We start from the raw sequence: 72089 nt of genomic DNA, 5'->3' as shown, positions 1-72089 counted from the left end.
GTGCTCCTTCAATTTCACTGCTTTGATTTTCTCCAAAAGACCAAAAAAAGGTACCAGATGAACTTAGCCTTGGGACATCTGTGTAAATGGGTCAGGGCTTCCTGGAGTGGCCAGTGCTGGGGTAGGAGAAGGGGCAGGTGGAGCAGGTGGAATGGGGCAGGGACGTGGCGGGAGAGGATCACCCATACTGGGAGAGATACATTATGAGGCCAGGAGCTATGGTGTGTGTAGTGGCGAAAGCGCTGTCCCTTCCTTGACTAGTACTCCTTTCAAACCAAGGTGACATCATCCTCTTTTCCTTACAGTCCTCTCCTTCTCCAGAGATGTGGGAGAAGAAATTTCTTGTTACTACTTCTCAATCGTTGGGAAAGTACTCTTCCCAAGTATTCCCTATTTGGAGAAAACCCAAGCTAAGATTGAGTCTAACTTAAAATGAAGAGGATTTTTCTCCTAGCTTTTGGATCATTCCTGTCAGCACACAGAAATCACTGAGTTTTAAAAATCCACCCTTGACCCACATTTCCCTCTGGCTGTCAGCTCACTACTCTCCCTTTCCACAAAAGTCCTCAAACTGTGGGCAGTACACAAACCCCAGTTTCCTTCTTCCTGTTTGCTCATGAAGCCGCCTTCTCAGGCTTCTCCACAATCCATGAAACTTCTGTGGCCACCAATGCACATCTGAGGTGGGTTCTCAGGCTCCATCATACTAAAACCAACAAGGCGCCGTTAGTAGGCTTGGTCACGTCCACTTTTGGAAACGCATTCCCTACTGGGTTTTAAGCACAGTTTTCTTGTGGCCCCTCTCCTGTCTCGCTGGTTTCTTGCTCTCAGTCCTCCTCATTCTTCTGACCTATCATATCATAAGCTTATGAGGGGAGGAGTTTTGTTTTAATGTATTGCTCTATCCCTAGTTTCTAGAACCATGCCTGGACTAAAGGCATAAAAACTCAATGTTTTTATGCTATTGTTGAATGAAGGGATACCTGTTTTTAATATTCCCCTTCGTGACCATACATCTTTGAGATTGGGTGAGACCTTAAAGATTGTCCTCCTTCGCCTGATATCAACTTTGTGTCTCCCAAACATCACTCACATTTACTTATCATCTGTTTTATTGATTCATTAATACTCTTATTTAACTCACTAATTTTGTTGATTGAAATGAATTTATAAAAGTAAAAATTTGGACACCATGATACATAAGAAACAGTATCACTTACTGAATTTTAGCCAGATACCATTACCTGTAGAGAGTTCCGAGTCTGAAACCTACTTTTCCTTGGTTAAAAAAGGAGAGGGACACCTGGTTGGCTCAGTCGGTTACGCTGCTGCCTTCGGCTCAGGTCATGATCCCAGGGTCTTGGGATGGAGTCCCACATCAAGCTCCTTGCTCGGCGGGGAGCCTGCTTCTCTCTCTGCCTCTGCCTGCCTCTTTGCCTGCTTGTGTGCATGCTCTCTCTTTCTCTCTCTGACAAGTAAATAAATAAATAAAATCTCTAAATACCCCCACCAAAAAAGGGAGAATGTAAAGTGCAAGGGAGGAGTTAGGGGAATAGCACCTGAGGATTTCTCTGGGAGGGGTCATAAAGGTTGAGGGGGAACTCAAAACGCAATCGCTTTCTCACCACGTGATTTGATGCTACTTGTCTCCATCTTTGTAAACCACCTAATGTCACCACTCAGACCTCCATAGGTTTGGGCTCCACACTACACTAACCCATACATACCTGGACCCAGGCACCTATTTGTTGGGGTCTGATCCTTGGGCAGCCAGCACACAGACTGGCCTTGTGTTCTGCTTCAGCGGCAGGCCTCCACCTTTCTCTGGTGATCACGACAGCTCTGCCATTTTTGTTGGCTTGAATATGGGACCTGTTTTGTGAGAGGCCAAGGGGTGGAGAAAATGCTTGTCTTTGACTTTGGAGTCCTCATGTTAAGTTTTATTCAGTGACTGAGCCATAATGTGCTCCGCTTAAATAATTGAGAAGGGGAAACAAGTTAAAATATAGGTAATAAAGTAAAAACAAATGACCTAGAAAAAGAAAATTAATTTAATCAGAAATCTGATAATTGATTCTTTGAAAAAGAGATAATAAGCAATTTTGATAAACAGATGAGAATGAGAATGAGGCCAGGATTTGGAAAACTTAATAGCTAATACAAAAGATTCAAATTTAAGTTGACTATTATTTTCAATTAGAGGCTAATACATCTTATCAAATAAAATAGAGGACTACTCACAAATATGCTCAGTAGCCCCATAGGTGCAAAAAGAATTAGAGAGCATGAATATAACACTAACAGAGAAAGAAATACAAACTTATAAAATAGTCTGACTCCAATAAAGAAAATATTTAAGCTTTCTAAGGACCAATTCAATAATAAAAAATATAAAAACAAATTTATGGTGTAATAATCTGTAAAGTGGTTTAGTAATATCTGCGTACAGGGGTTGTTACAAACATTAAGTAAGGAAATACCCATAATGTGCATAAAACAGTGCCTTGCAAGAAGATGGTACCCAGTTAACTTGGCTATTGTTATTCAGTCATTATTCGTCAATTCATTTTTAGAGGCAAATATGATTTCAAGCTCGAACTAAGCAAGATAACAAAAGGAATATTTTAGACCAATTTTGTTTTTAGACATAGATGCAAATGCCCCCAAGTAAAAAAAAAAAAGTAAGCAAGCCAAGGAAACTATGCATTAAAAGAATTCTCTATCAAGAATAAATGAAACAAGATGGGATTGGGAGGGAGACAAACCATAAGTGACTCTTAATCTCATAAAACAAACAGGATTGCTGGGGGGAGGGGGGTTGAGAGGGGGGTGGGGTTATGGACATTGGGGAGGGTATGTGCTATGGTGAGTGCTGTGAAGTGTGTAAACCTGGCGATTCACAGACCTGTATCCCTGGGGATAAAAATATATTATATGTTTATAAAAAAATAAAAAATTAAAAAAATTAAAAAAAAGAATTCTCTATCAGATTCAAGGAAATCCATTAACCTAGTTTAACACAAACAAAATACCAACTACTGTAATGAGATCCAGATAAATTTATCAAAACCTTATAGATTAAAACTCTGAAAACAGTGCTTTTTTCCTTAATATGATAAGTGGTGTATTTGAAAACAAGAGTCAACATCATGTTTATTGAAGACTTATACTTTTTCCCTAAAAAGAAGAACAAAATATAGGTATTCTCTGTTTTCCCTCCTTATTTAATATCTTGCTAGAAATGCTGGCCATGGCTATCTGAAAAGAAAAAGAAATAAAAACATAACTCTTTGCAAAATATCTATTTATAGCTAAGCTATTAAGAGAAATGAAGTCACTGCTAAAAATAAAGTTAACGAGCAGAGTTGTAAAGTGTATATCACACAAAAATTAGTAAATTTCTTACTGATAGAGCAACTGTAAATAACAAAAAAAAAAGGAATGAAGATGGTGTTTTCATTTCCAGCGATGATGAAATTGAATATTTGGATTTTAATTCAACTTGGGAAATGAAATATTTGTTCAAAGGAAATTATAATGGGTAAAGTAAAGGAATATATATAATAGAAATATATTCTAATTGGAAGGTTTTAATTAATTCAGATGATCATGCTTCCAAGTATATAGATATATTATCAATAATAAATAAGTATATACTCTACAGCAGGCACAGTACCAAGTACTTAAATATTAATTTTAAAATATTCTCCCAGAGTCTATATCTTTGCAATGATGATGTAGTGATGTAATAGAATATTATACAGATATTAAAAATGAAAAAAAAGTGATTTCTGGATATTTGTCTATAACATAGACTTTAAAAGCAGAACATAAGGTAACAGGTACATACAGATAACATCTGTGTACATCTGACAACAAAAATATGTTAATTTGGAGGGTAATGGGAACGGCTTGAGGTTTAATTTCTGCTAGTTTTTTCCCTGCTAAGTTGCTTCCACTAAACAAGAAATAAGAATTAGGCTATTGTAGTCAGTCACTTGCTCTGCTTCTGAGCATGTCTGAGCAAGAGCAAACATTTCCAGAAGACTGCCAAGGATAAGCATTAGAAGGTGTTGGAATGACTGGATAGGCCCTCATAGTCGGGAATGAAGGGAGGCTGAGAGAAATTGTCCTGGCGTCCAGTCCTATGTGAGTTTAGGAAGTTTGTAAAGTGTTGAGGTTGGATCCCTGTGTGGTTTCCAAAGTCCCCTACAGGTCTCTGATTCTGCTTGTCTTTGAGAAGTGAAGGAGTAGATGTCTTTAGGCTTACACATTTGGGGGCAATGAGAGAGGAGTGTCTTCTTCTGTCTCCACCTTATCACTGACCTGTTCAGTTGGTCTGATTTCTGCCAAGCCCATCCAAGGATGCCGCCTTCTCCTGAGTTACTCCTCCTTGCTAAGAAGGGGCAGATGGCTCACAAGCGTCCTGGAGCTGGAGACTCAAGCCTGGGTCCCATTAGAAGCAAAATGCAGAGCAAGTGTGTCGGTGGAAGGCAGGGTGAGCCAGGAGGCTGAGAGAGCTGGTCTCATTCCCTGATTCTTGGGCCAAGGAGAGATGTGTGGGGCTCACACTTGAATTATTTTCAGGTCTGCTCTTGGCCTCTAGGGAGCCATACTCAGTGGGCATTGTTAAAAATAAATGTGCAGTAATTGTCTTGGGTCTGGCTGGCCAATTTTCCTGGACTCCAGACACATCATCCCCTTAGGGTTTTTCTACTGGAAAGTTATTACTTCCAGTGGTTTAATTTGTTACTTTTGTCTACAGGGAAAGTCTTAACATTTTCTTACTTTTTATCTTCCATACAGGGAATTCATGTTGTTTTTTCAGTCAGATCGGAACTCAGCATTCATCAAAAAAATTGTGATGAAATGCACATAATATCAAATTTACCATCTTAACCATTGTTTAGTGTACATTTCAGTAGTGTTAAGTACATTCATATCATGTGTAACTAATCTCCAGAATTCTTTTCATCTTCCCAAACTGAAACCCTGTACCCATGAAACAGTTCCCCATTCCTCCCTCCCCCAGCTCCCTGGCAACCACCACTGTACTTTCTGTCTCTATGAGTTAGCCTACTCTAGGTACCTCATATAAGTAGAATCGTATAGTATGTGTCCTTTTGTGACGGGTTTATTTTACTTCGCATAATCTCCCCAAGTTTCATCAGTGTTGACACTGTCAGGCTTTCCTTCCTTTTCAAGGCTGAATAATATTCCACCATAGAGATATAGTCCATTTTCTTTTTTTATCTGCTGATGAGACACTTGGGTTGCTTCTACCTTTTGGTTACTCTGAATAATACTGCTACGAGCATGCGTGTACAAATATCTTCTTAAGATTCTGCTTTCAGTTGTTTTGGGTAGATTCCCAGAAATGGAATTTCTGGATCACGGGGTAGTTCGATTCTTACTTTTTTTTTTTTTTTTTTTTTTTTTTTAGGAATCTCCAATGCTGTTCTCTGCAGCAGATGCACCATTTCACATTCCCAGTAGTGCACAAAGATTCCCACTTTTTTTGGGTCTTTTTAAAATTAACATACAATGCATTCTTTGCTTCAGGGGTACAGGTCTGTGAATCATCAGTCTTACACATTTCACAGCACTCAGCAGAACACATACCCTCCCAATGTCCATAACCCAGCTACCCTATCCCTCCCCTTCACCCCCCAGCAACCCTCAGTTTGTTTCCTGAGATTAAGTCTCTTATGGTTTGTCTCCCTCCCTGGTCCCTTCTTATTTCATTTTCCCCTCCCTTCCCTCATGAACCCCTGTCCTGCCTCTCAAATTCCTCATATCAGAGAGATCATATGATAATTGTCTTTCTCTGCCTGGACTTATTTTGCTTAGCATAATACCCTCTAGTTCTATCCATGTTGTTCTTTTTTGATGGCTGCGTAGTATTCCATTGAATATGTATACCACATCTTCTTTATCCATTCATCTATTGATGGACATGTAGGCTCTTCCCATAATTTGGCTATTGTGGACATTGCTGCTATAAACATTCAGGTGCATGTGCCCCTTCGGATCACTACGTTTGTAAAAGGTTCCCCCTTTCTTCTCATTGACACTTGTTTTCTGTTTTTTTTCTTACTAAAGTTTACTAGGAACAAAGAAGAATCTGTAGAGGGAACATCAATAAATATAAAATACATGTGAAACAGGGAATCACAGACAACACTGTTAGCAACTATATGCGAGCGTGGGAGGGGTGCTGTGACTTGGACGCTTCTATGAATTTATGGTCAAGGGGCTAAAACTTTGTCTTGCTGGGGGGACCTCAGGCACCAGCAAAAGGTGGAATTGCTTTTGTCTTCTAAGAGCCTCCTTAACCATGATAATTGAAACTTTTGTAATTTTGTATGACTGGGAGGGAGTTAGAGTGGATACTGTTATATATATATACACACATATATACACATAATAGTAGCCAGTCTAATGGATATGAGGTTTTGATTTGCATTTCCTGAATATTAGTGCTATGAACATTTTTACGTGTGATTGTTGGTCATTTGTTTATCTTTGGAGAAATGTCTATTCACATCCTTTGCCATTTTTTTAATGTTCAGTTCACCATCATATAGTACATTGTTACTCTTTGATGTAGTGTTCAAGGATTCATTATTTATGTATAACACCTAGTGCTCATCACATCACTTGCCCTCTTTAATGCCCATCACTCAGTTACCCTATCCCTCAACCCACCCCCTTTCTATAACCCTGTTTGTTTCCCCGAGTTCAGTCTCTCATGGTTTCTCTCCCCCTTTGATTTCTTCCCATTCAGTTTTTCCTCCCTTCTTCTGTGTTCCTCCACACTATTCCTTATATTCCACATATGAGTGAAACCATATGATAATTGTCTTTCTTTGCTTGACTTATTTCACTTAGCATAATCCCCTCCATTTCCATCCATGTCAAAGCAAATGGTGAGTATTCCTCCTTTTTGACGGCTGAGTAATATTTCATTGTATATATATATATATATATATATATGTATTACATCTTCTCTATCCATTCATCTCTTGAAGGGCATCTCGGCTCCTTCCACAGTTTGGCTATTGTGGACATTGTTTCTATGAACGTTGGGGTGCATGTACCCCTTCTTTTTACTACATCTGTATCTTTGGGGTAAATACCTAGTAGTGTAATCTCTGGTCATAGGGTAATTTTGTTTTTAACATCTTGAGGAAACTTCATACTGTTTTCCAGAATTCCTTTGCCAATTTTTTTATGAGGTCTTTTTAAATTATTAAGCTGTAGGAGTTCTTTATATATTTGGGATATTAAACCCTTATCAACTATATGATATATAAATATTTTGTCCCACTCCATAAGTTACTTTTCACTCTGTTCATTGTGTCATTTGATATACAAAAGTTTTAAATTTTGGTATTCATTCATCTATTTTTTCTTTTGTTTCATTTGTTCTTGGTGTCATATGCAAGAAATCACTGCCAAATCCAGTCATATGCAGGGAATCACTGCCAAATCCAATAGCATGAAGGGTTTACCCTATTTTTTTCTGAGAGTTTTATTTTTTAATTATTTAATAAAATTTATTTATTTTAGACTGGAGGGGAGAGGCAGAAGAGGAAGGAGAGGGACGAGCAGATTCTGCCCTGAGTGCAGAGCCAAGCACAGCTCGATCCCAAAACCCTGAGATCATGACCTGAGCTGAAATCAAGAATTGGATGCTTAAACAACTGAGCCACCCAGGTGCCCCTAGTGTTAGTGTATTCTGAATTCCTTTAACAGTGAGTTTTAACCTTCGTATGTTTTCCTGTTACTAATTGCATCCTTTCATTTTGGCTTAAAGAACTCTTTAGATTTCCCTAAGGAGGCCTAGTGGTGATGAATTCCCTCAGCTTTTATTTGGGAAAGTCTTCATGTTTTCTTGTTTTCTGAAGGACAGCTTTGCCAGGTAAAGCATTCTTTTTAAGGGTTTTATTTATTTATTTGAGAAAGAGAGGGAGAAAGCATGAGCAGGGGTGGGGGTAGAGGGAAAGGAAAAAGCAGACATTCCACTGAGCAGGGAGCCTGATGTGGGGCTCGATCCCAGGACTCTGAGATCATGACCTGAGCTGAAGGCAGATGCTTAACCTTGACTGAGCTACCCAGGTGCCCTAACAATTTTCTTCTTTCAGCACTCTTTATGTATCATCTCATTGTCTTTTGGTCTGCAAGATTTCTGCTGAGAAAGCAACTGATAGTAGCATGGGTGTTCCTTTGTATGAGATGAGATTCTTTTCTCTTGCTGCTTTCAAAATTCTTTGCTTTTTTTGATTTCTGGCAGTTTTATTATAATGTGTTTCAGTGAAGTCCTCTGGGTTGAATGTGTTGTGCCCTATGAGCTTCATGTATCTGGATGTCTACATTTCCCCCCAGATTTGGGAAGTTTTCAGCGATTGTTTCTTTATTTTTTTTTATTTTTATTTTTTAATTTTTTTATTTGTTTATTTACAGCATAACAGTGTTCATTGTTTTGGCATAACACCCAGTGCTCCATGCAGTACGTGCCCTCGCTATTACCCACCACCTGGTTCCTCAACCTCCCACCCCCCGCCCGCCCCTTCAAAACCCTCTGGTTGTTTTTCAGAGTCCATAGTCTCTCATGGTTCATCTCCCCTTCCAGTTTCCCTCAACTCCCTCTCCTCTCCATCTCCCCATGTCCTCCGTGTTCTTTGTTATGCTCCACAAATAAGTGAAACCTTATGATACTTGACTCTCTCTGCTTGACTTACTTCGCTCAGCATAATCTCCTCCAGTCCCGTCCATGTTGCTACAAAAGTTGGGTATTCATCCTTTCTGATGGAAGCATAATACTCCATACTCCATCGTGTATATGTACCACATCTTCCTTATCCATTCATCCGTTGAAGGGCATCTTGGTTCTTTCCACAGTTTGGCGACCGTAGCCATTGCTGCAATAAACATTGGGGTACAGATGGCCCTTCTTTTCACTACATCTGTATCTTTGGGGTAAATACCCAGCAGTGCAATTGCAGGGTCATAGGGAAGCTCTATTCTTAATTTCTTGAGGAATCTCCACACTGTTCTCCAAAGTGGCTGCACTAACTTGCATTCCCACCAACAGTGTAAGAGGGTTCCCCTTTCTCCACATCCTCTCCAACACACGTTGTTTCCTGTCTTGCTAATTTTGGCCATTCTAACTGGTGTCAGGTGGTATCTCAATGTGGTTTTAATTTGAATCTCCCTGATGGCTAGTGATGATGAACATTTTTTCATGTGTCTGATAGCCATTTGTATGTCTTCGTTGGAGAAGTGTCTGTTCATATCTTCTGCCCATTTTTCGATATGATTATCTGTTTTGTGTGTGTTGAGTTTGAGAAGTTCTTTATAGATCCTGAATATCAAGCTTTTGTCTGTACTGTCATTTGCAAATATCCTCTCCCATTCCGTGGGTTGCCTTTTTGTTTTGTTGACTGTTTCCTTTGCTGTGCAGAAACTTTTGATCTTGATGAAGTCCCAAAGGTTCATTTTTGCTTTTGTTTCCTTGGCCTTTGGAGACATATCTTTTTTTTTAAATTTTTTTTATTTGTTTATTTACAGCATAACAGTGTTCATTGTTTTGGCATCACACCCAGTGCTCCATGCAGTACGTGCCCTTGCTATTACCCACCACCTGGTTCCTCAACCTCCCACCCCCACCCCCGCCCCTTCAAAACCCTCTGGTTGTTTTTCAGAGTCCATAGTCTTTGGAGACATACCTTGAAAGAAGTTGCTGTGGCTGATATCGAAGAGGTTACTGCCTATGTTCTCCTCTAGGATTCTGATAGATTCCTGTCTCATGTTGAGATCTTTTATCCATTTCGAGTTTATCTTTGTGTACGGTGTAAGAGAATGGTCGAGTTTCATTCTTCTACATATCGCTGTCCAGTTTTCCCAGCACCATTTATTGAAGAGATTGTCTTTTTTCCATTGAATATTTTTTCCTGTTTTGTCGAAGATTATTTCATCATAGAGTTGAGGATCCATATCTGGGCTCTCCACTCTATTCCACTGGTCTATGTGTCTGTTTTTATGCCAGTACCACGCTGTCTTGGTGATCACAGCTTTGTAGTAAAGCTTGAAATAGGGTAATGTGATGCCGCCAGTTTTGTTTTTGTTTTTCAACATTTCCTTAGCAATTCGGGGTCTCTTCTGATTCCATACAAATTTTAGGATTATTTGCTCCAGCTCTTTGAAAAATACGGGTGGAATTTTGATCAGAATGGCATTAAAAGCATAGATTGCTCTAGGCAGTATAGACATTTTAACAATGTTTATTCTTCCAATCCAAGAGCATGGAACGGTCTTCCATCTTTTTGTGTCTTCTTCAATTTCTTTCATGAGTGTTCTGTAGTTCCTCGAGTACAGGTCCTTTACCTCTTTGGTTAGGTTTATTCCCAGGTATCTTATGGTTCTTGGTGCTATAGTAAATGGAATCGATTCTCTAATTTGCCTTTCTGTATTTTCATTGTTAGTGTATAAGAAAGCCACTGATTTCTGTACATTGACTTTGTATCCTGCCACGTTACTGAATTGCTGTATGAGTTCTAGTAGTTTGGGGGTGGAGTCTTTGGGGTTTTCCATATAAAGAATCATGTCATCTGCGAAGAGAGAGAGTTTGACTTCTTCCTTGCCAATTTGGATACCTTTTATTTCTCTTTGTTGTCTGATTGCCGTTGCTAGAACTTCTAATACTATGTTGAACAAGAGTGGTGAGAGTGGGCATCCTTGTCGTGTTCCTGATCTCAACGGGAAGGCTGCAAGCTTTTTCCCATTGAGGATGATATTTGCTGTGGGTCTTTCATAGATAGATTTTATGAAGTTCAGGAATGTTCCCTCTATCCCTATACTTTGAAGCGTTTTCATCAGGAACGGATGCTGGATTTTGTCAAATGCTTTTTCTGCATCAATTGAGAGGACCATGTGGTTCTTCTCTCTTCTCTTATTGATGTGTTCTATCACACTGATTGATTTGCGAATGTTGAACCAACCTTGCAACCCAGGGATGAATCCCACCTGGTCATGGTGGATAATCTTTTTAATGTGCTGCTGGATCCTGTTTGCTAGGATCTTGTTGAGAATCTTTGCATCCATATTCATCAGTGATATTGGTCTGAAATTCTCCTTTTTGGTAGGATCTTTGTCTGGTTTGGGGATCAGGGTAATGCTGGCTTCATAAAAAGAGTCTGGAAGTTTTCCATCTGCTTCAATTTTTTGGAACAGCTTCAGGAGAATTGGTGTTATTTCTTCTTTGAAAGTTTGGTAGAATTCCCCAGGGAATCCGTCAGGTCCTGGGCTCTGTCTCTACACCTTAAAGAACTGGAGAATCAACAACAAATCAAACCAACTCCACATGCAAGAAGGGAAATAATCAAGATTAGAGCAGAGATCAATGAGGTAGAAACGAGAGATACAGTAGAACGTATCAATGAAACTAGAAGCTGGTTTTTTGAAAGAATCAATAAGATCGATAAACCATTGGCCACACTAATCCAAAAGAAAAGAGAGAAAGCCCAAATTAATAAAATTATGAATGAAAAGGGAGAGATCACAACTAACACCAAGGAAATAGAAACAATCATCAGAAATTATTACCAACAGTTATATGCCAATAAGCTAAGCAACCTAGGTGAAATGGATGCATTCCTGGAAAACTACAAGCTCCCAAAATTGAACCAGGAAGAAATTGACAACCTGAATAGACCGATATCTAGTAACGAGATTGAAGCAGTGATCAAAAACCTCCCAAAAAACAAGAGCGATTGTTTCTTTAAATAAGCTTTCTTCCCCCTTTTCCCTCTTGTCTTTGGGACTCATAATTTCTGTAGGCTTTCTTCACTCTTCTTCATTCTTTTTTCTTTTTAAATCTTTTTTTTAAAGATTTTATTCATTTATCTGACAGACAGAACTCACAAGTAGGCAGAGAGACAGGCAGAGAGAGAGGAGGAAGCAGACTCCCTGCTGAGCAGAGAGCCCAATGCAGGGCTCCATCCCAGGACCCTGGGATCATGACCTGAGCTGAAGGCAGAGGCTTTAACCCACTGAGCCGCCCAGGTGCCCCTCTCTTTTCTTTCTCTCTTTTTTTTTTTTTTGAGACAGATGGAAATCACAAGTAGGCAGAGAAGCAGGCAGAGAGAGAGGAGGAAGCAGGCTCCCTGCCAAGCAGAAAGCCCCATGTGGGGCTTGATTCCAGGACCCTGGGATCATGACCTGAGCTGAAGGCAGAGGCTTTAACCCACTGAGCCACCCAGGCACCTCTCTTTTTTCTTTTTTATCCTGAGTAATTTCAAATGGTTTGTTTTTGAGTTTTTAAAAACATTATTTTATTTTTTAAAAATTCAATTAAAAAAACATGTAGTGTATTAACAGTATCAGAGGTAGAGTTCAGTGATTCATCAATTGTGTATAACACTCAGTGCTCATTACATCATGTGCCCTCCCTAATGCCCATCACCCTGTTACCCTATCCCCCTACCCCTTTCCCCTATAACAACCCTTACAGATTCTTCCGCTTGGTCATGTCTGCTCGCCTTTTCAGTTTTCATTTCAGTCATTGTATTCTTCACTTTGAGCATTTCCATTTGGTTCTTTTAAAAAATTTAAAAAAAAAGATTTTATTTATTTATTTGTCAGAGAGAGAGAGGGAGAGCGAGTGAGCACAGGCAGACAGAGAGGCAGGCAGAGGCAGAGAGAGAAGCAGGTTCCCTGCCGAGCAAGGAGCCCGAAGCGGCACTCATCCCAGGATGCTGGGATCATGACCTGAGCCAAAGGCAGCCACTTAATCAACTGAGCCACCCAGGCGTCCCTGGTTCTTCTTCTTCTTTTTTTAAAAATGATTCATCTCTTGATTTGTCTCATTTTGTTCACATACAGTTTAAGAGGTTTCATCAGATTGTGATGCCTCTGTGTTATCTTGATATTACCTGTGTTCTCTTGTAGCTTGCTAGTAATTATTTTTTTTAAAGATTTTATTTTTATTTATTTGACACAGAGAGAGAGATCACAAGTAGGCAGAGAGGCAGCAGAGAGAGAGGGGAGAAACAGGCTCCCTGCTGAGCAGAGAGCCCGATACGGGGCTCGATCCCAGGACTCTGGGATCATGACCTGAGCCGAAGGCAGAGACTTAACCCACTGAGCCACCCAGGTGCCCCAACTAGTAATTATTTTAAATTCTGTATCTGACAATTCATAGATATCAATTTCTTTGGGGTCAGTTACAGGGAAATTATTGTGTTCCTTTGGTGCTATCATGTTTCCTTGATTTCTTTGTTTGTTTCTTATAGTTTCTTATAGCCTTGCACTGATATCTGTGCGTTTGATAGAGTAGTCAGCTTTAACAGATTTTAGAAACTGGTTTTGGTTGGGAATACCTTTACCTATGGGTAGGTGTGAGGGTGTTTGTTGGGCAGGATGTGGCAATTCCAGCGCCAGAGAAGGCCCAGCAGCATAATCTTTGTGCAGCTCCCTTAGCTGCGGCGAAGGTTTGTGAAGATAGAAAGAGGCTCTCAGTGGTCAAGACTGTAAATATCTACAGGAACTCTTGGGGTCTTCAGCTACATGGAACCTCCTGATCTTTTTTTCTCCTAGGGTTTTTTTCTTCTAAGGGTTGTCATGGCCGGGAGGACCCCTCTTGGCACCGTATCCAGCTTGTGGGTGCCCTTGCAATAGTGGTGATATTGTGTCTAAAGTTCAGATGACCATGTGCCCGCCATGGCGCAGGGGACTGGAATTGCAGTAGGACAGTGGCTCCAGGGTCAGGGACACGGAAGAGTCCACAGTGGGGATGGCTCTGTTGCCCAGATGCTGGCACTTGCTGAGCAGAACAGAGCCAGAGTCTGGAGTGCAGGTGCTCACAGAGTGACAGCGGCTGTGGATTCCTGGCACTGGCCAGCCTACAACGCCAATGGCTCTGTTGCTGGAGGTTTGAGTGCATACCAGTGGCCTCAGAGGCAGGGTCTAGAGCACGGGTGTGTGTGTAGCGATAGTGGCTCTAGGGTCTGGGGTGCTGGCTAGCCCATAGCAGTGGTGTCCCTGGTGCCTGAGATAGGGATATATATGGAGCAGCCATGGATCTGGGATTTGGAGTGAGAGCACATGCAGAGTGGCTGTGGAATCAGGGTCTGAAGTGTGGGCACAGGCAGAGCAGCCAGGGCTCTGGAGTCTGGGGCATCCACGAGGTTAAGGGATGCTGGCAGCCCTGATCCTAAGGTGGCATAATAGTAGCTCCTTCTAGGGGATGTGCAGCAGCATATCCCTTTTTTTGGGGGGGGGGTCTTCTGTTTCCATGGCCATTAGTTACCACAGTGTCAAAAGCTTCCTGTGTCTCCTGCAAAGCAGGTCACAGGGGTCTGTGCCCATGAACACTATGGAATCCTCCCCTAAGAAAGCTGTGGGGAGTCGGCAGTTTTTGAATTAAAGTCTCTTTTGTCTGGTATTAATATAGCCACCCCTATTCTCTTTGGTTATCATTTTTATGGAATATCTTTTACATCCTTTAACTTTTAACCTATGCATATCATTAGATCCAAAGCGAATCTCTTGGGGGAGGGGCAGCTGGGTGGCACGGTTGGTTAAGTATCTGACTCTTCATCTTACTTAGCTCAGGTGGTGATCTTAAGGTTGTGGGTTCAAGTCCCACATTGGTCTCCATGCTGGGCGTGGAGCCTAAGTAAAAAAAGTGAACCTCTTGGGGCATCTGGCTAGCTCAGTTGGTAGAGGATGTGATTCTTGATCTCAGAGTCATGAGTTTGAGCCCCAAGTTGGTTGTAGAAATTATTTTAAAAAATAAACTTAAAAAGGGGGCGCCTGGGTGGCTCAGTGGGTTGGACCTCTGCCTTCGGCTTAGGTCATGATCCCAGGGTCCTGGGATTGAGTCCCGCATTGGGCTCTCTGCTCAGCAGGGAGCCTGTTTCCCCCTGCCCCCCGCCTGCCTCTTTGCCTACTTGAGATCTCTGTCAAATAAATAAATAAAATCTTAAAAAAAAACTTAAAAAAAGAATCTTTTTTTTTAAGAGGGGAAGAGAGAAGGGGTTTGGGGCAGTGGGAGAGGGAGAGAGAGAATCTTTTTTTAAAATTTAAAAATCTTTTTTTTTTTTTGATGTTTTAAAAATTACTTATTTATTAAAAAAATTTTTTTTATTTTTAAATTTCATTTCAGTGTACCAGAATTCATTGTTTATGCACCACACCCAGTGCTCCATGCAATACTTGATAATACCTACCACCAGGCTCACCCAACTTCCCACCCCCTGCCCCTTCAAAACCCTCAGATTGTTTTTCAGAGTCCATAGTCTCTCATGGTTCATCTCTCCCTCCAATTTCCCTCAACTCCTTTCTCTGGAGAGAGAGAATCTTAAGCAGGCTCCATGCTGAGTATGGAACCCAATGCAGGGCTCGATCTCACAACCCTGAGATCATGTCCTGAGCCGAAATCAAGAGTTGGACAATTAACTGACTGAGCCACCCAGGTACCTCTAAAGTGAATCTTTTATAGACACCGTATAGTTGGATTCTATTTCTGACTATCTCTGCCTTTTGACTGGGTAGTTTAATTAATTAATTAACTTATTTTTCTTTTTTTTAAATTTATTTATTTGACAGAGAGGGAGATCACAAGTAGGCAGAGAGGCAGGCAGAGAGAGAGGAGAGAGCAGGCTCCCTGCTGAGCAGAGAGCCCGATGTGGGGCTTGATTCCAGGACCCCGAGATCATGACCTGAGCGAAGGCAGAGGCTCAACCCACTGAGCCACCCAGGCGCCCCAATTTATATTTTTATTTAAAGTAATTACTGATAGGGAAGGACTCACTATTATCATTTTGATATTTATTTTCTGCATGTCATATAGCCTTTTTGTCCCTCTTTTCCTACCTTACTACCTTCCTTTGTATTTGGTTGACTTTTTCTAGTGACATGTTTTGATTCCCTTTGCATTTGCTATTGTGTATATTCTATAGATATTTTCTTTGTGTTTACCCTGTGGATTATATAAGATACCCTGAAATTATAACAATCTATTTTAAACTTAACTTCAATCACATAGGAACTCTACTCCTTTACAGCTCTCCACTCGCCACCCCCATTTTATTTTATTGATGTCATAAATTATATCTTTAAATATTGTGTATCCATTTTTATGCTTTTGTCTTTTAAATATGATAACACAATAAAAAGTGGAGTTACAAGCCAAAATTACCATAATACATGATTTTATATTTGTTCATATATTTGTCTTTACTGGAGAACTATATAGTTTATATGGTTTTTAAGTTACTGAGATCCCCCCCCCAAAAAAAAAGAGAAAAGATAGAATCCATTTCTACTAGCCTATCAGAATTCTAAAGGAACATTACACAGTCCCTGTCTCCTTCTTAAGAAGTATTTGAAAAATTCTGGCTTCTGTCATTACTAAAGTAATTTCATTAGCATTGGGATTTGTTGGCCCCCCAGTCACCCAGGTAATTTAATGGGTATGAACCTATTATGTTTCAGTCAACTTCCATAGGGCTTTTTCCTTGGTGAATATAATTCCTGGTCATGCACATAATACCCTTTAGGTTCTATTTTAATGTATATAATTTGAGAGAATTGAAACTGTCAAAGAAATCTTGCCTTCCAGTGTCAGGCTAGAGCTGTTTCATCGAGTGTGTTTCCCTGGTGAGCCGAGTTCATATTCTCAACCTGCTTGTACTAGTCTGGTTATAATCTGAACTTCCTAAGGTTCATTTGCCAAGTTGAGGTCATTGTTTAATATTCAGCCAGGATTATGCCAGCAAAGCAGTGCTGTGGGAAAACATCAGACGTGTGTTGTAATTGGTGACTTGATTTGAGTTGCAACATATTCTCTCTGGTTATTGATCTCAGCCACCAGTTCTGCCTTCTATCTCTGTTTTCTGGGTCTGCAACCTTGCAAGTTTAAAACTTAGGTTATAGAACCCTAGCACCTGGGCATTGAGAACATTTAGTATAGCCTCCTTACATGTGGACAAGGAGTTGAGAGTGGAAGGGTCTTGCCCACAGTCAACTGAATGAATAACAGATTGGAGTGGGACCCTTGGGTCTAAACTCCTGTGACTTCTCCCCAACAATACTGTTCCAATTGTCCCTTCATTTGCTCCATAATGTCACATCTGGTCTGATCTGGCCATTTCCCGATTTCCACTCTTTGCCTTCTTCACCGCCTCTGTTTGTAGGTCACTTTGTGACCCAGAGAACTTCTGTGGCCCTTCACTACATTCTTGGAAGGAATGCTAAGCCACAATTTACAAAGCTGATCTGGGTGAATTTGATGGGAGACCTTGTCCTCTTGGCATCATTGTCTTCTGACATCTGTTTTCCACCTCCATAGGTAGCTCGCATTTGAAAAGAGCTGTTCCAGGAGGTCAGACATGACTCTTTGGCTGATCTTGGAGTGCTCACTCAAGATACAGCCCAGTTTCTTCCTTCCTATCCTTTTCTCATCCTTTAGACATGTCCCCTGTTCCAACATAGCAATTCTGTGTATTGTCTCCTGTGAGGACTTTGCTTTCTAGGACTATGCTAGACTCCATGGAGAGACCTACAAGCCCATGCGAGTGGCCTTTAGAGGCTCTGGAACTGGAGGTGGGGGCAGCATTAGCAGTTGGCAGGCTAGGAGAGAATGGCTGAGCACAAAAAGGCTCTCACAGTCATCCATGGATAAGCATGTCTTCCTAAGCTCTCTCACTGGGCATGGTACTTAACGATGGAGAAATAAAAACAATTTTACTTTTTTTTCAAAGATTTTGTTTATTTATTAGAGATGGGGGGAGACCACAAGCAGAGGGGAAGGGCAGAGGGAGAGGGAGAAGCAGACTCCTCACTGAGCAGGGAGCCTGACACTGGGCTCAATCCCAAGACCCAGAGTTCATGACCTGAGCTGAAGGCAGACACTCAACTGACTGAGCCACCTAGTTGCCCAAGACAATTTCACTTCTATCAAGATTTCCAACCCACCAGCTATAAATTTAATTCCTCTGAAACCTGTGGGTATATATGTTCCAGGCAAAAAGGAAAAGGAGAAGGAAAACTAACACTCAATTATATGTGTATTAGAGTAGATGCTTTGGGTGTGCTGTCCATATCCCTGAAGACAGTTTGCAGGCTGAGGGCCTCCTGTGCCTCAGGGACTGGGGTGCTCTCTGCTTCCCTGGCATGTGTTTGGTTCACTGAGAGGCAGGCAGGAAGTGCCGGGCAGTTAATGCCCAAAGCAGCAATCTTTCACAAATAAGAGGTGGGAAAACATACTAGCTTCCCTTTCCCTCAGCTTGGTTCTGAGGCACATCATGCATAGGCATCAGAAGGTCCCCTGCAGGATGGGGCTCCAGTTTTCTGCAGCACTGACCTGCTCGTGAACATACACTGTGTTCACATTCCTACCTTCCTCGAGCCATGTCTCCATCCTTTTTGAGTGCTTCCTGGGATCACTCCCGAAACTAACTATTTATATCCAAATATTTTTCTCAGAGTCTGCCTCTGGGGAAAATTCAAACAAAGAGCACTCTTATTTACCAGGGGTTTTACATACATCATTCACTTACTTTTTGTACAAGCCATGAGATATGCATCAAATCCTTTTTAGAGATGAGGATGCTGAAGTTCAGAGAGGTTGAACAGGTTCCTCAAGGTCACATAGCTAATACAGGTAGAATCAGGATTTGAAACTATGTTTGTGTGACTGCTTAGCCTGTCCCATTTCTGCCATTCCAGGATGCATCAGGGGAAAGCCCCTGAGTGAGGGTCAGCATATTTAAGCTCTGGGTTCCCTTCTTTCTCCACATCATTGTGTGACCTTGGGCAGGCCCCTGGGTTGTTCTTCACCAAGATCAAAAGCTTCTGCACAGCAAAGGAAACAGTCAACAAAACAAAGAGGCAACCCACGGAATGGGAGTAGATATTTGCAAATGACAGTACAGACAAAGGGTTGATATCCAGGATCTGAAAGAACTTCTTGGTCTAAATCTCGTTTGCATTCCTACTTCAGGGGCTTTTGCACAAGCTGTTCTCTTTGTATGGGATGTTCCTCCTCTCGTTTATCATCTCTATGTTAGGGGTCCTGAGTACCATACTCAGTGATTTATGAGAAGGATTCACAGAACTCAGGAAAGCTATTATACTCATGGTTATGGTTTGCTACAGCAAAAGCGTATAGATCGAAATCAGCAAAGGTGAAAGGCACACAGGATCCAAGCTTTCAGTTTTCCCCTCCCGGAGCAGTTGCACAGGCAGCCCTGAATCCCCCCGGCAATGACGCGTGACAGCACGTGTGATGTATTGCCAACAAGTGAAGCTCACCTGAGCCTTGCTGCCCAGGGTTTTAGTTGAGGGTTGGTCACATAAGCAGGGAGGGATCATGTGACCTTAGTGATTCCATTTCCAGCACCTCCAAAGGTCAAACAAATACAGCGTGGCCCGAGACCCCTATCATAATTCACAATGCTGGCATAAACTGTCTGGTATGGCCCACGGAGCCCAGGTGTACAAAGACTCATAGTAGGCAGCATATTCCAAGGGCTTAAACATTTTGGCCTGGAGCTGGTCAGGATCAGTTCTTTCTTTGAGCTGTGTGGGGTTTGGACCTGCTGTATGTGACTCAGGCCTGCTGAGTTAACCCTTTACTATACACTCTTTGCTTTTTCTGTCACTCAAGGCTCACTCATGATTTCCTCAGAGAAGTTTTTGCCAACCAACCATCCTGAACTACCCTTTATCACTTCCTGTCATCTTGCCTTTATTTTCATCATTGCTCTTCTGAACGCCTTATATTTTCTTATTTGTCATGTACTTCCTCCCTCTAGAATACAAATTATTGAAGAGTAAGGACATTGTTCATCGTATTATATCTCAAATGTCAAGAACAGAGGATGGCAAAAAAAATAGGCACTTAATAAACCCTTGACAAATGAAGGAATCTGGACAATGGACTGATTTTTTTCAAGATTTTATTCACTTGAGAGAGTGACAGAGACAGAGTCCGAGATGGGGAGAGTCAGAGGGAGAAGCAGCCTCCCTGCTCAGCAGGGAGCCCAGTGTGGGACTCAATCTCAGGACCTTGGGATCATGACCTGACCTGGAGGCAGAGGCTTAACTGACTGAGCCACCCAGGCGCCCAACTCCGAACTTTTTTAATCATTTTGTTAATTAAACCTTAAACTCACATTTCCTCCTCTTGTTCAAAGATCACATATTACCCAATTTGGGGTTACTCTATAACTCTTGCCCTCTCTCAGCCTCAAGTTGAACCATTTATGAGTTCATGCTGAGTGAACATTTGCCTGAGGGTCATATACCTAGCTGGCCACATGTTCTCTTAAGTCAAAGCCACCATGAGCCTGACTTGCAGATTCAGGCCCCATGTTCCTGCAGGTCATGCCCAGGGTCTGGTCTGGTCCTCCTTTTGGAAGGGAAGGCTTAACTGTCAACAGGTGTGGCAGCTGAGGCTTGAGGGTGTTTAACTCCCACAGGGCCTGCGTATCAGTCAATTCTGCAGATCGCTATTTGCTGACTGTCTATACAATAGAGAGCATGGATAATTCTGGAGTCTACAGAAAGCTCAGGGGCTACCTGGGTCAGGTTCTAATCACACTCTTCTTTGTCCCTCTCTATCTCTGTCATGTTCTCTCAGATTCTTTTTTTTTTTAAATTCAAGTTAGTTAAGATACAGTGTAGTATTAATTTCAGGTATACAGTTTAGTGATTTAGCATTTACATACACCAGCAGGTACTCATCACAAGTGCCCTCCTTAATCCCTATTACCTATTTCGTCCGTTTCCCCACCCACCTCCCCTCTAGTAACCTTCAGTTTCTTTTCTGTAGTTAAGAGTCCGTTTTTTGGTTTGCCTCTCTTTCCCCTATGATCATTTGTTTTGTTTCTTAAATTCCACATATGAATGAAATCATGATACTTGTCTTTCCCTGACTGACTTATTCCATTTTGTACAATACTCTCTAGCTTCATTCATGTTGCAAATGGCAAGAATTCATTCCTTTTTATGGCTGCGTGACATTCCATTGTGTATATATACCACCCCTTCCTTATCCATTCATCAGTCCATGGACATTTGAGCGCTTTCCATAACTTGGCTATTATAAATAATGCTGCTCTAAATATAGGGATGCATGTATCCCTTTGGATTAGTATTTTTGTATTCTTTGGGTAAATACTTAGTAGTGTAATTGCTAGATCCTAAGGTAGTTCTATTTTTAACTTTTTGAGGAAACTCCATACTGTTTTCCAGAGTGGCTGCACCAGTTTGCATTCCCACCAACAGTGTAAGAAGGTTCCCCTGTCTCCACATCCTGGCCAACATTTGTTGTTTCTTGTGTTGTTAATTATAGCCATTCTGACAGGTGTGAGGTGAAACCTCATTATAGTTTTGATTTGTATTTCCCTGATGATGAGTGATGTTCAACAAATTTTCACATGTCTATTGGCCATCGGTAGGTCTTCTTTGGAAAAGTATCTGTTCATGTCCTCTGTCCGTTTTTTATTTAAGATTTTCTTTCAAAGATTCATTTATTTGTCAGAAAGAGAGAGAGAGAGAGAAAGAGAGAGAGAGAGTGAGCACAAGCAGGGGGAGTGGCAGGCAGAGGGAGAACCAGGTTCTGCACCAAGCAAGGAGCCTGACACCCTACCAGATCCCAGGGCTCTGGGATCATGATGCAAGCCGAAGGCAGATGATTAACTGACTGAGCTACCCAGTCATCCCTTCTGCCCATTTCTTAATAGCATTATTTTTTTTTAGGTGTTGAGTTTCTTTATAGATGTTGGATATGGTCCTTCAGATTCTTAACCATTTTGGTTGCACAGAATTAAGAAGCCCAGAAATCTTATTACTTCATAACCACACAGATAGCTATAAAAATATAAAAAGGAAAATAGCAAGTATTGGGGGTGTGTGAGAAATTGGAATCCCCATACATTTTTGGTGACAATGTAAAATGGTGAAGCCACCGTGGAAAACAGTTTGGCAGTTCCTCAAAATGTTAATCATAGAACTACCATATGACCCACCAGCTCCATTTGTAGTTAAATACCTAAGAAAACTGACAAGTTTCTCAAAGAAATACATCTACCTGCATATCCATAACAGCACCATTCACAATAGCCAAAATGTGGAAACAATGGAAATTAATGGATGGATGTGATGTAGGCTGGTTGAGTCTAAGGACCCGGAGCTGGGGGGGGGTCCCAAAAGACAAGCCAAGAGGGTCCTTGGCTTTGCACAGGAGAGAAATAAAACACAAGCCAACAGGAAAATAGTGCAGAGTTTATTCAAGATAGGTAAAGTGTAGATATGGACAGAGTGTCTGGGAGACTCAGAAAGGAAAGAAGAGTGAGTCTCATCATTGCTTGGGGCCTGGGTTTTTTACTGAGGATGACAGTCTGGTGCACAGTGTCTTCTCAGTAATCCAGGAACAAAGATGAATGTTTAGTTGTCCTCCATAAGTCACTTATGCCCTGGACCAGAGTGTTGTGTTAAGTCGATGATCTTGGAAAACATTCATGATGACCCGCCCAGTTACTCTTTAGGTGTTGTTTGTTGTGGTAGAAAACCTCAAAGAAATCATTAACTCCTTGACCTTTACAAGAAGGATATACATTATCTGTTCAATAAGGCGTATGTAAGACGTGGTGTCAGTCTAGTGAGAACAGAAGCAAGAACAGGAGCCAAGAAACAGATTTTCCTGATGTCCCTTTACTTTCCCTGTCTCAAATGGACAAACAATTGTGGTATATATGATGAAAAATTGTCATGACTGGAGTCAGTTGGAAATAGAGCTGGAACAATTTTTCATGTGTTTGTAAACCATTTGTATGTCTTCTTTGGAGAAATGTCTGTTTGTCTTCTGTCCATTTCTTGACTGGATTATTCATTTTCTGGGTGTTGAATTTGATAAGTTCTTTATAGATCTTGCATTACTAGGTATTTATCCAAAAATACACTCTTAAATTCCTGTCCCACCTCCTTCTACCAGTGTTTGTAGCAGCAATGTCCACAATAGCCAAACTATGAAAAAAGCTCAGATATCCATTGACAGATGAATGGATAAAGAAGATGTGGTATAGATATACACAGAGTGGAATATTACTCAGTCATCAAAAAATGAAGTCTTACCATTTGCAACGACGTGGGTGGAACTAGAAGGTATTATGCTAAGTGAAATAAGTCAATCAGAGAAATCAAATTCTATGATTTCACTCATATGTGGAATTTAAGAAACAAAACAGAGGATCATAGGGAAGGGAAGGAAAAATAAAATAAGATGAAATCAGAGAGGGAGAGAAACCCTAAGAGACTCTTAACTATAGGTAACAAACAGGGTTGCTGGAGGGGAGGGAAGGGGGAGTGGGGTGATGGGCAGTAAGGAGGGTATGTGATGTAATGAGCACTGGTTTTTGTATGCAACTGACGAATCATTGAACCATGCCTCTAAAACTAATAATATATGTTAATTAATAGAATTTAAATAAAACAAAAAAAATTAAAAAAAATAGAGCTAGAGCAGGCACTATGGAGAAACTATCTTACCAGCCTAGTTTGAACTGGCCAAAACCTCTGGACCAGGCAAAATGGCAGTTGCTTTAAGTTATTGCTTGAGAAGTCAGGGGGATCATAAGACTGGTAGTTTCAGACTTTGAAAATAAAAACCAGTAGTCAGAGTAGCTTAGCTTGTAAAAACCCCATAGAAAACTTTGTTTTCCTATCCTTGAACTCATGTCATTGCCCCCTCCCCTTGTCTCTTAAACCCCTGCTTTCATACTGAAGTGGAACCGTGTTTGGTTTTCTACCTGACTCTCCACCCCTTGGGTTGCAGTTACTTGATCCCAAATAAACACTGGTTTGCCTCTCATTGTGGCTTTTTATTTTCAGGTTGACAGTACATATCATAGGATGCTATTCAACCATGAGAGGAAAGAAATACTGATACGTGCCAGAGCAGGAATCAACCTTGAAAACATTATCCTAAGTGAAGGAAGTGTTCAAAAGAAAAAAGCCCCAGATGGAGTCACTTATGTTAAGCCCCACCAATACTTAATACCTAACCCAATTGCAGTTTCTGCCTCTCCCAGGCAATCTGGAATTTCTTGATCAACACCAGTGAGAATATCTGCAAGATAAAACCCTTTTAAGGAAGGCAATTTTGCCTGGCATAATACATTCTTTTTTTCCCTCCTGAAATAATATACTCTTAAATTCCTGTCCCTCCTCCTTCTATCTGTAAAATCCTTCCATTTTATATAGTTCCTGGGAACTCACTTCTGTTTACTAGATGGGATGCTGCTGATTCATGAATTGTTGAATAAAGCCAATTAGATCCTTAAATTTAAATTAATAGGGGCCAGATACTAGAGATCACATATTCCAGGACTCCATTTACATGAAACATCTAGATTGGGTAAATCCCTAAAGACAGAATGTAGATCGGTGATTGCTAGGGATTGGGGAAAGGAGAGGTGGGGAGAACCTGCTTAATGGGCACAGGAGTTTATTTTGGAGTAATGGAAATGTTTTGGAACCAAATAAAGGTAGTGGTTGTACAACATTGTGAATGTATTATTAAAAAATGCAATTGAGGGGCATCTGGGTGGCTCAGTGGGTTAAAGCCTCTACCTTTGGCTCAGGTTATGATCCCAGGGTCCTGGGATCAAGCCCCGCGTTGGCTCTCTGTTCAGCAGGGAGCCTGCTTCCTTCTCTCTCTGCATGCCTCTCTGCCTACTTATGATCTCTGTCTGTCTAATAAATAAATAAAATCTTTAAAAAATGAAATCGAGATGAGTAAATGTGAAGATCTCATTGACTTTATGAAGCAATTCATGAATCTTCAGGCTATATCCTCTCTAGCAAGTAGATGCTTTGAGGAGTTGTACAAAATGGAAGATTTTTATAGGCAGGAGGGTGGAGAAAGGACGTTATTAGCAAAAGGAAAGATTATTTCAACAAGGTCATCCGCCCTAGGGGGAAGGGCAGGGATCTTATTAGGTGGATTACCTCCTCTTCCCTCTGGAGGTTGGAGAAGGGCCCATGTGACAGATTACCTCATTGGTGCTGCCTGGAAGATTCCTGACTGACTGGTTAAGACAACGTTTCTGGGAAAGGTTGAAATTGCAAGCAGATTAGGTACTAAGTCCTGGTTTGGTGGCTTGGCCTACAAAGTGACACTGAATCATTCACTTTAAAATGGTTAGTTTTGCTGCTGTCAACGTTGTTTTTTATAGTAGCGATGTCCACAGTAGCCAAACTATGGAAAGAGCCCATATGTCAATAGACAAATGAATGAATAAAGATGTGGTATGTATGCACAATGGAATATTACGCAGCCATCAAAAACGAAATCTTGTCTTTTGCAACGACATGGATGGAACTAGACGATATTATTCTCAGCAAAATAAGTCAATCAGAGAAAGTCAGCTGTATGATTTCACTCATATGTGGAATCTAAGAAACAAGACAGGATCACAGGGGAAGGGAGGGAAATACAAAACTAGATGAAATTAGAGGGGAAGACAAACCATAAGAGACTCTGAGTGACAGAAAACAAACTGAAGGTTGCTGAAGGGGAGATGGGTGGGGGGATGGGGTAACCGGGTGATAGGCATTAAGGAGGGCATGTAATATAGTGAGCGCTGGGTGTTGTAATAAGACTGATGGATCACTGACCTCTACCTCTGAAACTAATTATACACTATATGTTAATTAATTGAATTTAAATAAAATAAAAATTTAAAAAATGGTTAATTTTATGTTATGTGACTTTTACCTCAATAAATGTTTTAAAATCCAGAAATTACCCTGGCAGGTGTTAAGACAGGTCACTGTAGTTGCTTTTTCCAGGGGCCCTGCCCTGTCTCTAGTTCCCTGCTGACCAGTGTAGGCCTTAGCCTCAGCCTAGAAGCGGAGGATCCTTACCCGGGGCTGTGATCTGATTACTTCCTTATTAGCAGCAATAAAAATCAGCTTGACTTGGATACTGTATTTTGCAACCAAGAAATGATAAGCATACTCACCAATGATAATGATGGTAAACTGGCCGTTCTCACAGCCCCAAATGCCCTCTCTCCTTCTCTTCTTCGGGTCAAATACTCCGGTCCACGGTACAACCTGTGCCACCCTCCTATGGGAAATACCCTCTCCCTACCCCCTGCAGGGTGGCTCCCCATCCCACATTTCTCTGCCCTCCCCCAAGCTCCCAATACCTTTGGGGGTGTCTGCGTACAGTGGAGCACCCCACCTAGGTCCTCTATGGAAGTGCCTTTTGTAATAGTCTTTTCTTTTCTTCTTTAAGTGGGGGCCACGTCCAACTTGGAACCCATCATGGGGCTTGAACTCACATCCCTGAGATCAAGACCTGAGCTGAGATCGAGAGCCAGATGCTTCGCTGACTCAGCCACCAGGAGCCTCTCCCTTGATCATAATCTTGTTCACTCTTTGCCTCCAGGGTGTGTCCTAGCACTGGGCACAGTGAAGACCGATTCAGATGGATAGAGAGGTCCCCAAGGTCCTGGAAATAAACATGTCACCAATCAGAACCTCCTGCTGGAGCTCAGGAGTAGGCCGCAGTTGGCAAGGCATGTTGTCTGGAAAAACTCAGTGGGCTTGGTAGCTACCATTGTGCCATGTCTCTTTAGGAATCCCTTGGAACTGTGTGCAAAAATGTTTGATGAGTGTTTGCGTATTTTCTAGGGAGAGATTGCATTTCTTTCATCTGATTATCAAAGAAGGCTGTGTTCTAACTAAAGGTCAGGAACTCCAGCTTGTGAACGTAGATAATCTTGGCCAAATGAACCCTCTGGCCTTCTCCTTTCCCCTCTGTCCCTTGCTGAACAGTTCAGGAAGTTTTTGTTGTTGTTGTTTTTAAAGGTTTCATTTACTTGTTTGGCAGAGAGAGAGATCATAAGTAAGCAGAGAGGCAGGCAGAGGGGGAAACAGGCTCCCTGCTGATCAGAGAGCCTGATGCGGGGCTTGATTCCAGGACCCTGAGATCATGACCTGAGCAGAAGGCAGAGGCTTAACCCACTGAACCACCCAGGTGCCCCAGGAAGTTTTTCAAGGTAGAAAAATATGTCATTTTTTTCAGTGATTCTTGAACTTTTTATCCTAGGAGCCCCAAGCTTGGTTCCTGACAAAAACAAGTAGTGAGGTTCTTCTCAAATACAGCAAAAAGTTAATTGAAGAGACTTTATTATTTAAAAGAAGTTACTACTTTAGAAAAGGCTATATGTTCATAAGGTAAAACATTGAAGTGGTATAAGAGGAAAGTACTTTTATACTATGAGGAATGATATTTCCTTTAGGTTTTTTGGTAGATCCTTTCATCAGGTTAAGAAAATTCCCTATTAGTACTTTAAGACTTTTGTGTCATAAATGGGAATTGAATACAGTCAAATGGCTTTTCTGAAAGTATTTTGATGATAGGACTTAATCGGTTAATGTGATAAGCGAGATTTCTGTTTTGCTCGTTAACCTTGAGTTCCAGAGTCAAATCCAACTTGGTCAGAGTGCGCTATCATAGCTGCATTAGGTCAAGCAAAAACACACTAGGGGTTCAACAATTAGAAACAGCGGCTCGTTGACCCGTGAATTGGTCCAGGCAATTGGAAGCGACGTGCCCTCTCCTCTGTCCTTGGAATGAGTGTTTTGCCGCCTTTCCCATCCCAGAAATTGCCCCAAAGACACAGCTTCAACATAGTGATGTGGTGTTGAGATGCTCTGGATAGTGCACATGACTGAAACAAGTTAAGGCCTCTCTAAACTATTAAGATGTGGCATTTGGGTGTGGAGATCTACTTCTTCAGCTGCCCAAGACGAGACTTGTGCGTAAATTCCCTTTGCTTATTTAAACTGCTGATCTGGGGTGGTATTCTATTACTCGGATCTCTTCCTGCCTTTTTGCATACAGGACCCAGTTTCAGATTACACCTGAGTAGGTTTTGAACTCAATCTTCCTTGAATGTTATTTGAGATTCAACTTGACCTGTATCTAAGGAAACAGAGAAAGCTGATAAGCTGTTCCCTGTTGAAGAGAATGCATGGTTACTTTTTTCTTGGCTGTACTCAAATTGTCTGTTAGTTTTCTCTGCTACAACTGAATGATGTCTGGGTCCTAGTTATATTTCTACCCCATGCGTTGGAGCAGAGTATGGAAAGTACATGATGAACATAGTGCAGGAAGGAGTAGATGAGAGCCACGGGGTATACGCGCTGTTCTTCCAACACGCATGTCTTCCTTCGCACCCTCTGTGCAACTCTGAGGATGTGAGTCTCCCTGGGTCAGGTGTTCCTCCTGGGGAAGGATGGGGTGCAAAGCTCATGCCTCTATTATTTCACCCTTGCAGGCAAGGCCATTTGCATTGGGTCAGTGCTGGCTGCATTTCAGTCCCCAGCAATGACTAGCCTGTCGCTGTTGGGATGGATTCCACGCAGCTGGGGCAGGCACTGAGGTGAACAGGGCAGGTGGATGCTCAAATTAGGCTCAGTTACGAGTCATTCCAGCCAAGCCTGGGATTTGGAGAAGGTTGAAACCAAGTCTCTGTGGGTAAAATAAAGTAAAATAAGAGAGGCTTTGTGTTGAGGTGAGAGAAGTAAATTGTCTAGATTATCAGATGACTGGAATCTTTCCTTGTTTTTGTATACTCTCTGTAGGTCTCTGCTGGGGAACACAGGGATGGGGGAGATCCCACCCAAGAATACACTTACTGCCATCTTGACTAGCATGTGTTTTCCCTGCTGAGATGAGGCAGAACAGATTCCTTTGTTCTAGAAGACCCCCAAAGAAGTTGCTGTGTGGGTCGCCATGGAGTTAGGGACAGAATTTTAACCAGTTTGCTGTTGCAGCCTAGGTTTCCCTATTTCCTGTAGTGACCCTTATCAGGGAAGGGCAAGCACTGAATACCAATATTTCAGAGCACAGACTTCTCAGTCTCTCTTCATGTTTACTTATTTACAATTTGTTCTTGTTATCACTGGCTGTTGGAAACCCAATGCCAATGTCAGTGGAAACCCAATGCCAATGTCAGTGAGTCTCAGTCTCTGTATCTGTAAACAGGGATAATAGCATGACCTCTGGAATGGTGCCCAGTGAAGGCACCAAAAGGGGGCAGAAATACTTCAGAATTCCTGGGACTCTCTGGGGATCATCTTCCAGCTTCCTATGTCTGTTCATTGTTGCTACTCAAGATTGAAGCCACTTCTTTCTTAATTATCTCTTTGCAGGGCTCCATTGTCGCAGAGATTCCCGAGGTATGCCCATAATCCAGTTTCTCAGGCCATGCAGACACAGAACATGGATCAGAGTGGTGATAATGAGCGGTGTAATTTCCAGGTATGTTCTTAGATCTCTCCCAGTAGGTATGTGGCCTGGTCACCAACAATCCACCCAGAAAGAACACACAGGAAGCCCAGCAATTTCACCTTTAACAACTTAACTCCACCAATCTTTCTGGATGCTCCTCTGAGCATATAGGGCTTGGCTGGGGACTGGAGACATACTGTTGACAAGTACTCAGACTGCACCCTTGAGAAGCTCTCTATCTGTAAGGCAAAGAGGTGTGTAGACCAACTATGGGACTGGAGGGTAGAAAGGATGATAATAGAATGAGGGCTGGGAGACAGAAATTTCCCAGAGGATGAAGTGGTTATATCTGTTCAAGGATGTTGAGGAGGAAAGACTCTAACAGAGGGGATTCTGTTGGAGCTAGGTTTGAAGGATGAGTAAGGATCCTTGTAGGGGGTATAGGGGCATTTCTAGGCAGAGAAAACTACATCAGTAAAGATGTGTAGATCTATACTTTCTTGTGTGCAGAGTTTCAAGTATTTAGAGGTGCAGGGAGCCATGCTGACAAGGACAGGCTAGAGACTTAAGGACAGTGATATTAATGAGTTTCTGTAACCTTTGGGATTACCGGTAACAGAGTTGTTTATTGATTTCCCACAGAGCATGAACTCATAGAAGGTCAAACTTGGAGTGTCCAGGTTGCTTTGTCAGCACTCATGGCAGGGAAGCACCTGTGGGTGGAGCTCAGGTGGCCCTGCTAGTGGCTGTTGCTCCAGCCCTGCCCCCTTTTCAGTATATACATCCCAGCCTCACTGAATCACCGCTGGTGAGAAGGGAAGCTCCACACCCACAGGCCAGCAAGGACTAGCACACACTGCTGAACAGAAGCAGAGAGAATTCACAGAGGAAAAGTGGCCATGGACCTGATCCCAAGCTTTTCCATGGAAACCTGGCTTCTCCTGGCTATCAGTCTGGTCCTCCTCTATCTGTGAGTAACTGTCCAGGCTCATTGCCTCTGGAACCCTGGACTTGGGTTGCTAATCAGCATCTACTCTATTTTCTTTGTCTGCTTTGAGGATCAAAAGAGTTAACAAAAGGGAAGTTGCTTAAGTGTTGGGCACCTCAAGCATGCTAGGAACACATAAGGGGTTATTATTGACCTCACCAGATCTGAAGAAGGAGTGTCCCCCTCACCCCAACTCCAATTGCTGTAGCCAGGAGGTAGAGTGACATTGTTTGCTCCTAGGGATGAGCTTCTGATTGACTACCAGCTGGGATGTAGACTAATCAAGCTACATTCAGGAGACGTAGAAAAATCACCAGGTCTGGTGCTCTGGGGTCCTCACCCTCTTCCCAAGCTGTGGGAATGCTGGAGGCAGAGGGACTGGGTTGGATTTTTGTCTCATTATCTTGACCTTCTTGGTTTCTTTCCACTACAGGAAACATGTAGAAGGATTAGACCTTTGTCACTCAGGGGGTCCTGCTCCCCTCTGTCCACCACCAGACATCATGTACACAAGGCACCTAGTGCACCGAGACTTCCAGGGAGCTGGAGATGCCTCACTTTCTCTTCTGACTAGGCTCTTTCCTCCTTTTTCTGCCCCTCTCCTAACTATCCCCTGGCCCTGTAATATGTAGAGCTCTTGAACTCTAAATGAGCATCTTTAGAGCTGAGGAGACTTGGCCGATTTCTTTTTTTTTTAATTCCCAACTCACTCATTTATTAAGTATATAATCTTTTTTTTTTTTTTTTTGCTCATTCCTTTGCTTGTTTTTTTTTAAAATTTCTTTTCAGCGTAACAGTATTCATTGTTTTTGCACCACACCCAGTGCTCCATGCAATACGTGCCCTCCCTATTACCCAACCCCTGGTTCCCCAACCTCCCACACCCTGCCCCTTCAAAACCCTCAGGTTGTTTTTCGAGTCCATAGTCTCTCATGGTTCACCTCCCCTTCCAATTTCCCTCAACTCCCTTCTCCTCTCCATCTCCCCATGTCCTCCATGTTATTTGTTATGCTCCACAAATAAGTGAAACCATATGATACTTGACTCTCTCTGCCTGACTTATTTCACTCAGCATAATCTCTTCCAGTCCCGTCCATGTTGCTACAAAAGTTGGGTATTCATCCTTTCTGATGGAGGCATAATACTCCATCGTGTATATGGACCACATCTTCCTTATCCATTTGTCCGTTGAAGGGCATCTTGGTTCTTTCCACAGTTTGGCGACCATGGCCATTGCCGCTATAAACATTGGGGTACAGATGGCTCTTCTTTTCACTACATCTGTATCTTTGGGGTAAATACCCAGCAGTGCGATTGCAGGGTCATCGGTAAGCTCTATTTTTAATTTCTTGAGGAATCTCCACACTGTTCTCCAAAGTGGCTGCACCAACTTGCATTCCCACCAACAGTGTAAGAGGGTTCCTCTTTCTCCACATCCTCTCCAACACATGTTGTTTCCCTCTTGCTAATTTTGGCCATTCTTTTTTTTTTTTTTTAATTTATTTTCAGCGTAACAGTATTTATTGTTTTTGCACCACACCCAGTGCTCCATGCAATTCTAACTGGTGTAAGGTGATATCTCAATGTGGTTTTAATTTGAATCTCCCTGATGGCTAGTGATGATGAGCATTTTTTCATGTGTCTGATAGCCATTTGTATGTCTTCATTGGAGAAGTGTCTGTTCATATCTTCTTCCCATTTTTTGATATGATTATCTGTTTTGTGTGTGTTGAGTTTGAGAAGTTCTTTATAGATCCTGGATATCAACCTTTTGTCTGTACTGTCATTTGCAAATATCTTCTCCCATTCTGTGGGTTGCCTCTTTGTTTTGTTGACTGTTTCCTTTGCTGTGCAGAAGCTTTTGATCTTGATGAAGTCCCAAAAGTTCATTTTCCCTTTTGTTTCCTTTGCCTTTGGAGACATATCTTTTTTTATTATTATTTGTTTATTTACAGCATAACAGTGTTCATTGTTTTGGCATCACACCCAGTGCTCCATGCAGTACGTGCCCTCCCTATTACCCACCACCTTGTTCCTCAACCTCCCAACCCCCTGCCCCTTCAAAACCCTCTGGTTGTTTTTCAGAGTCCATAGTCTCTCATGGTTCATCTCCCCTTCCAGTTTCCCTCAACTCCCTCTCCTCTCCATCTCCCCATGTCCTCCATGTTATTTGCTATGCTCCATAAATAAGTGAGACCATATGATACTTGACTCTCTCTGCTTGACTTATTTCGCTCAGCATAATTTCTTCCAGTCCCGTTTGGAGACATATCTTGAAAGTAGTTGCTGTAGCTGATATCGAAGAGGTTACTGCCTATGTTCTCCTCTAGGATTCTTATGGATTCCAGTCTCACCTTGAGGTCTTTTATCCATTTCGAGTTTATCTTTGTGTATGGTGTAAGAGAATGGTCGAGTTTCATTCTTCTACATATCGCTGTCCAGTTTTCCCAGCACCATTTATTGAAGAGACTGTCTTTTTCCACTGTATATTTTTTCCTGCTTTGTCGAAGATTATTTGACCATAGAGTTGAGGGTCCATATCTGGGCTCTCTACTCTGTTCCACTGGTCTATGTGTCTGTTTTTATGGACTTGGCCAATTTCTTTTTTCTTTTTTTTTTTTTTTTTTAAAAAAATGATTTATTTATTTGACAGACAGAGATCACAAGTAGGCAGAAAGGCAGGCAGAGAGAGAGGAGGAAGCAGGCTCCCTGTTGAGCAGAGAGCCGGATGCGGGACTTTTATTCATTTCACCTTTTCTTTCCAGTGTCTTGGAGGGTTAGCATCAATATAAAGATTCTGCCCCCCACCCCATATGAAATCTGCCAGCAGTCACAAAGACAGATCCTGAAAGCCAATTTGAATTTTATTTTATTTTTAATTTTAAAGGATTTTATTTATTTATTCTCAGAGAGAGAGAGAGAGAGAGAGCGCATTCATGGGGGAGTGGCAGGAGAGGGAAAAGCAGACTCCCCACTGAGCAGGGAGCCTGATGTGAAGCTTGATCCCTGGACCCTGGGATCATGACCTGAGCTGAAGGCAGATGCTTAACTGACTGAGCCACCCAGGCTACTCCCCGATTTGGATTTTTTTAAAAAAATTGTTTTATTTTTTCAGTGTTCCAAGATTCATTGTTTATGCACCACACCCAGTGCTCCATGCAATACATGCCCTCCTTAATACCCACCACCAAGCTCACCAATCCCCCCATCCCCCTCCCCTCCAAAACCCTCAGTTTATTTCTCAGAGTCCCCAGTCTTTCATGCTTTATCTCCCCCTCTGATTTCCCCAATTCACTTTTCCTTTCCTTCTCCTAATATCCTCCAAGTTATTCCTTATGCTCCACAAGTAAGTGAAACCATATGATAACTGACTTTCTCTCCTTGATTTATTTCACTGAACATAATCTCCTCTAGTCCTGTCTATGTTGATACAAAAGTTGGGTATTCATCCTTTCTGATGGAAGCGTAATACTCCGTTGTGTATATGTACCACATCTTCCTTATCCATTTGTCCGTTGAAGGGCATCTTGGCTCTTTCCAGTTTGGCAACTGTGGCCATTGCTGCTATGAACATTGGGGTACAGATGGCCCTTCTTTTCACTACATCTGTATCTTTGTGGTAAATACCCAGCAGTGCAATTGCAGGGTCATAAGGTAGCTCTAGTTTTAATTTCTTAAGGATCTCCACACTGTTCTCCAAAGTGGCTGCACCAACTTGCATTCCCACCAACAGTGTAAGAGGGTTCCCCTTTCTCCACATCCTCTCCAACTTGTTGTTTACTGTCTTGTTGATTTTGGCCATTCTTTTTTTTTTTTTAAGATTTTATTTATTTATTTGACAGACAGTAGGCAGAGAGGCAGGCGGAGAGAAAGGGGGGGAAGCAGGCTCCCTGCCAAGCAGAGAGCCCAATGTGGGCCTCAATCCCAGGACCCTGAGATCATGACCTGAGCCAAAGGCAGAGGCTTAACCCACTGAGCCACCCAGGTACCCGATTTGGGCCATTCTAACTGGTGTAAGGTAGTATCTCAATGTGGTTTTGATTTGAATTTCCCTGATGGCTATTGATGATGAACATTTTTTCATGTGTCTGTTAGCCATTTGGAAGAGGAATCAAAACATCTAGCAGAGCAATTCCTTTTAGTGGTGCGATTCCCGGCATCATGGAGCAGGTTGGGAAAGGATAGTTTCACAGTATGGGTAGGGACAGCTCCTCCAGGTCACATGTGATCTGTGCCTCAATTTCACTTTTTTAAAGAGTAGGAAATCGTGAGGATGTGAATATAGAACATGGATACCTCATTTTCATTTTCTGAGAGAAAGGTTAGGAATGCTGGGGATTGTGGTAACACAGTTTCTGTGTAATGACATTTAGGAGTAACTGATGTGGTTTAATTTAATTCTGCTTAATAATAGGTTTTTTGCTGAGGCAAACTATTTCTAGCATATTTTTAAAAAAATTTTTAAAGTTAATATATATTTATTTTTTAAGATTTTATTTATTTGTCAGAGAGAGAGGGAGAGAGCACAAGCAAGGGGAGTGGCACGCAGAGGCAGAAGCAGTCTCCCTGATGAACATGGAGTCCAATGTAGGACTTGATCCCAGGACCCTGGGATCATGACCTGAGCCAAGGGCAGCCTCTTAACTGACTGAGCCACCCAGGCATCCTATTTCTAGCATATTCTTTCTGAAGAGGGTTGTTGGTTTAGCTTTTGTGACTATAAAGGTGCGTAATAACTTCAGCCTTCTAGAGTAACGTTGGCAATGTGAATTTACTGTCCACATGCATGCTTCTATGATATATGTTGTGTATGTTTTTAAATAAATATGCACAGCAGGTGCACATGTATTTTTCATTTTTAATTTTTTAATTTTTGGGGAGAAGGCAAAGTAAAATATCTTTATTACCTAGGGACAACCTGAAGTTTATCTATAGAACACAGAAAGTGAACCAAGATGCCCTTCAACGGACGAATGGATAAGGAAGATGTGGTCCATATACACGATGGAGTATTATGCCTCCATCAGAAAGGATGAATACCCAACTTTTGTAGCAACATGGACGGGACTGGAAGAGATTATGCTGAGCGAAATAAGTCAAGCAGAGAGAGTCAAGTATCATATGGTCTCACTTATTTGTGGAGCATAACAAATAACATGGAGGACATGGGGAGATGGAGAGGAGAGGGAGTGGAGGGAAATTGGAAGGGGAGGTGAACCATGAGAGACTATGGACTCTGAAAAACAACCTGAGGGTCTTGAAGGGGCAGGGGTTGGGAGGTTGGGGGAACAAGGTGGTGGGTATTAGGGAGGGCACGCATTGCATGGAGCACTGGGTGTGGTGCAAAAACAATGAATACTGTTACGCTGAAAAGAAATAAAAAAAAAGAATTTGGAAGATTAGCAAAAAACAAAACAAAACAAAACAAAAAGAACACAGAAAGCAACTAGTTATAAAGGGACAAGATTGGTAAGAACTTCTGTTCATTTAAAGATTCCATAGGGAGGGGCACCTGGGTGGTTCAGTGGGTTAAAGCCTCTGCCTTCAGCTCAGGTCATGATCCCAGGGTCCTGGGATGGAGCCTCGCATGGGGCTCTCTGCTCAGCAGGAGCCTGCTTCCCCCTCTTTCTCTGCCTGCCTCTCTGCCTAATTGTGATCTCTGTCTGTCAAATAAATAAAATCTTAAAGAAAAGACTCCAATAAGGAGAGTGGGAAGATGAGCTACAGAGTGGGTGAAGGTATTTGTAATACATACATCCAATACAGAACTCCTACTCACAATGTAGAAACAACTTCTACAAATCAATAAGAAAAAAAATGGACAGCCCAACAGAAAAATGGACAAGTCACTTCCTAAGAGAGCATATCCAAATTCTTCTTTTTATTATATTATGTTAGTCACCATACTGTACATCATTAGTTTTTGATGTAGTGTTCCATGATTCATTGTTTGCATATAATACCCAGTGCTACATGCAATATGTGCCCTCCTTAATACCCATCACTGGGCTAACCCATCCCCCCACTCCTCTTCCTTCAGAAACCCTCAGATTGTTTCCCAGAGTCTGTAGTCTCTCATGGTTCATCTCCCCCTCCGATTTCTCCGGCTTCATTTTCCCCTTCCTTCTCCTAATGTCCTCCATGCTATTCCTTATGTTCAAAATAAGTGAAACCATGTGATAATTGTCTTTCTGTGCTTGATTTACTTCACTTAGCATAATCTCCTCCTGTTCCATCCATGTCATAGCAAATGGTGGGTGTTCATCCTTTCTGATGGCTGACTAATATTCCGTTGTATATATGGACCACATCTTCTTTATCCATTTATCTGTTAAAGGGCATCTCAGCTCCTTCTACAGTTTGACTATTGTGGACATTGTTGCTATGAACATTGGGGTCTATGTGCCCCTTCTTTTCACCACATCTGTATCTTTGGGGTAAATACCCAGTAGTGCAATTGCTGGGTCAAAGGGTAGCTCTATTTTTAACTTTTTGAGGAAACTCCACACTGTTTTCCAAAATGGCTGCACCAACTTACATTCCCACCAACAGGGTTAAGAGGATTCCCCTTTCTCCACATCCTCTCCAATATTTGTAGTTTCCTGCCTTGTTAATTCTTGCTGTTCTAACTGGTGTAAGGTGGTATCTCAATGCGGTTTTGATTTGTATTTCCCTAATGGCTAATGATGCTGAATATTTTTTCATGTGTCTGATAGCCATTTGTATGTCTTCTTTGGAGAAGTGTCTGTTCATGTCTTCTGCCCATTTTTTGATTATTTGTTTTTTGGGTGTTGAGTTTGAGAACTTCTTTATAGATTTTGGATACCAGCCCTTTGACTGTAGTGTCATTTGCAAATATCTTCTCCCATTCCATGTGTTGCCTCTTTGTTTTATTGACGGTTTACTTTCCAGCAGGTTATTTTAACCTCTCAGCACAGGTGAGTAGTGATACTGTGAGCTGGTATTGATGTGAGAGGCATCCAGGCAGGACTCTGGGGTGGAGTGGGGGAATATTCCTCCCTCAGAGCAGACCTCTGAGAGATACTCCTTGACCCTGATCCTACAGAAGGTTGTCACGGGACTGCAAGTCAGGGGACAGGACCGCCATATAAGCCACATTGTGTGAAGTCTGTCTGGCAGTGGGGCTGTCCCTGGATATGGTCACTATCCTGCGATCAATGCAGTAGAATTAGAGGACATGGGTGTAGCCACGCGTCAGGAGCTGAGACAGTGCCTCTGCGTGCCATGCAATGTAATGGCAATAAAAATGAGTGGCGCTATTGTTAGCCCCTTCCTTTTTACGAGCAGCAGCATGATGCTGTCAAGAAGAGGGAAACTGGAAAGAATCAGAAAAATTCACCCAGCCCACCCTCTGCCTTTTTATGGAGCCATGTGAGTTTAGACTCTAAACCAGATATTTCCCTGGGTCCGGTGTTGCTGACACATTCACTCACTTGCTTGGCGTCACTTGGGAGTTCATGGAGCCCGTCAAATATTTAGAAACAGGAATTGATGTGGTGGGAATGGCAAGGAAGGAACGGAGGTGGGACTAGCCAAGGCCGCCCCCCGTTCTGGCAGTTGATACTCATGTGTCCTACTGTTCTGGAATAAAGATCCAGACACTCAGCTGGGTCTGGGTAAGGCCCTCTGCTGGTCCCTTAATACATGTCCATTCATGAAATTTGTGGATTTATTTGGCTATTTTATAACATAAGATTTGCTGGATTTGTACAGACTGTTTGGAAACTGTACTATCTTAAAGGCTACACTCCAGAGATGAGGAGACAAGGTCTTCATTCCATCCTATAGAACATTTTGTCATTACTCATTTTATGTTGCATAACATGTATTCTGCTGTCGATTGCAGGTATCTAGACTTTGGAAGGCCCCCTATCTGTTAGCTGAAAGACTTGTAGGGCATGTAACAATGTCTACCTAGCATCCTTTCCCACCATACTGTCCTCATTTGCCACTATGGGGTTAGCCTTGTAGGCTTAGCAAGTTATGATTAAAACGGTTACTGGAGCCTCTTTCCTCATCCTTTTTACTCTACTCTGCCATCTGTCAGCAACGCCTAAGTGGAAGGTTTGCAAGGATGCAGTTGTGGGTTTCCACGCATGGCAAATGAAAGATGATTACAGGCAGGCCTGCCTTAGGGAACACCATCCATAATGGGTTTCTGAGACAGCTGATGCACAGCGTTGGTAAACTAAGTGCATTGTGAGTGAACATCTTGAAAAAAAAGAAGAGTGTATTTGGTAGTGTGCTGAGCAGGTGAGTATCTCAGGTTGGAGGGTCAGATGACATGAGGGGAAGAATGGTATGGAAAAGGATTGTTTCCTTACTCATTCTTTTATATGGTATCATTTAGGGCACACATGGGTCAGTCGCCCTTCTCTGCAGCTCAAGAGAACCGGAGTGCCTGACAACAGAATAGGACCATGCTGAAAGCATCTCACTTTTCAGTGAGGCCAGTGGAGCCTTGGACACAGTTTTCATTGTATATCAATGAGAATACTGTCTTGCTCAAACCCTCCTTATGAAGATAGATATAAGAAGGACCATTTCCCACAAAAAACAGGGTTCATAAGGAAAGAAAAACACAGAAGTCTCCAAGCAAACTGTATGAACATTATCATTCTAAGCTCTCAGTAACCCTCAGCTCTTAAGTGGATGCAATTAAATAAAATCTCCTCATCAGAAGAGAGAAACAGTCTTTTCTCTTTCCACCTAGAATGAGAATCTCCCAGATCATGGAAGAGTCACTTACTGAATAAGCATGAGTGAATTTCCTGGAAGAAATCAGCATGAACCTTTCAGGAGTTCTCAAGTGTGGAAACACTTATCTAGTCTTCACTTTAGGGTTGGAACTGTGAAGATTTCAGCTGCTCTTAGCTAATCATCCTTACTTTTTGTGAGGCCTAGTGGAGGTGGAAAAGCAGATGATGAGTGAATATAATTATTGCCATTGGAATTACTGTTACTATTTCTTGCCTGTATGTTACCTCTCCTCTTACCTGTTCATTTTGTGTCAGTGACTGACCAGCCCCAGCACTTACTACATCATCCCTGTGACCTGGCTTTCTCTTTCCCTTTATAGATATGGGACCTCCACACATGGACTTTTTAAGAAGCTGGGAATTCCTGGGCCCAAACCTCTGCCTTTCGTGGGCACTGCTCTGGCCTACCGTAAGGTGAGTGTTGTTTGAGCTCCCTCGTCTGCTTCTTATGGTTGCCAATCCCAGCTTAGTTTCATTGTAAAAATGCTCCTCCTCAGGGGAAGTGCTTAGGTTTCAGACTTCCCAGAAGTGGTGTCTTAGGCTGCACCCAGCACATGGCCAGGTCTACCCCAGGGCTCTATTCTCTGCTGTTAGGAGTCTCAGAGTTTGCTCAGTGAGCAGAAGGTTAGGAGCTCACATCTTAGGGCGAGCTGGCAGTCTCATGTGCAGGCTGCTCTCTGCTGTGGAGTTCCTTTCCCCCAGACCTGAGGCTTGTTTCTCAGATCCCACTTCTCCCCACTGAGACCCTCGGTGCCCAATTATTATCTAATAACTTCCCAGAATTTTTCTCTCCAAAAAAGCAGTAATTCCTTTCCACTTTTCTCAGATCAACTCCTTAGTACCAGCACCCCAAGATCCACATTTCTGGGACCCTGTTTTGCATGATTAGAACATCAAACTTAGGGAGAGGAAGTTTTGTTGTTTTTTCTTAAGTGACAAAACCGAAAACTCCTATCAAGGTTCTAATTTGTTCTCCCCCTTGTGGAGTGGTGGCCTGGTCCCCCCTTTCTGTGTGGAGCTGGATGAGGGAAAGGTGAGGCTGCCTTATCATTCATTCACTCATCTCTCACTTTCTCACTCAACAAACATGTTTAGAGTTATGTAAATTTGCTAGACGAAAAGAGGTCACTGGTGTCTTAATTTCCTAAATCCATTGGAATTTCAGTTGTGCTCTTGAGATCAATGAACAGGATGCTGACTGGGGGTTCAGAGTGTGCAGGCCACACTGACGTTCCTTCAGCTCTTGTTTTCCCATGTGGCCCTGAGGTAATAATTCAGAGGGTTCTGAGATTTAGAGACAACATGTGCATAAGCCAAACATGCCAGAAATACAGAGGTTCTGTAACCTTGACCGACAGGGTGAGTTGTTCAGTGTCTGCAACACTTGGAGGGGATTCAAGAGGGACTTGAATTTCTCCATTTCAATATCTTCTTGTTTTCTCTCCTTTCCAGTAAGACACCTGTGAATAAGAGCTTCCCTCTCACTGCCAGTGAGGGCTAGTAAGCTGCATTTCATGCGGTCTGGGTCATTTTTGTCCCTATTAGAGGTAGGACCCAGTACATTTAGTTTAGTAATATGTTTCATTTCTTCTTGCAGGGTGTTTCTGTTTTTGACATGGAATGTTTTAGAAAGTATGGAAGAACATGGGGGTGAGTATTCTGGAACTTCCACTGGATAGGCTCATTATGATGAAGCCCCCGTGGTGTGAACAGTCTCAGTCAAGTGCCCTTTGGCATGAAGCCTGCTGTAGTAAAGCTTCTGGAACCTCTGATTCCTGGGATCCCATGTGTCACCAGGTGTGCGGGTCTAAGTATGAATTGGGTCTGGAGAGGTATACGTGGTGCTGGGGCTGCTCACAGCCAGTGTTGTACCCCTCTGTACCTCCTTATCTTCTCTGGTCATGTCCTCAGAAGCCATAGGACTCTGCTGACTTGCTTTGGCCCATAAGCAATATGGTGGCATAGAAAGAACCCAGATCTCTGGATCACCAGTGGTTCAGCTCCCCTGCCCCTTCCCACATTCAGTCCTGGTCAGCTCTGGATGGAGCCAGTCTTATATTGTGGGCTTCAGTTCTGCTGTTAGTACCTGGTTCTCATGGTTGGCTGTGGATAAGAACCACCTGGGAGATCTTGTTAAAAATGCAGATTCTTTAGCCCCATCCCCCAGGAACACTGAATCTGGAGGATGTGGGGTGGGTCCCAGGAATCTCAATTGAACTAGAAGTGGAAGCAATATTAAGGCCATGTGAGATCATGAATATATACGGTAACAAAAAAGCACTGTCCTTTGTCCACCCTGGCTCTTTTGAACAAATAGGACGGGACAAGGGGAATCATCCAAGAAATATGATCAGGCTGTTGGGAGAGCAGACCTGAGTGCCACCTCAGTAACTTCTATCACTGCTTCAACGCTAAGTGGACATGACTCCCACTGAAAGCTTCTGCATTTTAGAATACTTTCTGGAGATGGGTAGTGTTTCGTGTCATCCATTTTTAGATGTGATCGCAGAATCATTTGATATTTCTCTGGGATGTCAAAAAAATAGAGGACTTTGGGGAAATCTTTCATTTTTGTTCTAGTAAATGCAAATGATTTATTATGGAAAACAAGGTGCCAAATGGTGGTGTAATTAAGCTTAAAGTAAAGCCCATGCCGGTGGCAGATTCTCATTAACAGGCCATACTGACAGTCATGAGGTCAGGCGGATAAGGATAGATCACACATGAAGAGTCAGCTTTGTGTGAGGTATGTGCGGAAGTGGGCATGCTCTGCTGCTTAGGAATGTCACCTACACGAAGCCCGAGAAACCCAACTTGGGACCCACGTATAAGAATAAATATGTATAATAGAAAATATGTCTCAGTGAATGATACATGTTCCTCTCTATGTCTTTATTCTCTCTTTTTTTTTGTTTCAAGGTTTTCTGATCTAATGCTATCAAGGACCTCTATAATATTTAAAATAATATTTCTTTTAGAGTGTAACTAGGAAATTTCTTTTAGTAAATAGGGCAAAGAAATAATTGATAATTTTGCCGTCACTTTTTAAGCATTCCAAGTCTTTTTATTTGCATATTTCTGATCCCTGTGTCTATAATTTTCATCTAATATTCTCTCCTATGCATTTCATGTGTTTGATGTATCTTCAAAATTATAATTTGTAGTGACTGGGTGGGCAGACTCTCCATTATTGTTTTGTTCTTAGATAAGTTACTTGCCTTCAGTTATTTACCAACCCAACTTCCTTTTTTTTGGTAATTTTATTTTATGATTTTTTTCAGTGTTTCAAGATTCATTGTTTATGCACCATACCCACTGCTCCATGCAATATGTGCCCTCCTGAATACCCACCACCAGGCTCACCCAACCCCCCACCTCCCTCCCCTCCAAAACCCTGTTTGTTTCTCAGAGTCCACAGTCTCTCCTGATTGTCTCCCCCTCCGGTTTCCCCCAACTTACTTCTCCTCTCCATCTCCCAATGTCCTTCGTGTTATTCCTTATGCTCCACAAGTAAGTGAAACCGTATGATAATTGACTCTCTCTGCTCGACTTATTTCACTCAGCATAATCTCCTCCAGTTCCATCCATGTTGATACAAAAGTTGGATATTCAACTTTTCTGATGGAGGCATAATACTCCATTGTATATATGGACCATATCTTCTTTATCCATTAGTCTGTTGAAGGATGTCTTGGCTCTTTCCAGTTTGGCCATAGTGGCCATTGCTGCTATGAACATTGGGGTACATATGGCCCTTCTTTTCACTACATCTGTATCTTTGGGGTAAATACCCAGCAGTGCAATTGTAGGGTCATAAGGTAGCTCTATTTTTAATTTCTTAAGGAATCTCCACACTGTTTTCCAAAGTGGCTGCACCAACTTGCATTCCCACCAACAGTGTAAGAGGGTTCCCCTTTCTCCACACCCTCACCAACACTTGTTATTTACTGTCTTGTTGATTTTGGCCATTCTAACTGGTATAAGGTGGTATTTCAGTGTGGTTTTGATTGGAATCTCCCTGATGGCTAATGATGATGAACATTTTTTCACGTGTCTCTTGGCCATTTGTGTCTTCGTTGGATAAGTGTCTGTTCATGTCTTCTGCCCATTTTTTGACGTGATTATCTGTTTTGTGTGTGTTGAGTTTGAGGAGTTCTTTATAGATTTTGGATAACAGCCCTTTGTCTGTAGTGTCATTTGCGAATATCTTCTCTCATTCTGTGGGTTGCCTCTTTGTTTTGTTGACTGTTTCCTTTGCTGTGCAGAAGCTTTTGATCTTGATGAAGTCCCAAAAGTTCATTTTTGCTTTTGTTTCCTTTACCTTTGGACATATGTCTTGAAAGAAGTTGCTGTGGCTGATGTTGAAGAGGTTACTGCCTGTGTTCTCCTCTAGGATTCTGATAGATTCCTGCCTCATGTTGAGGTCTTTTCTCCATTTTGAGTTTATCTTTATGTATGGTGTAAGAGAATGGTCAAGTTTCATTCTTCCATACATAGCTGTCCAATTTTCTCAGGACCATTAAGAGACTGTCTTTTTTCCACTAGATATTTTTTCCTGCTTTGTCAAAGATTATTTGACCATAGAGTTGTGGGTCCATATCTGGGCTCTCTGCTCTGTTCCACTGATCTATGTGTCTGTTTTTGTGCCAGTACCACACTGTCTTGGTGATCACAGCTTTGTAGTAAACCTTGAAATCAGGTAACGTGATGCCCCCAGTTTTGTTTTTCTTTTTCAACATTTCCTTAGCAATTCAGTCTCTTCTGGTTCCATACAAATTTTAGGATTGTTTGTCCCAGCTTTTTGAAAAATGCCGTAGCAACATCTTCCTAGGAACAACGGCAAAGGCAAGGGAAGCAAGGGCAAAAATGAACTATTGGGATTTCATCAAGATCAAAAGCTTTTGCACAGCAAAGGAAACAGTTAACAAAACCAAAAGACAACTGACAGAATGGGAGAAGATATTTGCAAACGACATATCAGATAAAGGGCTAGTATCCAAAATCTATAAGGAACTTAGCAAACTCAACACCCAAAGAACAAACAATCCAATCAAGAAATGGGCAGAGGACATGAACAGACATTTCTGCAAAGAAGACATCCAGATGGCCAACAGACACATGAAAAAGTGCTCCACGTCACTCGGCATCAGGGAAATACAAATCAAAACCACAATGAGATATCACCTCACACCAGTCAGAATGGCTAAAATGAACAAGTCAGGAAATGACAGATGCTGGAGAGGATGTGGAGAAAGGGGAACCCTCCTCCACTGTTGGTGGGAATGCAAGCTGGTGCAACCACTCTGGAAAACAGCATGGAGGTTCCTCAAAATGTTGAAAATAGAACTACCCTATGACCCAGCAATTGCACTACTGGGTATTTACCCTAAAGATACAAACATAGTGATCCGAAGGGGCACGTGTACCCGAATGTTTATAGCAGCAATGTCTACAATAGCCAGACTATGGAAAGAACCTAGATGTCCATCAACAGATGAATGGATAAAGAAGAGGTGGTATATATACACAATGGAATACTATGCAGCCATCAAAAGAAATGAAATCATGCCATTTGCGACGACGTGGATGGAACTAGAGCGTATCATGCTTAGTGAAATAAGTCAATCGGAGAAAGACAACTATCATATGATCTCCCTGATATGAGGACATGGAGAAGCAACATGGGGGGGTAGGGGGATAGGAGAAGAGTAAATGAAACAAGATGGGATTGGGAGGGAGACAAACCATAAATGACTCTTAATCTCACAAAACAAAGTGGGGGTTGCTGGGGGGAGGTGGGATTGGGAGAGGGGGAGCGGGCTATGGACATTGGGGAGGGGAGGCGAACCATAAGAGACTATGTACTCTGAAAAACAACCTGAGGGTTTTGAAGGGTCAGGGGTGGGAGGTTGGGGGAACAGGTGGTGGGTAATGGGGAGGGCACGTTTTGCATGGAGCACTGGGTGTTGTGCAAAAAGAATGAATACTGTTACACTGGAATTTTGATCAGGATGGCATTGAAAGTATAGATTGCTCTAGGCAGTATAGACATTTTAACAATGTTTATTCTTTGGATCCACAAGCATGGAATGCTTTTCCATCTTTTTGTGTCTTCTTTAATTTCTTTCATGAATGTTCTGTAGCTCCTCAAGTACAGATCCTTTACCTCTTTGGTTAAATTTATTCCTGGGTATCTTATGGTTCTTGGTGCTGTAGTAAATGGAATCAATTCTCTAGTTTCCCTTTCTTTATTTTCATTGTTAGTGTATAAGAAAGCAACTGGTTTCTGCACACTGATTTTGTATCCTGCCATATTACTGAATTGCTGTATGAGTTCTAGTAGTTTGGGAATGGAGTCTTTTGAGTTTTCCATATAAAATATCATGTCATCTGCAAAGAGAGAGAGTTTGACTTCTTCCTTGACAATTCAAATACTATTTATTTATTTATTTATTTATTTATTTATGTTGTTGTTGTCTGTTTGCTGTTGCTAGGACTTCTAGTACTATGCCAACCTAACTTCCTTTTTCATAATATATGTAAATTGTTTGCAATGTTTGAAATACTTCTAAAATATTTGATGTAATGGTATTTCTAACCATGATCTCAGAGAATGGATTAGGTATGATCAGGATAAAAGTCTACTTCCAGGCATGGCTGCAGCTGTAGAAACTGTCATGTTAAGTGTAATCAGGTCTGTTTTCCCCACACAGGTTTTATGATGGGCGACAGCCTGTGTTGGCTATCACGGATCCGGACATGATCAAAACAGTACTAGTGAAAGAATGTTACTCTGTCTTCACAAACCGGCGGGTAAGCATGGATTTATTTTAAATTTACATATTTATTTATTTATTTATAAAACATTTTTTTAAATAAGAAGAGATTCACAGAAAGTTGTAACAGGAGGTCCCGTGTCATGTAACCTTCAAGCTGTTTCCTCTAAGGTAATATCTTGCTTAACTATAGTACTGTGTCCAAGCGGAGTTTGACATTGGTTCTCATCACAGAACTTAGATTTCAACCTTTAAAAAAATACTTTTATTTATTTATTTGACAGAGAGCCAGTGAGAGACAGAACACAAACAGGGGGAGTAGGAGAGGGAGAAGCAGGCTTCCCACCAAGCAGGGAGCCCAATGTGGGACTTGATCCCAGGACCCTGGGATCATGACCTGAGCCAAAGGCAGACACTTAATGACTGAGCCACCCAGGTGGCCCCAGATTTCAACAGTTTTATATGCACTTGTGTGTGTGGGGGGGTGTGTTGTTCTCTGAATGTTGCTCTCATATGTAGATTATGTAGATTTGTGTATCTACCAACCCAATGATGTTATGGAGCTGTTCCATTACCAAAACATCTCCTTAGTATTCTTTTATAGGCATGGTGTGTAGTTTCTCTCTTCCTTGTCTCAGGGTCTTCAGCAGAGCAAACTTTTTTTTTTTTTTTATTTTGGTAAGGTCAGGTTATCCTTTTATCCTCTTATGGACTGTGACTTTGGTATCAAGTTTGAAAAATCTTTACCTAGCCCTAAGTCCCAAGGATTTTCTCCAAGTAGTTATCTTTTTGTTTTACATTTAAGTAGTTATAATATACATCTTACATAGTTATAACTTTCACATTTAAGTTTGTGATCCATTTTGTGTTAATTTTAAGTGTTAATTGTGAGGTCTGAAGTTTAAGTGAAAGATCTTTGTGTTTGGCCTATGGATGTCTAATTGCTCCAGCACCATTTGTGAAAATACTGTACTTTCTCCATTGAATTGCTTTTGTACCAATATCAAAATTGAGTTGGGCGTATGTGTGTGTGTGTCTATTTCTCATTCTCTGTTCTGTTCTTCGATCTCTGTATCTCTCTATCCATCAATATCAGGCTCTCTTGATTACTGTGGCCATACAGTAAGTCAGCATCATGAACAATGATTCCTCCCATTTTATTTTTTGTTGAAATTGTTTTAGGTATTTCAACTCCTTTGCCTTTTCATACAAATTTAGAATTAGCTTATCTAGGTTTACATAATATTTGTGAGGATTTTTAAAGACATGATTTAAACTATCGATCAGTATGCAGAAAATCTCTTATCTTTACTAAGTCACATCTTTCAATGTATGAATGCAATATGTGTTTATTTAGGTTTTCTTTGATTCTTTTCACCAACATTTAGTTCTCAGCACAGGAAAACCATTTATGTTTTGTTAGATATACATCTAAAGTATTTCACCTTCTTTGTGTGATTATAATTATTATGGTGTTTTTAATGTATTTTGACATATTCTTATTATATAGAAATGTGGTTGATTTTTGGTGTTGATCTTATTTCCTGTAACCTAGCTTAGCTCATTTATTAGATGCAGAAGTGTTTTTACGTTTCTCAAGATTTTCTACATTGACAATTATGTAACCTGAAATAGGGATGCTCCTATTTTTATCTTTCCAATCTTACAACTTTATTTCTTTGTTTTGTATTATTGCACTAGCTAGGATTTCTAGTGAGATGTTAAGTCAGAGTGGTAAGAGTACACATTTTGTCTTGTTCCTGATGTTAGGGGCAAGCACTCAGTCTTTCACCATTTAAATATTTATATATACATTTTTTATAATGAAAACTCTATATATTTAAGTGTGATGTTTTGATTTATGTATACATTGTGAAGTGATTATGACAAATGAATTAACATGTCTATCATCACCCAGAGTTTCTTTGTGTATGTGTGTGTGTTTGTGTTAAGAACAATGAATGATAGAACACTACATCAAAAACTAATGAAGTACTGTATGGTGACTAACATAACGTCAAAAAAAAAAAAAGGACACGTAAGATCTACTTTTAAAGCAAATTTCAAATGTCTTAATAATTATAATCACCATGCAGTATATTCAGTCTCCAGAACTTTTTCATCTCATTAACAAAAGTTTGTACCATTTGATTTCTGTCTTTCTTTTGCTCCTGATAACTACCAGTCCGCTATTTGTTACTGTGCTTGACTTTATTTTTCTAGATTCCACTTATAATTGAGATCTTGCAAATCCTGTCCTTCTGTATCTGGCTTAGTGCCCTTAGCATGTTGTCCTTGTTGTCCAGGTTCATCCATGCTTGGAAATGGCAGTATTTCCTTCCTTTTTAAGGCCAAGTAATATTTCATTGTCTTTATCCATTCATCATTCCCTTTACATTTAAAGTAATTATTATTATTTTTTAAAGATTTTTATTTATTTATTTGACAGACAGAGATCACAAGTAGGCAGAGAGGCAGGCAGAGAGAGAGAGGAAGGGAAGCAGGCTCCCCGCTGAGCAAAGAGCCCGATGCGGGGCTCAATCCCAGGACCCTGGGACCATGACCCGAGCCAAAGGCAGAGGCTTTAACCTACTGAGCCACCCAGGCGCCCCTAAAGTAATTATTGATAAGGATTTACTATTGTCATTTGTTAGCCCAGGTATTTCATAGATCAATTATTCCTGGTACATGTCTTTCTTTTTACTTTCATGTGTTTTTTTTTTTACAGTGGTATGCTTTGATTTTTTTTTTTTCTCTATCTTTTCTGTATCTACTCTATGTTTCTGTTTTGCAGTTACCAGGAGGTTTACATAAAATATCTTATAGATATAGTAGTCTGTTTTTTTTTTTTCTAAAGAATTTATTTATTTAACAGAGAGAGAGATCACAAGTAGGCAGAGAGGCAGGCAGAGAGAGAGGAGGAAGCAGGCTCCCTGCGGAGCAGAGAGCCCGATGCGGGGCTTGATCCCAGGACCCTGAGATCATGACCTGAGCCGAAGGCAGCGGCTTAATCCACTGAGCCACCCAGGCGCCCCTAGTAGTCTGTTTTAAGTGGATAAGGACTTAACTTGTTTATTTCCAAACTCAATGCTTTTATTCCTCTCCCACCAATTTTATGTTTTTGACATCACAATTTACGTATCTTATATCGTGTATTTAACAAATTCTTTTAGCTGTAGTTTTAAAAATTATTTTTGTTTTAAACTTTCACTAGAGTTTAAGTAATTTGTATATCACCAGTACAATACCACTGTGTTCTGAATTTATGCATTTATATTTACCAGGGAGATTTATACTTTCATGTGATTTCATGTTACTAGTAACTGCCCTTTTGTTTTTCAGCTCGAAGGACTCCCTTTAGTATTTCTTGTAAGGCAGGCTTACTGGTAATGAATTCTGTTCACTTTTGTTTGTCTGGAAATGTCTTTATCTCTCTCACATTTCTGAAAGGCTTGTTAGGTATTCTTAGTAAGGTATTCTTAGTTGGGATTTTTTTCAGCATTTCAAATAAATCGTCCACTATCTTCTGCCTTTCATGATTTCCACTGGGGATTCCACTGATAGCCCCATGGTGTTCCCTTGTATGTGATGAGCTTCTTTTCTCTTGCTGCTTTCAAGACTTTTTCTTTGGGTTTAACTTTTGACAGTTTTATTATAATGTCTCTTGGAGAAGTCCTTTTCACATTCAGTCTTATTGGGAACTTTAAGCCTCATGACCCAAGATTTCCATACATTTCTCTACGTTTGAGAAGTTTTCAGCCATTGTTTCTTTCAGTAAGATTTCCCTACTGGGGGAACATCCCTACTGAGACTCTCATAATATGAATGTTGTTTCACTTGATGGTGTCCTATCAGTCCTGTAGGCTTTTCCCTCAATTCTTTTCATTTTTGTTCCCCACTCTGACTGGATAATTTAAGATAATCAAAGAGGGCATGGCTGGTTCATGCATTTGGGGGCCACACCTTGAGCAACTGCATGCTCCTTGGCAGCAAGAGCAGAGGAGGGTCTTTGTGGCTGTGGTAGCTTTTGGGGTCTTCAGCAGCACCCCCAGATCCAGTGCCAGGAGACTGGGGAAGGAGAATGGTGGCCAGAGCTGGTGCTCTGCACACACTTATCTGGAGGGCTGAAAGCAGGCTCATGCCCAAAACAAAGCTAGTGCCAGTGATGGGGGCTGTACCAACTGTGGACACACAGGTAGCTTTGAGTTCCTGAGCTGTCTGTGTGCACTCATGTGGCTTCGGGGATACCCAGTACTGCATGCCCAACAGTGGGGCTTGAATAGAGGTCAGGCTGGCAGTGTGTAGGTGTGCATCTTCAGGGTTTAGCTGTGGTCTCAAGTGGCAGTGCAGTCCAGTGACAGGAGTCAGGCCTGGCCTCAGGCCCCTGAAAGCTGTTATGTCTGGACTGGTGTTGTCCATACGCCTAGTCATAGAGGCCAAGACTGGCTGGTGGTGTAGATTTGGGGCTCACAGTGCTGGTGGTGGCACTGGCTGAGGCAACTGATGTGAGTGCAGATGGACACAGCAGGACTCTGGCACCTAGAGTCTGCAAGGGTGAAAACCTCTGGGACTATCAGCAGCAAAATCTTAGAGGGTACACAGTGCTGGGCCAGCTGTTTGCCTCAACAGCAAAGCCTGCCAGAGACTTCTGCAGATCAGGTCACAGAGAAGCATGGTTACTCCTTCCACTTGACCGATACTGGTAGTCCTGTCCTTCTTTGTTCCTAGCTGTGACCAGCTGTGTCAGTCATGCCAGTCCCTGGGAGGTTTGAAACCAAAACAGATCATTTGGGCCATGCCCTGAAGGGCCGGGGCTAATGGTCGCTCACCTTCCCCAGGAAGGGGAACTATCTCAGGTCAGAGGGGGTCCTCTTGGTGCTGAGCAGTGGTGGCCTGGGTCACGGGGTGATGCAGGCAAAATGAAGCTCTTCTCCCTACTTTCCTTGTACAGTTATTCTCAGGAGATTTGCTCCACTGTGTTGTTGAAGCTTCTTAAATGGACTCCTAAGTCCTGGAGCCTATTTTTGTTTGTGAGTAACTGTCTGATTGTTGTTCTTTGTGGGGTGACTGAGGCTGAAGTGTCCTGTTTCATCATCTTAGGGATATAACATCAGTCTTTCCTCACTGGGGTGATGTTAGGCGTAAGGTTTTTAGATGCTTGTTATTAAGTTGAGGAACTTTCTGTTTCTTCCTTGTTTGTGAGTTTTTATCATGAAACAGTGTTGAAGGTAGCCATTTCATTTTCATTTAAAAATTTTTAAAATTTAAATTCATTTAATTAACATATACTGTATTATTAGTTTCAGAGATAGAATTCAGTGATTCATCAGTTGCATACAACACCCAGTGCTCTTTACTTCATTAATTAATGCCCACCATCTAGTTATCCCATCCCCCGCCCCAGCAACTTCCAGTTTGTTCCCTATGGTTAAAGAGTGTCTTATGGTTTGCCTCCCTATTTTTATCTTATTATATTTTTCCTTCCCTTCTATGTTCATCTGTTTTGTTTCTTAAATTCCACATATGAGTGAAATCACATAATTGGCTTTCTCTGATTAACTTATTTATCTTAGCATAATACCCTCCAGTTTTATCTATGTTGTTGCAAATGGCACGATATTTTTCCTTTTGATGGCTAAATAATATTCCGTGTATATGGTATACACACACACACACACACACACACACACACACACACACACACCGTGTCTTGTTATCAATTCCACTGTTAATGGACATCTGGGCTCTTTCTGTATTTTGGCAATTTTGCACACTGCTGTGATAATCATTGGGGTGCATGTGTTCCTTCAAATCTATGTTTGTATCCTTCTGATAAATACCTAGTAGTCCAATTGCAGGGTCATAGGATAGCTCTATTTTTAAGTTTTTGAGGAATCTCCAGACTGTTTTCCAGAATGGTGCACCAGTCTGCATGGCTACCAATAGTGTAAGAGGGTTCCCTTTCTCAGCATCCTTGCTAACACTTGTTCCCTGAGTTGTTAACTTTAGCCATGGAGATATCCATGTTAAAACAAAATATAGTTTTAGAAAATGGAAGAAATATTCAAACTGATTGGCTTGCTAGGCCAATCCCAAGATGAGAAATAGAGTCATTTCTCTCTTTTTCCTTATGTTCATTTGGGGAAAACACAGGGGGAAGAGATTTCCATGTTACTGTACCATTTCTTCACAAAAGCAAATAGATTCCTAATCTTTTTAGTGTTAACTACAATGCTTTAAAAAAAATCACCATATCAAGACATCCAGTTTTTGAGTTTCATATGCTGTGGATATATGCAAAAGGTAGAACTGGTCTGAGGCAACATACAGTTTGCCAGGCTATTTGGCTGCCTTCCACCAATCCTATCTACTCTGCACAGTTTAAGAGAATGTACTACCTGCATTCTCCTCAAGGATTTTGATGGATTCCTTTCTCACATTGAGGTACTTCATCCATTTGGAGTCTATTTTCGTGTGTGGTGTAAGGAAGTGGTCCAATTTCATTTTTCTGCATGTGGCTGTCCAATTTTCCCAGCACCATTTATTGAAGAGGCTGTCTTTTTTCCATTGGACATTCTTTCCTGCTTTGTCGAAGATTAGTTGACCATAGAGTTGAGGGTCGATTTCTGGGCTCTCTATTCTGTTCCACTGATGGACTCTGAAAAACAACCTGAGGGTTTTGAAGGGTCAGGGGTGGGAGGTTGGGGCAACCTGAGGGTTTTGAAGGTTCAGGGGTGGGAGGTTGGGGGAACAGGTGGTGGGTAATGGGGAGGGCACGTTTTGCATGGAGCACTGGGTGTTGTGCAAAAAGAATGAATACTGTTACGCTGAAAAAATAAATAAAATGGAAAAAAAAAAAAGAGAATGTACTAGGTGTTAATCCTGTGTATTCCCCTGGAGAAGTAGTTTCCCTGCCAAATTCTCTCATATGACATTTGCACTGAAATGAAGATGGAATATGAAGCCTGGAAAGCACAGCAGGTGGCTGGTTGTGTCCTCAGCCTTGCAAAAAGCTAGGCATTTGGGATAAGTATCTGTTGATCACCTGCCATAGGGCCTATGACTAAGTTGATAATCACAAAATATTTGTTGAATAACTTCTGCCTGTTTAACAAATTTTCCACGACCTTTGAGACCTCCAAAATTTATGTAGGGCAAATTGTGTTTTTCTTTGACTCTAGGCTCTTGGTCCAGTGGGGTTTATGAAAAGTGCAATCTCTTTGTCTGAGGATGAAGAATGGAAGAGGATGCGAACATTGCTGTCCCCTACTTTCACTAGTGGAAAGCTCAAGGAGGTAAGAAAAGAAGATGCTCAATTAGAAAGTTAATCCAGGGGGCGCCTGGGTGGCTCAGTGGTTTGGGCCACTGCCTTCGGCTCGGGTCATGATCTCGGGGTCCTGGGATTGGGTCCCGCATTGGGCTCTCTGCTCGGCCGGGAGCCTGCTTCCCTCTCACTCTCTCTGCTTGCCTCTCTGCCTACTTGTGATCTCTCTCTGTCAAATAAATAAACGAAATCTTTAAAAAAAAAAAGAAAAAAAAAAAAAGAAAGTTAAGCCAGACATCTGGGAGCAGGTAGGAAATACAATCATAGTCCATCTCTAAGGGGAAGTCTACGGAATTTGGGCTTCCTGAAATGGTCTTTTTATGTCCTACAAGAGACACAATAAGATTTGTTACAAACCACTGCTCCATGCTTGTGAAACCCACATCATCCTAGGACTTGATTCTCAGATTTAACTTCAGGGTGTTGTGTTTTGTGTGTAGATGTTCCCCATCATTGACCAGTATGGAGATGTGTTGGTGAAGAATGTGCGGAAGGAGGCCGAGAAAGGCAAACCTATCAACTTGAAAGAGTAAGTAGGAGTCCAGTTGCTGGGATTCCAACTCTGTCACGACACTTTCCAGCTGCTGCCAGAGAGCCAACTGCCACTGTTGTGTGACTCCAGTGAAGCAGCTGACATATGCGTGTGGTGTTACAACCCCAGTGGGCCAGCCAAGAAGAGGTAGCTCACCTAAAAAGGCAAGACAGTCAGAAGAGAAAGGGTCTCCTTTAGTGTATATGAGGCAGGATTAATTTATCTGCTTAACTGTCACCTTGGATATTCCGGAAGACAGCAATATATGATTGAAAAAAAAATGATTGTACCAAATCTTTGAGTGTAGAGGGTATGGTATGGTGGGAGGGGAAGGTACTTGGTACATATTGACGGGCGCTGGGTGGAGCAAGAACATGAATATGTGGAACTTGGATCAACTGAAGACCCTTCTTGATTTTGTTGAGGATATTAGCAAAACAGTAAATATTAATTCTCGTGACCAGCTGTCCTCCTTTCAATCTCAAAAAAGAGAAGGCCTTGCTCATGTAATGGGAGGGTGACACTATATATATATGTATACAAACACACACATACACATAAAATTAAAAATATTTATTTATTTTTTTTCCCAACTTGGGATATTTTAAATTATGCCGGATGAACAGATGTACATTGGGATTGTCCTAGGAAAACTATTGGCATGTAGTCACTTAGCTATGGAATTCCCTAAATCAATTTTGGTGTGACTTAATATATATTTTTATTTTTATTTTATTTTTTTAAGATTTATTTATTTGACAGATAGAGATTACAAGCAGGCAGAGAGGCAGGCAGAGAGAGAGAGAGGAGGAAGCAGGCTCCCAGCCAAGCAGAGAGCCCGATGCGGGGCTCGATCCCAGGACCCCGGGATCATGACCTGAGCTGAAGGCAGAGGCTTTAACCCGCCGAGCCACCCAGGCGCCCCAATATATATTTTTAAAGTATGAACATTCTTAGTTCTCACATTTTCCAAAAATGAATGAGTCCTCAGGGCAATCTCAGATCGGTGAAGATGAGACAGAGTGGGTCTTGCAGGACACTTAGCCAGGGTGTAGAGAAGGAGGGATGGTGTTCTTGGCAGCACAGAACAGGGTGTTGGTGTTCTGTGATGTGCTGAAGAGGAATCAGCTCTGAGCACAGATACTGTGGTGAGAGAAGATCCAGATCAGTTTCACGGATCTTGACTCCACGAGGAAGGGTTAATTATCCCACCATTTGTCCTGCTTAGACACAGCGCTTATCCACCTTCTGCTGCCCATACTCAAAACATGCTACTGTAATTTGTCCAACTTCGGGTCTCTATCCCTTTGTGACTGAGCTCCTTGAGCTCAGAGGTGTGTCTAACATGTCACAGTGTCCCCATCACCCCTAACACAAGGCCAGCTGCATCATTGGCACCTCACGAGCACCTCGTGAGTGAGTTTGATGGCACCTAGACTCTTCAGATGAAGCAGCAGCTGGTTCTGAATGTACGGTTTTTGTCTTGTCTGGACGTCGGAATCTACGTGCACGTTTTGCTGCATGTGTTGGATTAAGATAGTAAAGAGGTGGTGATTTTAATTACACACGTTTTTTCTTTCTCTCACAGCATCTTTGGGGCCTACAGCATGGACGTGATTACCAGCACATCGTTTGGAGTGAACATCGATTCCCTCAACAACCCACAAGATCCCTTCGTGGAAAATACTAAGAAGCTCTTAAGATTTGATTTCCTTGATCCATTTTTCTTCTCAATAAGTATGTTCAGTACTGGTTTTCTTTTTTCTTCCTTCCTCTTTTTCCCTTTCTTCCTTCCTCCCTCACTTCTTCTCTTCCTACGTTACTACAACAATTTTACTCAGATAAAACCTCATCTAACATATATGTCCCCCTTTTTAAAATGTACAGTTCATGTCCCAGTACCATTTATTGAAGATTATTTATTTCATTGATTGGTATTGGAAACCTTATCAAAATTCAGTTGACCATAAATACATGGGTGTAATTTTGGATTCCAAATTCAATTCCGTTGATCTCCTTATGCCTGGACCACACTGTCTTGATCTTTATAACTGTGTGGTAAGTTTTGAAGCTGGAAGTTGGAGCTCTAAAATTTTTTTTCCCATTTTATTTATTTTTTCAGCGTAACAGTATTCATTCTTTTTGCACAACACCCAGTGCTCCATGCAAAACGTGCCCTCCCCATTACCCACCACCTGTTCCCCCAACCTCCCACCCCTGACCCTTCAAAACCCTCAGGTTGCCCCAACCTCCCACCCCTGACCCTTCAAAACCCTCAGGTTGTTTTTCAGAGTCCATAGTCTCTTATGGTTCGCCTCCCCTCCCCAATGTCCATAGCCCGCTCCCCTTCTCCCAATCCCACCTCCCCCCAGCAACCCCCAGTTTGTTTTGTGAGATTAAGAGTCATTTATGGTTTGTCTCCCTCCCAATCCCATCTTGTTTCATTTATTCTTCTCCTATCCCCCTACCCCCCATGTTGCTTCTCCATGTCCTCATATCAGGGAGATCATATGCGGAGCTCTAAAATTTTATTCCTTTTTTTTTTCAAGGTTGTTTTGGCCATTCTGGGTCCCTTACCTTCTATATGAATTTTTATTTGAGTATGCCAATTTCCACAAAGAAGCCAGCTAGGATTTTTATAGGCGATACATTAACCTGTAGATCAGTTTAAGGAGTACTGCCATCTTGACAATATTAAGTTCTAATTTGTGATCATTGGATGTTTTTCCATTTATATATGAATTGAAATGGATCTTTAATTTATTTCAACAATATTTGTGGGTTTCAGAGTGTACACTCTTCTTTTGTTAAAGCTATTCCTAAGTATTCTGTTCTTCTCGATGTTATTGTAAAGGAGTTATATTCCTAATTTCACTTTCAGATTTTTTATTGCAGTGTATGAAATAGAATTGATTTTTAAAATTATTATCATATAATGTATTATTTGCCCCAGGGTTTATAGGTATGTGAATCATCAGGCTTACATATTTCACAGCACTCACCATAGCACATACCCTCCCCAATATCCATAACCCAGCCACCCTATCCCTACCCCCCATATCCCGGCAACCCTCAGTTTGTTTTGTGAGATCAAGAGTCTCTTATGGGTTGTCTCCCACCTGATCCCCTCTTGTTTCATTTTTTTCCCTCCCTACCGCACATGGCCCCCTGCCCTGCCTCTCAAATTCCTTATATCAGAGAGTTCATATAATTGTCTTTCTGATTGGCGTATTGTGCTTAGCATAATACCCTCTAGTTCCATCCTCATCATTGCAAATGGCAGGAATTCATTTCTCTTGATGGCTGCATAGTATTCCATTGTATATATATACCACCTCTTCTTTATCCATTCATCTGTTGATGGGCATCTAGGTTTTTTCCATAGTTTGGCTATTGTGGACATTGCTGCTATAAACATTCAGATGCATGTGCCCCTTCAGATGACTACATTTATATCTTTGGGGGTAAATACCCAGTAGTGCAATTACTGGGTCATAGGGTAGCTCTAGTTTCAACTTTTTGAGGAACCTCCATACTGTTTACCAAAGTAGCTGCACCAGCTTGCATTCCCACCAACAGTGTAAGAGGGTTCCCCTTTCTCTGCATCCTTGCCAACATCTGTCATTTCCTGACTTGTTAAGTTTAGCCATTCTGATGGGTGTGAGATGGCATCTCATTGTGGTTTTGATTTGTATTTCCCTGATGCTGAGTGATGTTAAGCACTTTTTCATATATCTGTTGGCCATTTGGATGTCTTCTTTGCAGAAATGTCTGTTCATGTCTTCTGCCCATTTCTTAATTGGATTATTTGTTCTTTGGTTGTTGAGTTTTATAAGTTCTTTAGGGATTTTGGATACTAGCCCTTTATCTGATATGTCATTTGTGAATATCTTCTCCCATTTTGTCAGTTGTCTTTTGGTTTTGTTGGCTGTTTCCTTAGCTGTGCAGAAGCTTTTAATCTTGATAAAGTCCCAATAGCTCATTTTGCCTTTGCTTCCCTTGCCTTTGGTGATGTTTCTAGGAAGAAGTTGCTGTGGCTGAAGTCAAAGAGGTTATTACCTGTGTTCTCCTCAAGGATTTTGATGGATCCCTGTCTCACATTGAGGTCTCTCATCCATTATGAGTCTATTTTTGTGTGTGGTGTAAGGAAATAGTCCAGTTTCATTTTTCTGTGTGTGGCTGTCCAATTTTCCCAACACCATTTGTTGAAGAGACTGCCTGTTCATCAAGGATATTGGTCTGTAATTCTTCTTTTTGATGGGGGTCTTTGTCTGGTTTTGGGATCAAGGTAATGCTGGCCTCATAAAATGAGTTTAGAATTTTTTCTTCCCTTTCTATTTTTTTGAATAGTTTCAGGAGAATAGGTATTAATTCTTCTTTAAATGTTTGGTAGAATTCACCTGGGAAGCTGTCTGGCCCTGGGCTCTTGTTTGTTGGCAGATTTTTGATGACTGCTTTAATCTCCTTAGTGGTTATGGGTCTGTTCAGGTTTTCTGTTTCTTCCTGGTTCAGTTCTGGTAGTTTACGTGTCTCTGGGAATGCATCCATTTCTTCCAGATTGTCAAATTTGTTGGCATAGAGTTGCTCATAAGTTATTATAATTGTTTGTGTAGCTTTGATGTTGGTTGTGATCTCTTCTCTTTCAGTCATGATTTTATTTATCCAAATAAAATCCTTTCTCTTCTTTTTGTTAAGTCTGACCAGGGGTTTATCAATCTTATTAATTCTTTCAAAGAACTAGCTCCTAGTTTCATTGATTTGTTCTGCTGTTGTTTTGGTTTCTATTTCATTGATTTCTGCTCTGATCTTTACTATTTTTCTTCTTCTGCTGGGTTTAGACTTTCTTTGCTGTTCTTTCTCCAGCTCCTTTAGGTGTAGGGTTAGGCTGTGTACTTGAGACCTTTCTTGTTTCTTGAGAAAGTCTTGTATTGCTATATACTTTCCTCTTGGAACTGACTTTGCTGTGTCCCAAAGATTTTGAACAGTTGTGTTTTCATTTTCATTTGTTTCCATGAATTTTTAAATTTTTTCTTTAATTTCCTGGTTGACCTATTTATTCTTTTGTAGGATGCTCTTTAGCCTGCATGTATTTGAGGTCTTTCCAACTTTCTTCTTTTGATTGAGCTCTAGTTTCAGAGCATTGTGGTCTGAAAATATGCAGGGAATGATCCCAATCATTTGGTACCAGTTGAGAACTGATTTGTGACCCAGGATATGATCTATTCTGGAGAATGTTCCATGGGCACTAGAGGAGAATATGAGTTCTGTTGTTTTGGGATGGAATGTTCCGAATATATCTGTGATGTCCATCTGGTCCAGTGTGTTATTTAAAGCCTTTATTTCCTTGTTGATCTTTTGCTTAGATGATCTGTCCATTTCAGTGAGGGGGTGTTAAAGTCCCCTACTATTATTGTATTATTGTTGATGTGTTTCTTTGATTTGTTATTAATTGATTTATATAATTGGCTGCTCCCAGGTTAGGGGCATAGATATTTAAAATTGTTAGATCTTCTTGTTGAACTGACCCTTTAAGTATGATATAGTGTCCTTTCTCATCTCTTGTCTTAAAATATAATTGATCTGATATAAGGATTACCACCCCAGCTTTCTTTTGATATCCATTAGCATGGTAAATTGTTTTCCACCCCCTCACTTTAAATCTGGAGGTGTCTTTGGGTCTAAAATTAGTTTCTTGTACACAGCATATCAATGGGTCTTTTTTTTTTAATCCATTCTGATAATCTGTGTCTTTTGATTGGGACAGTTAGCCCATTTACATTCAGGGTAACTATTGAAAGATATGAATTTAGTGCTATTGCATTGCCTGTAAGGTGACTGTTACTGTATAATGTCTCTGTTCCTTTCTGGTCTATGTTACTTTTATGGTCTCTCTTTGCTCAGAGGACCCCTTTCAGTATTTCCTGTAGGGCTGGTTTGGTGTTTGCAAATTCTTTTAGTTTTTGTTTGTCCTGGAAACTTTTTATCTCTCCTATTTTCAATGACAGCCTAGCTGGATATAGTATTCTTGGCTACATAATTTTCTCATTTAGTGCTCTGAATATTTCATGCCAGTCCTTTCTGGCCTGCCAGGTCTCTGTGGATAAGGCTGCTGCCAATCTAATATTTCTACCATTTTATGTTATAGACCACTTGTCCCAAGCTGCTTTCAGGATTTTCTCTTTGTCCCAAAGACTTGTAAGTTTTACTATTAGATGATGGGGTGTGGACCTATTTTTATTGATTTTGAGGGGGGTTCTCTGTGCCTCTTGGATTTTGATGCTTGTTCCCTTCGCCAAATTAGGGAAATTCTCTACTGTAATTTGCTTCAATATACCTTCTGCCCCCCCCCCTTCTTCTTCTTCTAGGATCCCAATTATTCTAACATCGTTTCATCTTATGGTATCACTTATCTCTCAAATTCTCCCCTTGTGGTCCAGTAGTTGCTTGTCTCTCTTTTGCTCAGATTCTTTTCTCCATTATTTGGTCTTCTGTATCACTAATTCTCTCTTCTGTCTCATTTATCCTAGCAGTAAGAGCCTCCATTTTTTTAAGTGCTATTTTTTAATTTTAAATTTATTTATTTCTTTTCAGCATAACAGTATTCATTGTTTTTGCACCACACCCAGTGCTCCATGCAATACGTGCCCTCCCTATCACCCACCACCTGGTTCCCCAACCTCCCACCCCCCACCCCTTCAAAACCCTCAGATTGTTTTTCAGAGTCCATAGTCTCTCATGGTTCATCTCCCCTTCCAATTTCCCTCAACTCCCTTCTCCTCTCCATCTCCCCATGTCCTCCATGTTCTTTGTTATGAAGCCTCCATTTTTGATTGACCCTCCTTAATAGCGTTTTTTATTTCAACTTGGTTAGGTTTTAGTTCTTTTATTTCTCTGGAAAGGAATTTTATTTCTCCTGAAAGGGCTTCTCTAATATCCTCCATGCTTTTTTTTTTTTTTTTTTTTTTTTTTTTTTTTTTTTTTTTTGGGGACCCCAGCTAGCACCTTGATAGTCGTCATTCTGTTGATTAGGTCCCTAGCTATTGGTATTACCTCTTGTTCTTTTTTTTTTTTTTTTGTGGTGAGTTTTTCCACCTTGTTATTTTATCCAGATAAGAATAGATGCATGAGAGAACAAAACACTATAAGGGTAGCTATGACCCCAGAAAAATATACACAACCAAATTAGAAGAGACCTGAAACCAGGGGGGGAAGAAAGGGGGAAAAAAGAATATATATATTAGACTGGTGAATAGAATAGAGCCACACACTTGATTTTGGGTGTATTTTGGTCTGCTGGAAGAAACTGCCTCCCAAAATTGTAAAGAAAGAAAAACTTACATAGATACAAACATAAGGGCAAAGATGGAATATGACTGTAAAGATGAAAATTCAAAAAGATTCTAAAAAAGCAATTGATAAGATAAGAAGTTGGTTGAAAAAAGAATAAAAAAGAGGAAAGAATGTTATCAGACTGGAGACTAGAACAAAGCCATGCACTAGACTGTGTATATTTTAATCCATTAGAAGAAATTGTATCCCAAAATTTTAAAGGAAAAGAAACCATATATGTATACAAAAAATAAGGTTAAATACAATGAGGGGATAAAATATGACTATAACAATGAAAATTAAATTTTTTTTAAAAAGACATTGATAAGATAGTTTAAAAATGTTAAAATAAGAGAAAACATTTAAAAATAGAATAAGAAAAAAATAAAATTAAAAAATTTATCTTTGAAAAACTAAAGGATCATGGGGAAAAAGCCATGAATTCTTTTTTTTTAAATTAAATTTAATTTTTTCTCAGTGTTCCAAAATTCATTGTTTATGCACCACACCTAGTGCTCCATACAGTGTTGCTTTCCCCTAGTTCTGCAGTTCCGCAGTTCTCATTGATCGGTGAACTTGATCTTGGCTGAATATTCTTGCTGATCTTCTGGGGGAGGATCCTGTTGCGGTGATTCTCAAATGTCTTTGCTCAAGGTGGAATTGCACTGCCCTTGCCAGAGGCCGGGCTAAGTAATCTGCTTGGGTTTGCTCTCAGAACTTTTGTTCCCTTAATACTTTCTATAGAGCTTTGGAGGATGGGAATGAAGATGGTGGCCTCCCACTCTCCAGCTCTGTAGTGTCCAAGAACTTGAGCCCCACTCCTCAGTGCACCCTCAGAGAAAAGCAGTCAATCCCTCCAATCTCTCTGGTTTCCAGCCGTGCTCTGTGCTCACCCAGCCTGTGACTGAATGTTTCTGTCTCTGGCGCACAGCCCACTTTGAAGTCTCCAAACCCAGCGGATTCCTGCAGTGCACTCCTGCTTCCTCTGGAAGGAGGTAGGAGGGGGTCTCTCCAGACCTGCCACTCGTGGGGTCCCTGCTCGAAGAGCAGTGGTACGACTGTGCCTTGGATCATGGTTTAAGGTAATCCCAAGCTGAGGGCCCAGTTCTTGGCTCTGTCTCTGCAGCCAGCTTCCCTGCTCCAATATCTGGGAGTTCTGCCACCCTCAGACACCTCTGGTCTTTTTGTGTCCCTGTGGGTCCTGAGACCACACTGTCCCTGCAAGGGCTCCACCCTGTGCTTAGCCTCTGGAGTAACATTCCTCAGCGGAGCAGAGTTCTAAAAGTTCCAATCTTGTGCTCCCCTGCTCTCTTACTTGCCAGGAGCCAGCCCCTCCCGCGGCGGTCTATCTTTCTGTCACTTAGGATTCACTTCTCTGCATGTCCTACCTTCCAGAAAGCGGTCGATTTTCTGTTCTTAAAATTGTTGCTCTTCTCTTCTATCTCCCCCTCAGCTTTGAGTGTTCAGCAATTGATGGTTTCCTGGCAGTCCTTGGCACAGGAGCAACCTCCAAAGTGCTGGGGTGATGAGTTGTGGGCCCCTGTGACTCCCAAGTCAAAAACCCTGCCGAGGGACAGAAAAGCCCCCCAGAAGCATAATTTTCAGCACAGCCATGAAATAGAATTGATTTTTATGTTAATCTTGTATCCCAAAGCCCTGCTAAACTGGCTTATTAGTTCCAGTAGACTTTTATTGTATTCCTTCAGAGTTTCTATGTATAATATTATGTTGTCTAATAATAGAGATGCTTTTACTTCTTTATTTCCTTTATGAATAACTTTTGTTTCTTTTTTTCTTTCTTTCTCTCTCCCTTTTCTTTTCTTTTCTTTTCCATTTATTCCTTCCTCCCTCCCTCCCTTCTTCCCTTCCCTCACTCCCCCCTCTATTTTTTCCTTCCTTCATTTCTTTCTCTTCCTGGATAGAACTTCTAGTACAACGTTGAATAGAAGTGGTGATAGAGATAATCTTGTTTTGTTTAATCATAAGGGAAAGTGTCTAGTCTATATCTATGAAGTGTGACATTAGGTATGAGTTTTTCATAGATGCCCTTTATCAGGTTGAGGACATTCCTTTCTGCTCCTAGTTTGTTGAGTGTTTTTATTACCAAATGGTGTTAGATTTTTGTCAAATACTTTCTCTGGCTGTATTGAGATAACTGTGTGGTTTTCATTTTTATTTCATTTTATAAAAAAGGTTTTATTTATTTATTTGATGGAGGGAGAGAGATCACAAGTAGGCAGAGCAGCAGGCAGGGAGGGGGGGAAGCAGGCTTCCTGCTGAGCAGAGAGCCCGATGTGGGCCTTGATCCCAGGACCCTGAGATTATGACATGAACTGATGGCAGAGGTTTAACCCACTGAGCCACCCAGGTGCCCCACTGCGTGGTTTTTAAAAAAATTTTGTTGTTATATTGTATTAAATAACCTGGAATTGCTGGGATAAACCCCTCTTGATGATGGTATATCCTTCTTTTGATATGTTGCTGGGTTCAGTTTGCTAATATTTTGTTAAGGATTTGTGCTTCTGTGTCATAAGTTAGTCTGTAGTTCTCTTGTACTGTGATATTATTGTTTGGTTTTAGTATCAGGGTAAAACTGGCTAGGCAGAATGAGTTTGAAAATCTTCCTACCTCTTCTATTTTTTGAAGAATTTGTGCAAAATTAGTGTTGACTGCATTTTAAATATTTGCTAGAACTCACCTGAGAAACCATCTGGAGCTGAGCTTCTTTTTGTCAGCAGTTTCTTCACTACTAACTCTGTCTTTTTATTTGTCTTTCAGATTGCCTGTGTGTGTGTGTGTGTCATTTTATGTCACTTTCTAGTTTATATTTTTCTAGGAATTTTTCCATTTTGTCTAATTTATTGGCATTCAGTTTCATAGTATTCCCTGTAGTCCTTTTTTAAAAGATTATTTATTTATTTGTTTGACAGACAGAGATCACAAGTAGGCAGAGAAACAGGCAGAGAGAGAGAGAGAGAGGAGTAAACAGGCTCCCTGCCGAGCAGAGAGCCGGATGTGGAGCTTGATCCCAGTACCCTGGGAACACGACCCGAGCCAAAGAAAGAGGCTTTAACCCACTGAGCCACCCAGGCACCCCACCTCTGTAGTCCTTTTTAGTTTTGTAATATCAGCAGTAATCTCCTCTTTCACTTCTGATGACAGTAATTAGAATGTCTTCTCCTTTTTCCTTGGTTGTCTAGCTAAAGGTCTTTTGAAAGAATCAGCTTTGCTTTCTTTGAATTTTCTCTTGTTTTTTAGTCTCTATTTCCTAAGTTTCTGCTCTTGTCTATATTATATGCTTCCTTCTGCTTGCTTTTAGTTTAGTGTGCTCTTGTATTTTTGGCACGTTTTTGACCGAAAGCTGGGTTATTGATTTGGAATCTTGGTTCTTTTTAAAGGTAGGCATATATAATGATAAATTTCTTTCTGGTCATTGCTTTTGCTACATCCCATGGGTTTTGGTATGTAGTTTCCTCATGCATATATTCTCCAAGTAATTCTAAAATGCCTTTTAGATTTCTTCTTTGCTAATTGGCTGTATAAGAGTGTATTGTGTAATTTTCACAGATTAGTGGGTTTTCCATGTTGTTTGTGTTTTGTTTTCTAGTTTTACTCCATTGTTGTTGAAGGGCATACTATGTATTATTCCATCCTGACACAATTTCTTAAATGGTGTGATATATTAAAGTAGCCTATTATAGTCTTGTGTTTCCAAAGAGGCTCTAGTCCAAAAATAAAAGGCTAAGAGATCCAAGAATGTAATCCTGTTTCTTTGGTCACTCTATAAATGTGGCAGGAGACACTGATCTGACTGCTCTAATGGTGGCCTGTGTGTGTGACTTGCTGTGGCTTAGCCATTAGCTCGAAAGTTTGAATAAATGTCACAGAGGGAATAACCATGAATCCTGGTATCTTTTAATCCTCAGGTTGGTAGACCAAATTATAATTGCTCCAGGGAGATTTTGCATTTTCATTGATATTTCTGTTTTTTTTTCCTTATAGTACTGTTTCCATTCCTTACCCCGGTTTTTGAAATGTTAAATATCTGGCTATTTCCAAAAAGAGTTACTGATTTTTTCAAGAAATCTGTAGAAAGGATGAAGGAAAGTCGCCTCAAAGATAAACAAAAGGTAAATCCAGTGGTGGTTACATGTGCATGTTCACTTTTGATCTTTTATTGAGCTCTATGCATCTGATGTGTACACTACTAAGTATGTTTTTATGGTAAACAGAGAACTCTAGAGTTTAGGGCAAGAGACTTCTAACATTTTAGAGACAATGAAGAAGGTGGAGGTCAGGAGAGGAGATAAGAAGATGAGCCAGAGAGTGTTTAAAATTTAAGAATAAGCATGCCAATGAGTATGTCAGTGCATAAACTGTGGTGAGAGAAAAGCTATCACTTCCCTTCAATAAATGGTCAAAACATAAAAATTACTGTGTAAAATCATTTTCCTGGTAGTATAATTTTGCCATATATTACATTGGCAAAGGGGCCCTTCAATTCTAAGTGTCTTTTCTTACACATTCTCTGGTGGATGATCCCCTCAGGTGCCTGGTTATGTTAAATTTGAGGCTGTCATAGTCTGGAATGAGCAAGTGTCTTCTTTGGGCACTGAGGCTGCAAGTTGGCCAAGTAGGGTTTGCCTTTCTTAGTCCTGGCGGCCGGCACTAGGGTGTATATAGGACAGGGAGATAGGAATGGTACCCCAGGATCTCTCTGTAGATTTTGCAGAGTTCTGAGAGGGTGAGGCATTGGAAGATGCTGACACAGAAGCTTCTGTGGACTCTGGGTGTAATGGAGCCATATTCTCAGGAGAAAGTTAGGTTCTGCACCCCTGTTTATTTCTGACTTCACAAGTGACTTTTTGTCATTGAAATGTCTCTTTCTGTGTCCAGCACCGAGTGGACTTTCTTCAGCTGATGATTAACTCCCAGAATTCCAAAGAAATGGACATGCATAAAGGTAAGCCAGGAGAGCTTCAGAGGACTCTCGATGGGGCATCTCAGAGACAGGAGATGGTTCTGAGATATGGAGGAAGATTTTTAGAAGATGGAATATCAGAAAATCGAAGGAAGACATATGTTCAGATACAAATGGTAGCCAGAGCATTGTCCAGAACACAGCCACAGTTTGTTCAAAGCTCAAAGGGCAATGATAGTCAAAGCTATCAGTAGTCTGCCATATGGGAGCTTGTTTGCAATGGCAATCCTCCAGCCTAATCCAGGCCCACTGAATCAGAACCTCTGCCTGGAAATTCACATCAAGGCTTCATCACATCAGGAGGCACCTGGCTGCAGTATTGGTGACCTTCACTTGGAACATTTGGTTAAACTTGTGTTCACTGTCTTAATCTACTGCAAGTTTTTCTTTTCCTTTTGTAATTAAGAAGTAACTGGTGCAGGATGCCTTCACCTACTACTTTTATCACCCATGGATGGTATTTGACAAAACCCATTATTACTATGATGGTTGGAAATGATGACTTTCTACTTCCACCATTTCTTCTACATTTGGAGTGATAGTTCATTGTTAGGGTGAGCTTTCCATTCATCATCATTATTGTATTTGTTTATTTATTTTTTATTATGTCCAGTTAGTCAGCATCGAGTATATCATGAGTTTTTATGCAGTGTTCAACAATTTGCTAGTTATGTATAATATCAAGTATTCTGTATTTGTCTATTTATAAATGTCAATATGATCTCATATATTACTTACTTAGTCTCTTATATGATTTTTTATTTAGATTGTTAATTTTCTCAGATTTGTCTCTGTAAGTCCTTTCATTTGGGCTCCTGTGTTCTTTTTTCTTTTAACTTCTTTTTTTATGTTTTCAGTAGACTTTATTTATTTTAAAAGATTTGATTTGTTAGAGAGAGAGAAAGATTTGATTTGTTAGCGAGAGAGTTAGAGGAGAGAAGAGGCAGACAGAAAGAGAAGCAGGCTTCCTACTGAGCAAGGAGACCAATACAGGACTTGATCCCAGGACCCTGGGATCAGGACCAGAACCGAAGGCAGACAATCGACTGAGCCACACAGGCATCCCAATAGACTTTATGTATTTTTTAAAGGTTTTATTTATTTATTTGAGAGAGAAAGAGTGAGAGAATGAGAGGAGAGATGGTCAAAGGGAGAAGCAGACTCCTCATGGAGCTGGGAGCCCGATGTGGGACTTGATCCCAGGACTCTGGGATCATGACCTGAGCCAAAGGCAGTTGCTTAACCAACTGAGCCATCAGGCAGTCCTAGACTTTAATTTTTATGGCAGTTTTAGGTTCACTGCAAAATTGAGTGAAAGACACAGTGATTTATCCCATATTCCCCCTGCTCCACTTACATGTCCCCTCTATCAAAATCTCCCACCATGTGGTAATTTTGTTATAGTCAATGTCCATACAGTGACACATTATTACCACCCCAAATCCATAGTTTACATTACAGTTCACCCTTGGTGTTGTATATGCTATGGGTTTAGACATATGTACAGTGATGTATATCCACCACTATAGCACACAGAGTATTCTGTATCCTTTTGCCATATTATCTCCTGAGCATTTCCTTGCATTCTGGTGTGGGACATTCCAGTTTCTCTTGTTTCCCTTGATGAGCCTTGGAATTAGCCATTTTCTCCAGGAAGCTCTGTTTCCTTTTTGAGAATGGTATTTAGAAACCAGAATCTGGGGTCTAGGAGTGCTTGTTGCTTGAGGGTTTCTTTGCTTCTATTTCCTCTCAGTGCGTCAAGCCCACAATATCAACTATATTTACACAGGACAAATCAATATAAGTATTTCTTTTTTTTAATTTTTTATTCGTTTATTTGTTTATTTACAGCATAACAGTGTTCATTGTTTTGGCATCACACCCAGTGCTCCATGCAGTACGTGCCCTCCCTATTACCCACCACCTGCTTCCTCAACCTCCCACCCTACCCCCCCGCCCCTTCAAAACCCTCTGGTTGTTTTTCAGAGTCCATAGTCTCTCAAGTATTTCTTTTTTTAAAAAAAATATTTTATTTATTTATTTGACATGGGGAGAAAGACAGCGAGAGAGAGAACACAAGCAGGGGGAATGGGAGAGGGAGAAACTGACTTCCTGCTGAGCAGGAAGGCTGATGTGGGGCTTGATCTCAGCACCCTGGATAATGATCTGAACCAAGGCAGAGTGAGGCACCCAGGTGCCCCTGTATTGTTCTATTCTCTCTCTCTCTCTCTAGTTCTACTACTTCCTATGATGAAGGAGATACTCTATATATGCTTGGTTCTGTATACAACCACTACACACATGTGACTTTTGAGCACTTGACATGTGGCGAGTGTCACTGAAGATCTGACTCTTACATTGGATTTAATATAATTAAGTAAAATTTAAATAAAAATAGCCACATCTGGCAAGTGGCTGCCTTATTGGACAGCATAGCTCTAAACTTTGATTATCATGGGGTTCTTGGTAATCGAGGCTAGAATTTGATAGTTGAATTTATCCACAGCATCATCACAGAAGTGTGCCTGGGAAATCAGAACTCTATAGACCTTTTATACACTCTTTGTATTACTTTTGGTTATAAATTACATGTTTGTGGTGGATGCCATTTCAGTGCTCTAAGTATCTAAATATCCTGATACAGTTCTGGTGAAAGAAATTAGAGCATGACCATGCTGAGTTCCTGCCAGGAGAAAATCAAAGGAGATGCCAACTTATATTCAGAGTGGGGCCATTCACTTAGGAAGGTGACATTCAGGCTACGATTGAATAGGCATTGCTAATGCCACTCACTGGCTATAGTTTGTCTGTTTCTCGCTAGCTAGTACCCTGCTATTGATGCCTTCTTTCTTCTGCTCCTTTAATGGCATGAATTATCCTAGTTCAGTCACCACTCTTCTCACTTTGTCTGTGTCGTAGTTTCTGTACATACTGGAGGTCATCCACTTGAGAAGTCGTGTTCCAGGTCTTCTGTTAGTGGAGACCTCGGAAAGGTATACGCTGTGCTTCTCAAGATAGGTTGTGCACACAGGTCACCACATCTCATGAAAGGTCAGATTTTGATTCGATTGTTCTAGGGTGACGTTTGAGAGTCTGCATTTCTAATAAACTCCCAGATGCTGCAGATCCCACATTTGGAGCAGCAAGAGTTTATCTGTAGCCCAATTACGTTCTCTTAAGTTCCCACAGATATGTTTAGATGAAAGATCATTCCTTTTTCCTGACAATGCCTTCCTGACTAAACCTTAGCATTGCAAACTCTCTAAAGAAATTTATGTTCTGTTTTAGCTGGAAGGACTTAAATTTTCCTGGGGGAGAATGCTATCCCATGTGACTTAGGAGTCCTTTTGGGATTCTCCAAAGGACATACTGATAACTCTGTGTATGTTAGACGAAATGCCATTTCCTGAAATCACCTATCTGTGTTGGTGGGGAAGGTGGCATGAGCAGGAATGGATGGTCAAGACCATGAGAATAGGCCATGGGAATAACCAGGTCAAGACAACTTCTGGCCTTTCTGGCTCTGTAAGATAGACATCAGAGTGCAAACCACTGTGAGTTGGATTCTGGATTGATTTTAAATCCCCCCCAAGGGAATTGTGAGTTTCAAATTGATTTCTCATCATCTAAAATGTGGTATTTTATATTCATCTGTTTTAGTTCAAATGTCTCTCTTCTCCTTTTAGCTCTGTCTGATCTGGAACTCGTGGCCCAATCTATTATCTTTATTTTTGCTGGCTATGAGACCACTAGCACTTCTCTTTCCTTCCTTCTGTATGAATTGGCCACTCACCCTGATGTCCAGAAGAAACTGCAGGAGGAGATTGATGCAACTTTCCCTAAGAAGGTGAGTGGGTCCTGTTGAGGAGGGAGTCCGAATAGGCTTGGTTATATCTCAGTAACAGATTAGCTCTCAAATCGAGTGGGTTTTCATAAAAAGGTTTACTTCTAACTCACGTTTGCATGTCCAGCATGGGAGTGAGTCTCTGCTTCATATAGTTGTTTGGTGGTACTGGGGAAAGAGGCTCCCCTTTCTTATACCTTTATTATCTGGAACTTGGGGACTAATTGTTGGCAGGGGAACAAGGAACTAAACTTCCAGCTTAGGAAGAGACCTGGCCTGGGGGCTGGAGTACCTTATTGAGCAAACAGTGAAATCCCAGACCAACAATAAGGGGACCTTTCCAGCAACAGAGGGTGGGGCTGAGATCCGATTCCCTTCACAATATTCCCTAGAACTGAAATTGTGTTCCCACAGTCGGTGGCATCCAGTCCTACCCCTCTCTTGTCCTGTTTGTGTTGAAAGGAACTAGTGTCTCCCCCAATTACAGTTTTTATGTAATATAGTGTTTCTCTCTAAATACTGTAAATATAATTGAATATAATTGAAAAGATAGGAAGCAGGATATTTCCACTAGAAGAGTTTATGTGGCAGAGCAGATCTTTTCTGTTGTATGTTCTTCTTCTATGGTGTGGGTGTGTGACCTCTGTTTTGAAAGGAAATGGTGACTTCAACATATTTCACTGATCTAGTGTCGTAGGGAAGGAGAAATAAAATAAGATAAAAACAGAGAGGGAGACAAACTATAACTCTTAAATATAGGAAACTGAGGGTTTCTGGAGGGGGATGGGGCATCTGGGTGATGGGAATTAAGGGAGGCACCTGATGTAATGAGCAATGGTGTTATATGCAAGTATGAATTATTAAATTCTATACCTGAAACTCATAATACACTATATGTTAACTAAATTGAACTTAAATAAAAACTAAAAAAAAACCCATTAAGTGCCACAGTGTTCGTCTCTTTTGTTCACACGAGGAAGAAAAAATCACTACCTAGGAAGGATTTCAGTCCCTGTTTAGGGAATTGTCCCAGCGGTCTCCCCTAGTGACTTGTGTCCCTACTCTACACATGTCAGTGGGCCACTGAGCAGGTCAAAGGACATGGTAGATATTAAAACATCCATAAATGCCCTTTATGAAAATACATGATTCTTAGGTGTTCCTAACACTTCAGAAGGAGTGTATAGAGTGAGTTGAATGTTGATTCCAAATCTCAATGTATCAAAATCTGTTTCTTTCCTTCCAGGCACCACCCACTTATGATGCCCTTGTACAGATGGAGTATCTGGACATGGTGTTGAATGAAACTCTCAGATTATACACAATCGGTGGTAGACTTGAGAGAGTCTGTAAGAAAGATGTGGAGATCAGTGGTATGTTCATTCCCAAAGGGACGGTGGTGATGGTGCCAGTCTTTACTCTTCACCGAGACCAGGATCTCTGGCCAGAGCCTGAGGAGTTCCGTCCTGAAAGGTACAGGAAACCTTGGAATGGGGAACCCACCCTCATATTGGAGGATATTCTGATATTTCCTTCGTATAGATGAGAAGCATGTAGTTGACAATTATTTGTACATCTTTTTATTTTTAGAAGTATTTTTTATTACAAGATGATCATTGTCAAATTTTGCACTCTAGTTGAGAAAAAAGAAGATTAATGTCATCACCAGTCACATACATCATCATTAATCATATGATATATGTCCTTGTGGATATTTTTCTATGCATATACATTAGTAAAAGTTAGTATGGCATTATATATGTATATACTTTTTTAAAATTTAGAGGGAGTTGAGGGAAACTGGAAGGGGAGATGAACCATGAGAGACTATGGACTCTGAAAAACAACCAGAGGGTTTTGAAGGGGCGGGGGGGGTGGGAGGTTGAGGAAGCAGGTGGTGGGTAATAGGGAGGGCATGTACTGCATGGAGCACTGGGTGTGATGCCAAAACAATGAACACTGTTATGCTGTAAATAAGCAAATAAAAAAAATTAAAAAAAAAGAACTAAGTAAGTTAATGTACATAAAATAGTATAATACCAGGGACTAATAAAGTACCCATGCATGATCAAAAAAAAAAATTTAGATTTTTTTTTTAGTGTTCCAAGATTCATTGTTTATGCACCACACCCAGTGCTCCATGCAATATGTGCTCTCCTGAATACCCACCACCAGGCTCTCCTAACCCCCCACCCTGTCCCCTCCAAAACTCTGT

General features: G+C 41.2%; 1 protein-coding gene across 1 annotated transcript; it reads left to right on the top strand.

Moving 5' to 3' along the window:
- Positions 1-30111: 30111 nt before the first annotated feature.
- On the top strand, positions 30112-71435 carry LOC123936368 (cytochrome P450 3A12-like). Its single transcript, XM_045996959.1, has 11 exons — positions 30112-30290; positions 39409-39502; positions 40686-40738; positions 45802-45901; positions 53046-53159; positions 53629-53717; positions 55309-55457; positions 65052-65179; positions 65946-66012; positions 69717-69877; positions 71121-71435. The coding sequence occupies exons 1-11, from the start codon at positions 30220-30222 to the stop codon at positions 71418-71420; spliced, it is 1326 nt and encodes a 441-aa protein (XP_045852915.1). The 5' UTR covers positions 30112-30219; the 3' UTR covers positions 71421-71435.
- Positions 71436-72089: the final 654 nt, after the last annotated feature.

The sequence above is a fragment of the Meles meles genome, unplaced genomic scaffold (assembly GCF_922984935.1).
Source record: "Meles meles unplaced genomic scaffold, mMelMel3.1 paternal haplotype, whole genome shotgun sequence".
Classification (NCBI taxonomy): Eukaryota; Metazoa; Chordata; class Mammalia; order Carnivora; family Mustelidae; genus Meles; species Meles meles.
The sequence above is the reverse complement of the archived record's forward strand: the minus strand, read 5'-3'. Positions and strand labels throughout refer to the sequence as shown.

Excerpts from the sequence above, each read along its gene's own strand:
- LOC123936368 (XM_045996959.1), top strand. The coding sequence starts at position 30,220 with ATGGACCTGATCCCAAGCTTTTCCATGGAAACCTGGCTTCTCCTGGCT. Across the intron at positions 30,291-39,408 it reads AGTCTGGTCCTCCTCTATCT|ATATGGGACCTCCACACATG; the intron begins GTGAGTAACTGT and ends TTCCCTTTATAG. Across the intron at positions 40,739-45,801 it reads AAGTATGGAAGAACATGGGG|GTTTTATGATGGGCGACAGC; the intron begins GTGAGTATTCTG and ends TTCCCCACACAG.